This window comes from Castanea sativa, chromosome 1 (genome assembly GCF_040712315.1).
Source record: "Castanea sativa cultivar Marrone di Chiusa Pesio chromosome 1, ASM4071231v1".
NCBI classification, from domain to species: domain Eukaryota; kingdom Viridiplantae; phylum Streptophyta; class Magnoliopsida; order Fagales; family Fagaceae; genus Castanea; species Castanea sativa.
Window position 1 is genome coordinate 4,532,341 of NC_134013.1, and position 60,948 is coordinate 4,593,288.

General features: G+C 33.5%; 4 protein-coding genes and 1 pseudogene across 7 annotated transcripts; 3 read left to right on the forward strand and 2 right to left on the reverse strand.

Moving 5' to 3' along the window:
• Positions 1–6,139: 6,139 nt before the first annotated feature.
• On the forward strand, positions 6,140–10,958 carry LOC142631692 (triacylglycerol lipase OBL1-like). Its single transcript, XM_075805944.1, has 5 exons — positions 6,140–6,522; positions 6,920–7,113; positions 7,232–7,265; positions 9,659–10,272; positions 10,438–10,958. The coding sequence occupies exons 1-5, from the start codon at positions 6,219–6,221 to the stop codon at positions 10,699–10,701; spliced, it is 1,410 nt and encodes a 469-aa protein (XP_075662059.1). The 5' UTR covers positions 6,140–6,218; the 3' UTR covers positions 10,702–10,958.
• A 12,657-nt stretch (positions 10,959–23,615) lies between these two features.
• LOC142637693 (triacylglycerol lipase OBL1-like) lies at positions 23,616–28,163 on the forward strand (annotated as a pseudogene).
• A 4,887-nt stretch (positions 28,164–33,050) lies between these two features.
• LOC142618524 (triacylglycerol lipase OBL1-like) lies at positions 33,051–39,413 on the forward strand. The gene is made up of 6 exons (XM_075791477.1): positions 33,051–33,320; positions 33,671–34,074; positions 34,464–34,660; positions 34,769–34,802; positions 38,297–38,910; positions 39,024–39,413. The coding sequence occupies exons 2-6, from the start codon at positions 33,762–33,764 to the stop codon at positions 39,273–39,275; spliced, it is 1,410 nt and encodes a 469-aa protein (XP_075647592.1). The 5' UTR covers positions 33,051–33,320; positions 33,671–33,761; the 3' UTR covers positions 39,276–39,413.
• A 501-nt stretch (positions 39,414–39,914) lies between these two features.
• LOC142618506 (uncharacterized) lies at positions 39,915–45,252 on the reverse strand. Of its 3 annotated transcripts, none has more exons than XM_075791464.1 (8): positions 44,897–45,252; positions 44,675–44,795; positions 44,338–44,439; positions 43,507–44,247; positions 42,657–43,008; positions 41,903–41,984; positions 40,859–41,103; positions 39,915–40,353 (listed from the first exon to the last, which is right to left on the reverse strand). In XM_075791464.1, exons 1-7 carry the CDS (start codon positions 45,122–45,124, stop codon positions 40,897–40,899), a joined length of 1,833 nt encoding a protein of 610 aa, XP_075647579.1. In that variant the 5' UTR covers positions 45,125–45,252; the 3' UTR covers positions 39,915–40,353; positions 40,859–40,896. The 3 variants fall into 3 exon arrangements, with proteins under 3 accessions (XP_075647579.1, XP_075647569.1, XP_075647573.1); XM_075791454.1 differs by having other exon boundaries at positions 44,675–44,804; positions 44,897–45,248; XM_075791458.1 differs by having other exon boundaries at positions 40,024–40,346; positions 44,675–44,804; positions 44,897–45,248.
• Positions 45,253–51,190: 5,938 nt separating this feature from the next.
• On the reverse strand, positions 51,191–60,070 carry LOC142622422 (uncharacterized). Of its 2 annotated transcripts, XM_075795885.1 has the most exons (11): positions 59,937–60,070; positions 59,810–59,840; positions 59,644–59,701; positions 59,309–59,394; positions 57,489–58,588; positions 57,066–57,235; positions 55,777–56,008; positions 53,781–53,916; positions 52,614–52,708; positions 52,388–52,511; positions 51,191–51,529 (listed from the first exon to the last, which is right to left on the reverse strand). In XM_075795885.1, the coding sequence occupies exons 1-11, from the start codon at positions 60,005–60,007 to the stop codon at positions 51,446–51,448; spliced, it is 2,187 nt and encodes a 728-aa protein (XP_075652000.1). In that variant the 5' UTR covers positions 60,008–60,070; the 3' UTR covers positions 51,191–51,445. The 2 variants fall into 2 exon arrangements, 1 of the variants encoding a protein (XP_075652000.1); XR_012841908.1 differs by lacking the exons at positions 51,191–51,529; positions 52,388–52,511 and adding an exon at positions 54,004–54,053.
• Between the last annotated feature and the right edge of the window lie 878 nt (positions 60,071–60,948).

Below are 60,948 nucleotides of genomic sequence, written 5' to 3' on the forward strand. Positions count from 1 at the left end.
CACGATTTATATTTGTATGAACTCTTAATCCCGAGAGAATAATGGACTTAATCATGAGGTGTAGGTTGCTTTAATATATCAAGAGTGAGATCTAGAGTTACAGTCAAAATCTCAGTATGTTAGGCAACTACATTTAATGTTGATGGAACATATATTCTAAAGATGGAATTCATAGTTTCTTAACGGAGATACAAAATATTCCCTTGAGATAAGTTTAATGGGTTTCTTATTTAGAATGTTAGGCCTAACTACTTTAGTAAATAGTTACTAGAGTTGACAGAAAAGCCCAATGCCCATTGGAGCTAGGGTCTTATTGGTCCCTTTTGGTCCCACTCCAAGCCACACACTTAAGCCCAATTGAAAATGCCCAAAAGGCCAGCCCAATTATATAATCAGTTAAACACAAAGGGAGAAACATACAGAATTTTCTGTAGAGAACTTTGTAAGAACACGATTGTGAAGTGGTGCATGTTTGTGTTAGACACTTTGACATTCTCCCTTTGGAACTGTGAGAGACCACACATCTTGGGCGTTAGTGGAATTGGAGTGAAGATTGAAAGTATTCTCAAGTGCTTCTGATCTTTGGAAAGTTTTGAAATTCACCGCTCCAAGGTACGCTCTCTTATTCTCAAATTCTAAAACTTATATAATACATGTTAACTTAAATTAATGAAGTAAATCAGTTAATTTTCTGCTGCGCACATGCATATTTCTATCATGATGAATATCATTTTTTGCATCAAAAAGTTAATAATCAAACCAACAACCAGAGTCATTGACAAGAAGAAAAGTACATATTGCTGCTATTTCATTAGGAATTGTAGCAATTAATGACAGATACAATAATTTATTTATTTAGAATGTTTCTTGGAGATTCCAAGAATATAGGAATCCATAAGATAAATTTTTATATTAAAGAGTTGGAGATTTTACCTTTTTCAAGGTTTTATCTAAAATGGGACTATAATCAATTTAAATAATTATAAGTATGTCAAAGCTTTCAAGTTACATTTAACCCTCTTGTTCTTCTTATAATAAATGAGAAAATAGTAATTTGATTCCATACTCTTTCCAACAAAAAAAACTGGATACTATCACTGAATTATAATTTATAATAAGGCTCCTAACTAGTCAAATTAAAACTTGTGTTCAGACTGTTGAGTGCATTTGCATATTTTTCTGAAGAAAAATGCATAGAGCAATTTGCATTTTAAAAACAAGATAAATGTATCTTTCTCTACATACATAGCGTGCCCAATGCGCAACAACAACATTGAAAGAAAGCTACAGCCCAACATTGTCAAAGAAAAGATTTGACTGAGAAAAACTAAAAACACAAGCTAGGACCACCATGACTTTCAGTAAATTATTACCATGTCAAGGTTATCAAGCTAATGACCCTGTCAAGGAATAGATTTGACCAACAAAAACTACATGAAGACACAATCTGAGTTGGATTTTTTTTTTCTTTCTTTTTTTTTTTTGGTTAAGAATCTTATTGGATATTTAGTACAATGAATTAGTAAATAAAATATAGTAACGACATTTTAGGCAAAGCATGCTTATTGAGAAAGACGCTGCCCACAGGTACAGCTCAGAACTCAGCAGTCATGATGGTACTTCTTCTTTTTCTTTTTTCTTTTTTCTTTTTTCTTTTTTCTTTTTTTAAGGAATATAGTAAAATAGAAAAGGCTTTAGTCAACAATATTCATTTTGAGGACAACATCACCGGCGTTGATTAAGTGAAAATATAATAATCGTAGGCTGTTTTGCTTTACACAAAAAAGAAATTAATTTTGTCTTTTTTTTTTATAGAGTTTCAATTTATAGCGTCTACTTTGGATGATAATTCTTTATCATGAGACCAAGATACCAATCAGTTTTTGATGTAGGCGAAAATTAAACCCTAAATCTCTTATTCAACTATCAAATACTTTACCAGTTAAGTTAGCTAAAACTCACTTAATTTCATCTTAGTATAAAAATAAAGAGTATTAAATGACGCATCCTTTGGTGGTGGGGTGAGTAGTTCATATTTTCGAGGAAACTTACACTTGTTCACAAATTATAAGCATTTCTCGTGCTTTGAAACTCCTTAACTTTAGTTGAACAAAAATAATGTTAAATGTTGTGAACTTGTAGGGTTTGGCGAAAACCTTTAGCTTGGCCAAGAGAGATGCGTATTGATTTTGAGCACTTGTGTAAATTGTCATGCTAAATTGTCATCCTTTGGAATACTGTTATATAAATCGGTCGTGCTACAATCCAATTGAATAACCACCCAAAGAAAAAAAAAATTGATTTGATGGATGGTGAGTTAGTGACGGTGTTGTCACCCATCGAGCCGTCCATGATTAATTGATGATTCACCAAAGAGAAGGTGAAAATTGCAAATGTCATGTCACCACCAATCAAGAAGTGTCTTGGCCTGACTGACAAGGATGAATTAGAAGAAATTAAGAATGAGCATCATATCACATACCAAAAAAGATTATGGATGCCCATGATGATGCAGTGGAAGAAGAATTAATTAAGCACATGTTCATATACCAAAAATGTGGATTGCAAGGAAGTAGTGAAGGACGAATTTGAAGCAGAAAATCGTACAAGAAAGGTGAAAGGAGAGAGAGAGGTTGTATTGATATTATTCGATGCCGTTAATAAATGCACTTAAAATGTGTTTAAATACTGCTTATTTTGCTAAAAATTGAAAAATAAAAACATGTTAACAAAATAATTTTTAATTATATGAATAGTACCGTGGGGCCTATTTTTAATGAAAGTTTCGTTGAAAAAAAATGTTTGTGGGTCCCGTGAACAAGGCACGGGACCCACTGGAACTAAAAATAAAGCGTAAAATGGTGGACGTAGACGTGGACGCGGACGCAATATCCAAACGTAGCCTTAGGACAATCATTAATAAATTATTTTAAGAAAGTTTTAACATAATTTTCATGAAAAATATAAAAAATCATTTTTTTTTTATCACATAAAACTCTTTTTTTTTTTAATCTTAAATCAATACCCTTATAGTATTTGTTAATTTTTTTTCTTATTTTTTAATTAAGAAATTGACTATAATAAATCTGTTAACTGAACAAGATCACAGAGATTAGGGATAATATATGTCATAATAAAGCAAGGCTAATGACATCTTCCCCTAACGTGATATGTACGGTTAAGATTTAATATACTGAACACTTTTAAAATCCCTACTAATAGTTTTAATAAGCGTCAGTTGATTACGGCTAAGTTTCAGGATTGCTTCCTGGAAATTGTTGCTGCCTTAAAGTAACAACCAAGTGACCATCTTATAATCCGTTTGCCAGTTTGGTAAATGGAGAATTGGCTTCAGTTCAGATGCAAAGAGTTCTTTAATATTAAAAATAATTATTTAATGTTAACTAACTAGTTTTATATATATATATATATATATATATATATATATATATATATATATATATATATATATATGTATGTATGTATATAGGTAATGAGGGAACATTAATATATTATTAAGACAAAACCTAGAGGAGGAAGCATCACCATCTCCTTTAAAAAATTGCAAAAGAGACTATGAGATGGAGGTGATTAAGATTCTTCCCGCTCATTACATCAAATTATTCAAGGGATAAGCTATAGCGAGAGAAAGAGAAAGAGTTTGCCCATCTCAAAATATGAGCTGCACTCAACAAATAGCCCAACTAATAAGTAATAACTAGTTTATTCTGTTAAGAGTCTCCCAATTGTTGTCCATAATATATTGCCATGAGATTATTAGTTGTTACAACGAAATGAAAAAAAAAAAACTGTCTTCGAACTTTAGACGTCTTTATTGAAAATACCATAAAGTTTAGTTTAGCAATAAGACTCTTGGCACATTCATACCTCTTGAAATTAAATGTTACAAGAAAACTATGATAAGATTAAATATGGTGTTAGGTTCATGGTACAATTAGAGTGTGCAAAACTATGATATAAATAAGGACAATGTTAGGTCAATCCATAGTACAAATAGCAATGTACATAAATCAAGTTGGAGGGCTTTTTAACTTAATTGAACCAAAGAAAACAAAAAGTCTTTATCTTTTATTGCAAGAGAATCCTTAAGGAGAGTGCCACTTTTGGCAAAACCTCATACTCTCTCAAATGAGGCCTCTCCTTTTATATATATATATATATATATATATATATATATATATATATATATATATATATATATATATATGTAACGAGGGAACATTAATATATTATTAAGACAAAACCTAGAGGAGGAAGCATCACCATCTCCTTTAAAAAATTGCAAAAGATACTATGAGATGGAGGTGATTAAGATTCTTCCCACTCATTACATCAAATTATTCAAGGGTTAAGCTAGCGAGAGAAAGAGAAAGAGAAAGAACTTGCCCATCTCAAAATATGAGCTGCACTCAACAAATAGCCCAACTAATAAGTAATAACTAGTTTATTCTGTTAAGAGTCTCCCAATTGTTGTCCATAATATATTGCCATGAGATTATTAGTTGTTACAACGAAATGAAAAAAAAAAAAAAAAACTGTCTTCCAACTTTAGACGTCTTTATTGAAAATACCATAAAGTTTAGTTTAGGAATAAGACTCTTGGCACATTCATACCTCTTGAAATTAAATGTTATAAGCAAACTATGATAAGATTAAATACGGTGTTAGGTTCATGGTACAATTAGAGTGTGCAAAACTATGATAAAAATAAGGACAATGCTAGGTCGATCCATAGTACAAATAGCAGAGTACATAAATCAAGTTGGAGGGCTTTTTAACCTAATTTAATCTATAATGCTCAAATTTTATAACCATTTAATTAAGATATTCATAAGATCAATAATATATGTGTGTATTTTTATTTTATTTTTTGTAGAGAGTTTCAACTTATATGATAACTCTTTATTATTAAATCAAGACACCAATCAGTTTTTGGTGTAGGCGGGAATTAAATTCTAGACCTCTTATATAACCATCAAAAACTTTACCAATTGAACTAACTGGAACCCATATGTGTGTGTATCATTTAAATTCAAGTTTCTTTTTTCTTTTTTTTAAAAAAAGAACATTTTCCCCATTAATTCGAATCACATTTAGACTAAATTTATTTAGACAATTTTGATCTACAAATAACATCAAGGAATAAACAATTAAATACTGATAGGGGAGTCTGTGTACATAAAATAGTGAAATAAATTGAAGAAAATTAATCAAATTTAGGTGTATTTGATAACATGTTTTGACATTTAAGAATTTCTGTGGTGAGAAAATAATGATAGATGATGTTTCATTGAGCTATGATAATTAATCCTCTTGATCCATCAAGTAACAAATTGACCCATCTTTTGAAAAAGAAAACCTATTGGAGTGTTGAGCTCTAGGCCGTGTTGCTAATTAATTCTGATGTGTTAATTCCGTAGTGAGGATTATGGTCCCGAACATTAGCACTAGCAGTGTCAATATTGGCATTTGTGTACCGGTACCAGAGATAATTGAGTTGATGATGTAGGTACAGTAATCAAGACTAAAACACCAGATTGGCTTTGGGTTGGGACCAGCAGCTTATATGGCTACCGACAAACATTGGGTGGTTGTAGTAGCAGATATAGCCCGTGTTGTTTTAGCTATATTTTGTGTACTTATCACTAACTCTATTCTGGATGGAGGAGAAGAGGTAATTTATGGAGCGGTTGCGTAAAACAGAAAGACTTCATCTCCATTGAAAGAGATTCATTTTATTGGCCTTCTAACATAATTTTTGTTAAATTAGAGTACATGGTAATTTTTTTTGTTAAAAAAAAGATGTCAAGGAGACCCGCCTATGAATCCATTATAAGCTTATATCATCAAGAGCTAGCTTGAGTCAAATTTTCAATACCCGAATTGAAGTATACGACAATAAAGTGATTCGCTGGGCCTTAAAGGACAACAATTAGTATTGTTTGTACACGCCACCCGCCAATTGAATTCGTAATTAGCCATTATAAACGCCGACAAGATGGAATAATTGTTTAATAAATTACAAAGTCATAAGCATATATCTCTTACCTTATCTTTTTTCAAAAGTTTGGAATTGTTGTATACAGAATTACAGATATAAATACTGAGTCTCTGTTTGCTAAAATTTATGTTGTATTCCCAATTGAGACATTGACATAGCAACCCATCCTTCACCTTCTCCATATTGCTTCGAAGCCATGTCTAGTGAGAAACAATTCTGTGAAAATTATTTTGTGCTGAAGCCAGATAACGCTAGTTTCTATGATCTCGCTAGCTTTCTCTTCTCCTCTAAATCAGAAACTAGTAAATTCATCGAGTGCTCAGAAGAACTTAAGGGAGATTTTTGGATAAGATGGTACATCTTCAACTCCCTTTTTGTGCAAAAACTCCTCCTTAAGGTGGGAAAACCTCTGGTCCAAATAGGGAATGTGTTAGAGCTATGGCTGAATCTTCTTTCAAGCAACGGTGGATTACTCAGGCTCATCACCAATCTCTTAACAGGTTTGGTTTGTGTGATTGTGTCTATGTTTTGTTTCATATGTAGCATGATATATTGAGCATAATATAGGTTATAAAGTTCCATATATATATATATAGTCTGCATGCATGTATGGCAGTATATATGGGCAAAATTGCGTGCACGCAGTAATTATGCTATTATGTAATTGTTCTATCTTCTAACAGTTACTAATATCTAATTTATTAGGTACTAATAAGTAATATCTTAGATTTCCTAAGTAAATTGAAGTGTTATCATTCTATAAATTTATTTAATTTAATGCAGTCATGCCTTCAAATTTAGTTGGAGAATTTAATTATTACCCTCTAATTTATTATCTAAAAGGAGATATATTAATTCACATCTTCCAAAAATTGAATGAGTAGGTGGGTTTTGCAGGAAAATGGGTAAGGCCGAATAGGTCATCGGCAAAGTTTACATCTGTGTTGGTAAATCTTGATCAAAGAGTGGAATTAGACAAAAGTATTAGTTATGGTAGCAGAAAATACAACGCATCACTCTCAATTATGGCCTCCAAATTGTCATATGAAAGTGAAGCATTCGTTAAAACCATAATCAAGGATCATTGGAATGTAAGTATCACTAACATGGCAAAACAAATTTTTGCTTGATTTTGCCCTTGTTATATATGATGGGATGGCTATGATGATGATTAACGTTTCATTTTTTTTTTTTTTCATTTTTGCACAGATGGAATTCTTGGGCTTCAACAACTTTTGGAACGGTAAGCAACAGCCTATATTATACTCTTTAAAAAAAATTATGTAGTTATGACCTAGGCTATAGAAGAACACGAATGGAAATCTTCCATCTCACAATTTTATCCATATAAAAAATAAAAAATAAAAAAAGCTGACATAACTCATAAACAAATAAACTAATAAACAAGGGTCTAGGTAATCATCTATTTTAGGGAAATTGTCAAAAAAGTTAGTTATTTTTTCAATTTTTCTTAAATTTTTTTCTAAAATGGTTTTCTAATATTATGATATACATTAGTATAACACACAAACTAATATAAAAATAAATAAAAAGATAAATTATCTAAATGCGTACATTTCTAACTAATTGAGATAATAGTTTCTCAAAAAAAACTAATTGAAATAATTGATCGTTAATAACAGGCTGTGATTATAATTAGTTAAAAGGGCACTTTCCCTCCATCACTTTAAATCAAAGATCCCAAGAACTCAATAAATATAAAAAGATCCCATGAAAAGTATGGATCCAATTACTAATAAGAGGATGTCTTTAATACAAAATCATATGGATTATAGATCCCATATTTGGAAGTTGAAAAAAGGGCAAGGGTAGCAAGCCTGTTATGTTTGTGTTTTTTGCTAATACCTGTTATGTTTGTGTTATTTCGATATATGAATGTCAATGTCATATATAGGAGTACCAAATTACACTATATTCTTTCCATAAAAAAAATACACACTATATTCTTATCAGCGTTGGATTCTCGCCTTGAAAGTTTGAATATACTTTCCTAAGACGTACCTTAAATGCGAATCCCACAATAAAATATATGCTTGTCAATGTCATTAGCATTAATTGGAAGATGTCCAATATTGATTGGGAAGAGTCAAAAGTCAAAACATATTATTATTACCTAGTAATAACTGGTGGTCGTGATTAAATAACGTCAATTTGTAATCATTAATTTATGTGATTAAATTGATGCATATGGATCAGTATTATATTATATTACTATATTATAATTCTTACCTAACCCCAATTTGATAGAAACTATTTTACAAATATCCATATGTGCCTCCCTCTTATATGTGCTGAGGAATCTTTTCTTTTTCAAGAAGAGAAGATGGAGCTTGCTCGTATTAGTGGGTTTATTGTGCTTTTTAGCATAGGATAATAGGGCTTTAATCATTATAGGTTATTGGTCCATGCACTATTCTTGGCCTATGCTAAAGGGGTACTTTAGTTACAAAATTTATATCAAATTTTTGTGTTCATAGCATTACTTTTAATAAGTTATTATGCAGTTGGTTTTTTTTTTTTTTGATTAAGTAATGTAGTTTAATCTAGCCTATTTTCCTTATACAAAAGTTAATGTTTTAAAAAATTGTATCTACCACATATGCATATTCCTAGGCTTTAGGGCAATAAATGAATGTTGCACCAATCAAATGAAACATTGCCTTGCACCAATCTTTGTCGTGGTTGCCATGATTGTGCCAAACTCACATGTGCAATATTTCATGAGCATCAATGTCACAGTGATGGCCTTCTAGGTTTCTAACCTCAGCTCTTTTGCTCTTTGTTTTGTCACACAATCATTTGGGCTTGGATAATTTGTTATCCATCGGCCCATGTCATCTGCTTAATACCAATCTCTAGGGAGTAGGGGCAAAAGGCCTACACTATTTGTTAGTAACTCGGGCCATGGCCCAATATGGGCTACACATCAGCTAATTTTAATTTTTAAATAGTCGTACTTAAAAACTTGATACACTTCAATATTCTTTTGTTTGTTTATTTATTTATTTTTATATGTTAATTTTAAAATTGGTAATTTATAATTATTTTTTGTTTATTGTTAGGCCAATACTTTCTTAAAATCATAAGATTTGAAAAATCATAAGGTTCCTCACATTTCGGCTTTGATTTAACTAAACAACATAATGCCATTTGTCTCTAACTAAATAATCATGTGGGATAGATGTTATATATTTTCATCTTCATTGCTCAAATATAAATTCCTCATATTGGCAAAATCTCTTCTTAAAAAGTGTAAATTTTACTTGCACGTAGTTCAAAGGTTAACGCACATAGTTACAGTGCAATCATTTGGTACGATGATAGACTCTTTTAGAATAATTTATTTATGAAGGTCATTTAGTTTAGTCCTTATATTAGAATTAGGATTTGGATGCAGTCAAAATAGTTGTGAAAATAGCAACACTTTGTATTGTCCCCCCATGCTAACTATAGGACTAAAATTTGAAATTGAGTCTCAATTTTTACTTTTGTGACAATTTTATTTCCAAGTTTTGTAAAAGATTATTATGTTCTTTGCTTGCAATTTTAGTATTTTACCTTTTTCTTTTTTTGGCTAACTAGAAATCAAAAATGTTCTAATCCAATGTTTGGCAGATTACTTGGAGGACGCTACAACTCAAGCCATTATGTTCCAAGATACAAGGGTTGACCCTAACCTAATCGTTGTTGCATTTAGGGGCACCTATCCATTTGACCCAGAAGCATGGAGAACAGATGTGGATCTCTCATGGTATGAATTTCAAGGGGTGGGTAAGACTCATAGTGGCTTTATGAAAGCCCTTGGTCTTCAAAAGAACAAAGGATGGCCTAAAGAAATAGAACAAGGAATCAACCAAAAGAAATATGCTTATTATGAAATTAGAAAAAGGTTGAGAGAGTTATTGCAAAAAAATGAGAATGCAAAATTTATATTAACAGGACACAGCTTGGGTGGGGCATTGGCAATTTTGTTTCTAACTGTGCTAGCAAAACATGAAGAGGAATCGTTGATGCATAAGTTGGAAGGAGTGTACACATTTGGGCAACCAAGGGTTGGAGACTATCATTTGGGGGGTTATATGGAAAAGAAGTTGAAGCAATATGATGTGAGGTATTTAAGGTTTGTTTACTGCAATGACATAGTGCCTAGGGTCCCTTATGATGATAAAACTCTCTTTTTTACTCACTTTGGACCTTGCCTCTACTACAATAGCTTCTATAAAGGAAAGGTCAGTTCTCTCTCTCTCTCTCTCTCTCTCTCTCTCTCTCTCTCTCTCTCTCTCTCTCTCTCTCTCTCTCTCTCTCTCTCTCTCTCTCTCTCTCTCTCTCTCTCAGCATGTATATTTTTAGATTTGGTTCAATGAGGTTAAACTATGCATTTTGTTGGAGTGCAGATTCTGAAGGACGAGCCAAATAAGAACTACTTCTCAGCGACATGGGCCATTTTCAAATTCACGAATGCAATTTGGGAGCTAATCCGGAGTTTCATTATCCCATATATAAGGGGTCAAGAGTACAAAGAAAGTTGGTTAATGAAAATTATGAGGATTTTTGGATTGGTATTTCCAGGATTAGCAGAACATTTGCCTCCAGATTATGTTAATGTTACCCGATTGGGATCTTTACCTCTAGGCCTACAAGATTCTAAGGTTAACTAACCTACACAAATACAAAACCGAAACCGTAGGTTAACATTTCCTCTAGACTGTCAAGAGAATAGAGATTCAAAGAATTAAGTAGTGAAATAAATTTCAGTAAAAGTACTGCAATATATTGTTTGGTACTTTGGTGTGAATTTAAGCTTTGGTACTTGTAATCTTATAACCGGTAGGGATAACAACATTCTATTTCACTTCATCTAAATTTAGAAAGAATACGACATGCCTTCATCAAAGTAATGCCAGACCATTCAAAATTAAAGCAACTTCTTCGTATCAATTTTTAGATACCACATTAATTGCATGCTAATGCTTCAAAAACAATTGATTGCTATATTAAAATAGCACATCATGTCCAAAACCAAACTACTGCATCTTAGATAGAAGACAAAAAGATAACAAAGTATACTACAAGTTATACTGCCCACAATATTACCAATTGGAAGAATTTCAAAATTTTAAAAATCAATCATAATAATGCACAGAGTGCACATAACCTAGTCACTTTCAAGTTTTGATAAAAACTAGAGCTTAATTAGATGAGTGGTATTTCCACGACAAAATATCATGGGGAAAAAAACATTCCAAAAAAGACAGAAAAATCTAAAAATTGATTTACATACATACATGGCATTACTAACCATTGAATCCCCAAGATTGTGTTTACTGGGGTCTCACATCCTATTGGGAACCTTGATAGGGGAATTAGTGCTTCAGCCCACCACAAAAGCTGCATCGACGCCTAATTAGTGTCAAAATAATATTTTTCCTCTACTGTACACCATTCATTCATGTTCTTGCACTCCATTTTCCATTCTACTGTAACCTAGCCAGAATCAGAACAAAGCATGAGTAAATAAGGGAGCGTAAGACAATGAAAAAAAACAGCACTAGCACCATATAATGATATAAATAGTGCAACATATAATAGCAGCCTGAGTTTTTAATTTCTGCATGATCATTCTAAGAAGATACGACACAAGAAACATTTTGTTGAGTAGAGAATGAAGTCTCACGTTAAACAATAACCGCAAAAGTGAGTGGTTGATTTAACATAGTCGGGCTTAAGCTTATAGGGTCAAGATTTTGGGCAAACTGGTATCCCTGATTCCCTATATGTTATATTAACTACTCAATTAGAGTGTCTCCTATGTTTGGTGTCCCCAACACATTTCATGATGCTTAAATCATTTTTTTTCTCCTTTTGGAAATTAGACATGAATAAAATTTAATTACTTCATAACTTTCAGCACCATCAATTAGTATTGTAGCTATGTCTAAAAAGTATTCACTAGAAGAGACTCCAGTGGAAAGGACATGCATGTAAATGAGAAATATTTAAACAAATCAAATTCTGAAACAAGGAGTATTTTACAAAAAGAAGCTACCTGCTATTATGAGATCAAGTGCATATCACTCAATGAGGCATTAGAAAGCATGGCAGGTGAAACAACCACTCAAAGAGCCTATCTGACGGGTTCTACTGAATGATAGTGCCTTATGGGAAGCCCCGGTAACTTGATGGGCCTGATTGGCCAGCATTGAGCTCCTCATTTCTTGAGCTCTCATCTGAGCCGATCTAAGCTTGTTCATAATCTTGTCCATAGATGATCTCTTCTTTTTGAGCTTCATCTTAAATATATGTCAAGTAATTAAGGGCCGTAGTACCAAATGCTTATGCCTCCCTTTTTCAGAACATGAACACATAATGCATGTTTGACAAGGATGCCATAAACCATGAGAGAGAGAGAGAGAGAGAGAGAGAGAGAGAGAGAGAGAGAGAGAGATTCATGATCAAGCTGGCACAATCTGAGATGTGGAACTTTTCCATAGAGACTCCTTATTTCTTAATTGTGAATTTAGCAATCCCCAAAAACTAATTCTTCTTCTTTAAACCATTGGACCATTGCAAGAGACTAATTGTTTAATTAATTACTTAAAGCCATAAGCATATGTCTCTTACTTATCTCATCTTTTTTTTTTTTTTAAGTTAAGAATTGTTGTATACAGAATTACAAATATAAATATTGAGTTTCTTTGCTAAAATTTACCGTAGTTTTCCCAATTGAGACATTGACGTCTCTCTAAATTTTTATACTATTTATAAAGTGAACAATTACTTCTACTTTTTACCTATTTATTTTTTTAAAATACACTTTCCACCATACTTTCTATCATTTCCAACATTAGCAATAACATATACAAAAATTTTATTTATATATTTATTTAGAATGTTTCTTGGATATTCCAAGAAAATAGGAATCCATAACATAAATTTTTATGTAAGAGTTGGGGACTTTACTTTTTCAAAGGTTTATCTAAATGAGAGTATAATTAGTTCAAATAATTATAAATATGTCAAGGGTTTCAAGTTACATTTAACCCTTTTTTTTCTTATAGTAAATGCCAAAATAGTAATTTCATTCCAGACTCTTTCCAAGAAAAAACTGGATACTATCGCTGAATTATAATTTAAAATAAGGCTCCTAACTAGTGTGTGTATATATATATATATATATACTCTTTTCCTTTTTTTATAGTTTTTTTTTTCTCATCCTTTTTTAATTTTTCTTTTGCTTTTTCTCTCACTTTTCTGACAAAGCACTTGTCTCCCACTTGCTAGTGCTCCCATTATCTTTTCCAGATTGAGATTGCTCAAGCCAAATTGAGATCCCATGCAATACCTAAGGTATTACACAAGGTGCAAGAGTTGAATCCAGTCTTCCATTAAATCTAACAGCTCTAAAACAATTCCATGTCATCAATGGTGATTGTGCCAGCAGTGTAGTTTGGAGATGTTGGGCAGTGTACCAAAATGAACCAAAATGGACAGAATGGATCGAATAGGACCAAATTGGAGTGAAGAGAACCAAATAGATGGAATAGGATCGAAGTGAACTGAATAAGACCAAAGTGGACAAAATAGAAACAAATGGATCGAATACGACCAATGTGGAATGGATGGACCAAATAGGACTAAATAGAACCAAATAGGCCAAAAGTGGACAAAATGGAATGAAGTGGACCGAATAAGACTGAACAAGACCAAAATGGACCGAAGTGGTCTAAAGTGGACATAGTGGACCAGAGTGGACTGAATACTAAATTTCAATGAAACTATCTTATAAAAAAAATTCAAAGAAATTGATGACTAGGGTATTGACTAAGTCGATATTTAGATAAGTTCAAAGTATGACTCTGCGAGGCCTTCACCGAGTCCTTTTAGATGTTTGTATGAAAAAACCAATACACACACACACACACACACACACACACACACACATATATATATATATTTTTTTTTTTTTTTCAAAAAATTTTGTTTAAGATTCTGAAGAATGATGCTCATCCAAGATTTGGTCACAAAATTACTGCACGGTGTCTAATTGCTAAGCTCAATTCAAAAAAAGACATCCGAGCAAAAGGTATCTTTCACCTGTCAGAAATGCATTGGGTTACTAACCCAAATGGCACTCTCCATTTACACATGGATACCTATTGCGTATCTTGTCACCAGGCTCTTACAAAAGCAAAATCTCTTAATAAGGGAATCTTATCCGAAACAAGATCAAGCACCCCAAAAGATTTTAGACAACAGTGGCCACATGAAAACATTTGGCAATTACCCAACCCTTCTATTAGATATGATGACCCCTATTATGATAACCATGACCTAGATGTTAATGTTGACGTCGACGAAGAATGGTTCCAAGGAAGAGATGGATGGAACTAAACAACTCCAACACTTTTTTTTTAAAAAAATGTCCTAGAAACGTCCTAAGGCAGCTTAACCTTATCTGTGTTTGTTAGGAACACTTATTGCCCCTGCAGAACCAACTAGTCAAGCCCCTTACTACCATTAACACTTATCAATCACAAGTCAGGCCTCTACCATCTTGTGAAAAACATATTGTAAATTGTATTTGAATTTGGTTTGAGTTCCGTTGTCTATAAATAAGCTCTTTGTATCTTTGTAATGGCAAGAAATAGCCTCCCTTTGAACTCTTTATGACCTCTGTAAAGAGTCTGTTGAATCTAATAATATCAGTTAATTTGTTGTATCTAGTTCTCTGTTATATTCCATGCTTTCAAGTAATTTTCCATATATATATTTATTTATTTATTTATTTATTTATTAAGGACATGAAAAAATGTTACAATGTTAAATATTAAATTATGTTTTTTTAATAAGTGAATAGTGGAGAGGAGAATGTGTGGTTCAACATTTCACATGATCTCACCACTATAATTATTAATATTAATAAATAAGTAAAACAAAACATACTACCTCATCAAGTGTGAAACGGATGATGATTATCATTTTTTGCATCAAAAAGTTAATAATCAAACCAACAACCACAATCATTGACAAGTAGAAAAGTACATATTGCTGCTATTTCATTAGGAACTGTAGCAATGACAGATACAATAATTTATTTTATTTATTTAGAATGTTTCTTGGAGATTCCAAGAAAATAGGAATCCATGACATAAATTTTTATATTAAAGAGTTGGAGATTTTACCTTTTCCAAGGTTTTATCTAAAATGAGACTATAATTAATTTAAATAATTATAAATATGTCAAAGCTTTCAAGTTACATTTAACCCTTTTGTTTTTCTTATAATAAAAAGTAAATAGTAATTTGATTTCAGACTCTTCCAAAAAAAAAAACCGGATACTATCGCTGAATTATAATTTATAATAAGGCTCCTAACTAGTCAAATTTAACTTGTGTTCAAACTGTTCAGTGCATTTGCATATTTTTCTGAAGAAAAATGCATAGAGCAATTTGCATATTAAAAACAAGATAAATGAATCTTTCTCTACTTAGTACATACATAGCGTGCCCAATGCGCAACAACAACATTGAACGAAAGCTAGAGCCCACTGATAACGTTGTCAAAGAAGAGAATTTGACTGAGAAAAACTAAAAACACAAGCTAAGACCACCATGACTTTCAGTAATTATTAACACGTCAAGGTTATCAAGTTAATGACTCTGTCAAGGAAGAGATATAACCAACAAAAACTACACGAAGACACGATCTGAGTTGGATTTTTTCCCTTTTTTTTTGTTGAGAATCTAATTGGATATTTAGTACAATGAATTAGTAAATAAAATATAGCAACAACATGTGAAGTATCCAGGCAAAGCATGCTTATTGAGAAAGACACTACCCACAGGTACAGTTCAGAAGCCAGAACTCAGAAATCATGATGGTAGTCTTTTTTTTTTAATTTATTTTTTTATTAAGGAATATCGTAAAATAAAAATGGCTTTACTCAACATTCATTCTGGGGACAACATCACCGGTGTTGATTAAGTGAAATTATAATAATTGTAAGCTGTTTTGCTTTACACTAAAAACAAATTAATTTTATCTTAATCTAGTAATAAAGAATATTAAATGGACCATCCTTTGATGGTGTGGTGAGTAGTTCATATTTTCGGGGAAGCTTACACTTGTACACAAATTATGACCATTTCTCGTGCTTTGAAACTACTTAACTTCAGTTGAACAAAAAAAAATGTTAGATCTTGTGAATTTGTAGGGTTTGGCGAAAACCTTTAGCCTGGCCAAGAGAGATGCGTAGTGATTTAGCACTTGTGTAAATTGCCATACTAAGAGCAACCACACCAGACCAGCTAAAAATTTCATCTATTTTACACAAAAAACCTCCTTTTAAAATTTTACACATTCATTTTTACAAATCACCCACATCAGTTCATCTATCCTACTACCTCTATTAATTAAATAATAATTTTCTCACTTTTTTTAATTATATCTCTCAACTAACACGCGCGCGCCTACTGTTTATTTTTTTGGTAATCCTTCTCTTCATTTCTGATTCATCTCTGTCTCTCTCTCCTTCTCTTCATTTCTCTTTCTCTCTCTCTCTACCCATTTTCCAGCTCCGATCTCCGATCTCGCACCGCCGAGCCCAGCAGCGATCTCCGATCCACGCCGAGCCCAGCGCGATCTCCGATCCTCGCACCGCCGAGCCCAGCGGCGATCTCCGATCCACGCCGAGCCCAGCGCGATCTCCGATCCACGCCGAGCCCAGCGCGATCTCCGATCCACGCCGAGCCCAACGCGATCTCCGATCCACGCACCGCCGAGCCCAACGCGATCTCCGATCCACGCCGAGCCCAGCCGTGATCTCCGATCCACACACCACCGATCCCAGCTCCGATCTCCGATCCCCAGCACCACCAATCCCAGCTCCGATCCGTAGCTCCGCCGACCAAAGTTTGTGTATCTGTGTGTTTTTTTTTTTTTTGGAGCAAATGTATGTCTGAGTTTGTTACTGAGGATCTGTTCTGTGTTAATTTCTCTGTGTTGATATTGAGTTTGTTGAGTTCGTTGAGAACGGAGTAGAGAGAGGAAAAATGGAGCGAAAGAAAAGGATTAAAATAATTTATACACGAGCTACAGTACTCGTGTATATTTACACGGTACTGTAGCTCGTTTAAGGGTTTCCACGTTTTTGCACTTTTATACACCCACTGATGTGGGTGATTTTTTGCAAAAAATAGGTAAAAGTTGTACTTTTTTTCATTTTACAAAATTTTAGCTGAAGAGATGTGGATGCTCTAACAATTGATTGATTTGATTAACAACCTTAAGGAAAAAAAATGATTTGATGGAAGTTGAGTTGGTGAGGGCATTGATTTTGATGAACGAGAAGGTGAATTTGTAAATTTTATGTCACTATCACTGTTGATTAAGTGAAATACAATAGTTGTGGGATATTTCACTTACATACAAAAAATAAAATTTTGATATCTTAATCTGTTGATAAAAGGTATTAATTATGGAGTAGATATAATAAGTTTCAAATTTTATTGTATTTATAAAGTCAAAAAAAAATTATGATTGTAAGGACCAAAGATTCCTAAAACCAGCTTAAAAACGTTGCTGGTGCTTTATTCACTTAAAAGTCCTCATACAATACATTTGGTAGAGAGGGTTCAACAACCAAAAGCCCTTATCTATAATGCCCCGACCCTTATTTATACTATTTGCTCTTTTCATCGTGGCTCTACACCTCACAATCTACTATGTTTTCCCTTTGACACCTGTCCGTCGGTAATAGTACAGAGTTCTAGCTTTGCATTCGATACTGTTCAGGTCATATCCACATTAATGCAGCGGATTGATCTGATACCTTCCAATTAATGCGGCCAGAATGGTTGTTGCCGGGCATTTAATGCATCTCTCTAACTTAGCCTACCACCTTCGGATATTTGCCACCTTTATGTCAGCAATGCCCATGCCACATCATCTTCGGGCACTCCCAGGTAATTTTCTTTACTCCTTTGCTCCATCTTTCCTACTGTATGTCGGCCTTCCTCTCTTCGGGTCTTCGGGTTCCCGGGTCCTCGGAACCTCACAATGATGATACAAATTCATGAAATTGATATTAATCTAAGTATCTAACAAAGAAAGACAAGTACTAATTTGAAAGGGTCCAATTAGTCATCCATAATAGGAAACTTTTTATTAAAATTTTGAAAAAATTGTCAAATCGGTTAGTTATTTTAGCATTTTTTTTTCATAAAAAATTTTCTAAAATAATTTATTAATATATACCTTCAAGACATATGTTAATAAAACTCAATTTGGAATACACTTGTATAAATCGGTTGCACTAAAAATTCAATCTATTAACAACCCAAAAAAAAAATTGATTTGATGGATGGTGAGTTAGTGACGGTGTTGTCACCCATCGAGCCGTCCATGATTAATTGATGATTCACCAAAGAGTAGGTGAAAATAGCAAATGTCACGTCACCACCAATCCAGCAGTGTCTAGGACTAACTGACAAGGATGAATTAGAAGGAATTAAGAATGAGCATCATATCATATACCAAAAAACTGAAAAAGATTATAGATGCCGGTGATGATGCAGTTTTTTTTTTTTTTTTTTGAGAGCCGGTGATAATGCAGTTGAAGAAGAATTAATTAAGCACATGCTCATATGCCAAAAATGTGGATTGAAAGGAAGTAGAGAAGGAAGAATTTGAAGCCGTACAAGAAAGGTGAAAAGACAGAGAAGTTGTATTGATGTTATTTGACCCCTTAACAAGTGCACTTAAAGCAATTATTAATAAATTATATTAAGAAAATTTTAACACAATTTTTATGAGAAATATAAAAAGTAGTAAAAAAAAAATTCCCATAAAAATTTTGAAAAAATATTTCGTTAATTTTTTTTCTTGTTTTTTAATTAAGAAATTGACTATAATGAATCTGTTAATTGAACAAAAATCACAGAGATTAGGGATAATATATGTCATAATAAAGCAAGGCTAATGACATCATCCCCTAACGTAATATGTACTGTTAATATTTAATATACCGAACACTTTTAAATCCCTACTAATAGTTTTTATTTAAGTTTCAGTTGCTTACGTTTCAGGATTGCTCCCTGGAAATTGTTGCTGCCTTAAAGTAACAACCAAGTGACCATCCTAAATCTGTTTGCCAGTTTGGTAAATGGAGAATTGGCTTCAGTTCAGATGCAAAGAGTTCTTTAATATTAAAAATAATTATTTAATGTTAACTAACTAGTTTTATATATATATATATATATATATATATATATATATATGTAGGTAATGAGGGAACATTAATATATTATTAAGACAAAACCTAGAGGAGGAAGCATCACCATCTCCTTTAAAAAATTGCAAAAGAGACTATGAGATGGAGGTGATTAAGATTCTTCCCACTCATTACATCAAATTATTTAAGGGTGAAGCTAGCGAGAGAAAGAGAAAGAGAAAGAACTTGCCCATCTCAAAATATGAGCTGCACTCAACAAATAGCACAACTAATAAGTGATAACTAGTTTATTCTGTTAAGAGTCTTCCAATTGTTGTCCATAATATATTGCCATGAGATTATAGCCCTCTTCCCTAGCCGCTTATTAGTTGTTACAAAAAAAAAAAAATATTTATCTTTAAACTTTAGACATCTTTATTGAAAATACCATAAAGTTTAGTTTAGCAATAAGACTCTTGACACATTCATACCTCTTGAAATTAAATGTTACAAGCAAACTATGATAAGATTAAATACGGTGTTAGGTTCATGGTACAATTAGAGTGTGCAAAACTATGATAAAAATAAGGACAATGTTAGGTCGATCCATTGTACAAATAGCAGTGTACATAAATCAAGCTAGAGGGCTTTTTAACCTAATTTAATCTATAATGCTCAAATTTTATAACCATTTAAGATGAATATAAGATCAATAATATATATGTGAGTATCATTTTTTTTAGAAAGTTTCAACCTATGGCGTTCTCTTCAGATGATAAATCTTTATCATCAGACTAAGATATCAATCTGTTTTTGATGTAGGTGGAGATTAAACACCAGATATCTTATACAATCATTAGAGACTTTACCAGTTGAAATAACTGGAACCCACATGTGTGTGTGTATCATTTAAATTCAAGTTTCTCTTTTCTTTAAAAGAACATTTTCCCCATTAATTTGAATCATATTTAGGGTTTATTTAGGATCCGCTTATTTCGCTGAAACTGAAAATTTTTTGCTGAAAGTACTGTAGATAAAGGTAAAAATTAACTGAAATAATACAATAGAACCCATGAATAGTACCAAAAGTACAGCGAGACGACGAAGCTCATAAATAGTAGCAAAAATAAGCTGAATAGTAAAATAAGTTGGCTTTTTAATTTTTGCCAAACGTACACTTAGGGTCTGTTTGGAATCCACCTATTTTGCTGAAATTGAAAATTTTTTGCTAAAAGTACTGCAAATAACAGTAAAAGTTAGCTGAAATAGTACCATGAATAGTACTAAAAAGTGCAGTGGAACCCATGAATAGTAGCAAAAATAAGCTAAATAGTAAAATAAATTAGCAAAAATAATTTTTGCCAAACACATACTTAGACTAAATATATTTAAACAATTTTCATCTACAAATAACCTCAAGGCAAAACAATTAAATATTGATAGGGGAGTCAATGTACATAAAATAGTGAAATAAATTGAAGAAAATTAATCAAATTTAGGTGTATTTGATAACATACTTTGACATTTAAGAATTTCTGTGTTGAGAAAATAATGATAGATGATGTTTCAATGAGCTATGATAATTAATCATTTTGATCCATCAAGTAACAAATTGACCCATCTATTGAAAAATAAAACCTATTGGAGTGTTGACCTCTAGGCCATGTTGCTAAGTAATTCTGTTGTATTAATTCCGTAGTGAGGATTATGGTCCCAAACATTAGCACTAGCAGTGTCAATATCGGCATTAGTGTACCGGTACCAGATATAATTCAGTTGATGATGTAGGTATAGTAATCAAGACTAAAACACCAGATTGGCTTTGGGTTGGGACCAGCAGCTTAAATGGCTAGCGACAAACAATGGATGGTTGTTGATAGGCCCAACGAATACCCTTGCCCGGACGAACCTATCAAGCACTATCGTCCACTCCTCAACCTTGTGGAAGAGGGAAGGTAAGCCATAAAGAGGAGAATTCAATATCTCAGATAGTTACAAACTAGCTATCAGACCGTTGGAAGCTCATCAAAACTCACATAAATGAGCCCAAAGGCATTACAAAAGAAGTACTAAAATCACAATAAAAGCCACTATATATATATATACATACACACACACCTTTCAAAACTAAACAAGGTACATTCTGACGTACACACACGCTATAGCACTGATATTTCCAAGTTCTCATAATCTCTAAGCTTCCATTCGCTGACTTTACCATCAGAGACTCTGTGATCGGCACCACACCAGTGACTACCCAAAGAGGATTCCTTTCACGACTTTGTTGGTACAAACACGAAGTACATGCTGACCTATCTAGACGAACCTACTCGACTGACGATTACAGCATCATCAGTTGTGGTGGCCATACAGCATAGACAGGCAGCCGCCCATGTTTTTCTAGCTATATTTTGTGTACCTATCTCTAACTCTATTCTAGATGGAGAAGAAGATGTAATTTATGGAGCGGTTGAGTAAAACAGAAAAACTTCATCTCCATTGAAAGAGATTCATTTTATTGGCCTTGGGGGGGGGGAGGGGGGGTCAACATTTTGTATTTGTACAAATGTGCAAGCGTGACATTGGTGCTTGACAGTCCAGCCTGCTGATGCAATGCACTATATAGAACCTCATGTCTACCTGCCCGCAGCAAAAACTGTCGCATGACTTTTTACCTTTAAAGACTAAAGTGTCCACCTCTTCCTAACACCAATTGGTTTTAGTAGCAATGATTAACATAGCGGTCTTAACACATTTCATATTTGATATTCCAGATTTATTTTCTAAATCTAACAGTATGTAACGTATATGGGTGATATCGGATTCACAAGGGGCAGCCCAAACTTAACCGATATGATAAATGAGGGTATGCTGGATAAATATATTTTATATTTTCTAGTTTATGGTTTATGGGATAATAAAAACACTCAATAATTTGAATGATAGATAAGCTCACCACCAAAGTAAACCCAAAAAGATACAGATAACACCACCTAAAGATATTTAGCTAAGGATACAAATTTACACCATCCAAGACATACAGAAATCGAGACTCGCCACCCAAAGGAATCCACCCAAGGGATAAGAGTTGATTTAGAAGAAATCCATCTTCTGAAAAACACAAGGTTTTTAATTCTGAAAATACACTCTAAATTTTTTTTGATTAAGCCAAAAGACTTAAATAGAGCTTGGAATAGCACCCCAAGAATAGGAAAACAAAAATACTAACTAAAAAATTCACTTAACCTCACCAATGTCAAATATGACTCTTAGGAACTAGAAACATAATAAAATACTGATATGCCTAGGAGAAATAAAATATTAAGTCTGATTCATCCTAAGAGGAACTAAATAAAGACTATTTGACTTTATTAATAATAATAAAAAATTTCAAAATAATGGGTTGTTATTCTGATTTTTAAGGAAAGCTTCTAGGCCTGACTGACATCAGATTGAGCTTGTTGGATCTTAGAACACTCTGGTGTCAAATATCTTCTGAATTGTTGTGAAAGTAATGGCTTTATTTGTTGGGCTTAAAAATCAACTTGGTTAGGCTTAAGAAACTGCTTGAATTGAGTTGTAGGTTTATTTGGATACTCCTCTTGCCCAATGTTTTTAGTTGCCACTTTACTCCAGTGTCAAAGGGCCATAATTGTATGGAGTGGTATGAGAGAGTGAATTCATGAATTATCCTTCTAACATAATTTTTGTTAAATTAGAGTCCACGGTAATTTTTTTGTTAAAAAAGATGTCAAGGAGACCTGCCTATGAATCCACAATAAGCTTAGAGTATCAAGAGCTAGCTTGAATCAAATTTTCAATACCCGAATTGAAGTATATATACGACAATAAAGTGATTAGCTGGGCCTTAAGGACAACAATTATTCATTGTTTGTACACGCCACCCTCCAGTTGAATTAGTAATTAGCCATTATAAAACACCGACATGCGTCTGCGTTTCACGTTTGAGACTCTCTTCTTCTTTTTTATTTTCTTTTTTTCTGCGCATAGGTTTTAACAGAGACATAATGCATTGTTTATCACTGTGCGTAAATAGTAACTGCACAGTAATATACTGTTCACATACTTTTCAGTTTTTTTATTTTTTAATTAAAAATAAGACCCGCAGTACTATTTACATATTTAAAAATTATTTTGCTACAGTATTTTCAGTTTTCAGCTGTATCCAATTAGACATGTCTCTTACCTTATCTTTTTTCAAAAGTTAGGAATTTTTGTACACAGAAATACAGATATAAATACTGAGTCTCTGTTTGCTAAATTTACGTAGTATTCCCAATTGAGACATTGACACAGCAACCCATCCTTCACCTTCTCCATATTGCTTCTAACTTCTAAGCCATGTCTGGTGAGAAACAATTCTGTGATAATTATTTTGTGCTGAAGCCAGATAACGCTAGTTTCTATGATCTCGCTAGCTTTCTCTTCTCCTCTAAATCAGAAACTAGTAAATTCATCGAGAACTCAGAAGAACTTAAGGGAGAGTTTTGGATAAGATGGTACATCTTCAACTCCCTTTTTGTGCAGAAACTCCTCCTTAAGGTGGGAAAACCTATGGTCCAAATAGGGAATGTGTTAGAGCTATGGCTGAATCTTCTTTCAAGCAACGGTGGATTACTTAGGCTCATCACCAATTTCTTAACAGGTTTGGTTTGTGTGATTGTGTTTATGTTTTGTTTCATATGTAGCATGATATATTGAGCATTTAATAGGTTATAACGTTCCATACATATAATCCTCATGCATGTATGGCAGTATATGTGGGCATAATTGCGTGCATGCAATAATTATGCATTTATATATGTGTTCTAACTTCTAAATGTTACTAATATCTAATTTATTAAGTACTAAGAAGCACTAATATCTTAGATTTCTTAATTAAATTGAAAACCATGACTGTAATGCAGTGTTATATTTCTATAAATTAATTTAATTTAATGCAGTCATGTCTTGAAATTTAGTTGGAGAATCTATTACCCTCTAATTTATTATTTAAACCAAGATATATGTTAATTCACATCTTCCAAAAATTGAATGAGCAGGTGGGTTTTGCAGGATAAATGATAAGGCCGAATAGGTTATCAGCAAAGTTCACATCTGTGTCGTCAAATCTTGATCAAAGAGTGGAATTAGACAAAAGTATTAGTTATAGTAACAGAAAATACAACGCATCACTCTCAATTATGGCCTCCAAATTGTCATATGAAAATGAAGCATTCGTTAAAACCATAATCAAGGATCATTGGAATGTAAGTATCACTGACATGGCAAAAAAAAAATTTGCTTGATTTTGCCCTTGTTATATATAATGGGATGGCTATGATGATGATGATTAACGTTTCTTTTCTTTTTTTCATTTTTGCACTAATGAAATTCTTCGGCTTTAATAACTTTTGGAACGGTAAGCAACAACCTATATGATTTTTTTTTTTTTTAAATTATATAGTTATGACCTAAATTATAGAGTAGTCGTGATTAAATAATGTCAATTTGAAGTTAACTTGTGTGTTTGATTTGATGCATATGGATCTTACATTACTCTATTATAATTCTTACGTAGCCCTGATTTGATAGAAACTATTTTACAAATATCTATAACTAAACTTCCATCATTGCATACGGGCAAACCGCAGGCAATATTTAAAATATGATGTATTAATTTTTTATTTTTTTTTAAGAAACGATAATACTTTATTAGAATACACAAACATGAAAGTAATATATAGAGTTTTTTAAACAGACTTATAATACATTATATAATCGGAGTACCACTACGAAAAGCCTAATATTTGTAATAGGTATTAACTTTTTGATATGAATGCATATGATAGTACCATATTAATAGTCCGCTTAGATAAAAAATGTATTTAATTATTTGTCAAAGCCTTATATGAAAAAAAATATTTGTCAAAAGGTTAAACTAGCATGTTTTTAATTACGAAAATATGTATAAAAGCATTTAGTTACTAAGATTTTTTTTGTTTTGAGAGGATAATTCCTAAGAATTACGAAGGTCCCCTTTGGCTGTAAAAGCATGAAACAAATAATAGGGGAAAAAATCTCAAAACCCAACCTGGATAACCACTCAACTAGTTGAACAAAGGTCTCTTAGCTAGCTTAATAGATAGATTCTTCGACTTAAAAATGACAATATTTGATAATATCTGTAAACATAATATGGACATAACATGAGTTTATATAGATTAGTATTTATTACAAATTGATTCATGTCAAAGTGAATAGACCTATTGAAATTTTTAAAAAGTCTTTAAACACACATATTGTGCATGTAATGTGAGCACAAGGCAAATTGTCATTATCACCAATAGTACCACCTTTTTGTTCTTATGTGTTGAGCTGGGAAAAGATTAAGAGAAATTTAGGTTTAATTGGCGATTTGACCCTCCTGCCAGTTCTTGACACTAGGCAGATCAAAATTAGGTCTTCAGCCTAATGGCATGTTTTTCTTTCTTTTCTAAATCTTTGATTGTTTTTCATTTTGATTTTTCTGTAGAAGCAATAGTAGTGCCTCCCTCTTATATGTGTTGAGGAATCTTTTATTTTTAAAAAGAGAAGATGGAGCTTGCTTGTATTTACCAAAAAAAGAGCTTGCTTGTATTAGTGGGTTTATTGTTTTAGCATAGGATAATAGGACTTTAATCTTTATAGGTTATTTGTCCAATATTCTTGGTCTAAGCTAAATGGGGGACTTTAGGTACAAAATTATTATGAAATTGATGTGTTCATAGCATTACTTTTAATAAGTTATGAGGTAGTTGGGTTTTTTTTTTATAATTAAAGTAGTTTAATATAGCCTATTTTCCTTAAACAAAAGTTAATGTTTTAAAAAATTGTATCTAGCACATATGCATATTCCTAGGCTTTAGGGCATAAAATGAAACTTTGTCTTGCACCAATCTTTGTCGTGGTTCCCACGATTGTGCCAAACTCACATGTGCAACATTTCATGAGCATCAATATGACAATGATGGCCTTCTAGGTTTCTAACCTCAGCTCTTTTGCTCTTTGTTTTGTCACACAATCATTTGGGCTTGGATAATTTGTTATCCATCGGCCCATGTCATCTGTTTAATACCAATCTCTGAGGAATAGGGGCAAAAGGCCCACATTATTAGTTAGTGACTCGGGCCATGGCCCAATATGGGCTACATCAGCTAATTTTAATTTTTAAATAGTCGTACTCAAAACTTGATACACTTCAATATTCGTTTGTTTATTTATTTATTTTTATATTTTAATTTTAAAATTGGTAATTTATAATTATTTGTTGTTTATTGTTAGGTTAATACTTTCTTAAAATCATAAGATTTGAAAAATCAAAAGGTACCTCACGTTTGAGCTTTGATTTAACTAAACAACATAATGCCATTTGTCTCTAACTAAACAATCATGTGGGATAGATGTTATATATTTTTATCTTCATTGCTCAAATATAAATACCTTAAATTGGCTTAATCTCTTCTTAAAAAGTGTACATTTTACTTGCACATAGTTCATGGGTTAACGCACATAATTGCAGTGCAATCATTTGCTACAATGATAGACTCTTTAAGATAAATTTATTTAGAAGGGTCTTTTAATTTAGTCTTTATATTAATATTAGGATTTGGATGCAGTCAAAATAGTTATGAAAATAGCAACACTTTGTATTGTCCCCCATGCTAATTGCAGGACTCAAATTTGAAATTGAGTCTCAATTTTTATTTATGTGACAATTTTATTTCCAAGTTTTGTGAAAGATTATTATGTTCTTTGCCTGCAATTTAGAATTTTACCTTTTGCCTTTTTTGGCCAACTAGAAATCAAAAATGTTCTAATCCAATGTTTGGCAGATTACTTGGAGGACGCTGCAACTCAAGCCATTATGTTCCAAGATACAAGGGTTGACCCTAACCGAATTGTGGTTGCATTTAGGGGCACCAAGTTATTCAACCCGAAAGCATGGAGAACAGATGTGGATCTCTCATGGTATGAATTTAAAGGGGTGTGTAAGACTCATAGTGGCTTTATGAAAGCTCTTGGTCTTCAAAAGAACAAAGGATGGCCTAAAGAAATAAAACAAGGAATTAACGAAAAGAAATATGCTTATTATGAAATCAGACAAATGTTGAGAAAGTTATTGCAAAAAAATGAGAATGCAAATTTATATTAACAAGACAGAGCTTGGGTGGGGCATTGGCAATTTTGTTTCTAACTGTGCTAGCAAAACATGAAGAGGAATGGTTGATGCATAAGTTGGAGGGAGTGTACACATTTGGGCAACCAAGGGTTAGAGACTATCAGTTGGGGGGTTATATGGACAAGAAGTTGAAGCAATATGATGTGAGGTATTTAAGGTTTGTTTACTGCAATGACATAGTTCCTAGGGTCCCTTATGATGATAAAACTCTCTTTTTTACTCAATTCGGACCTTGCCTCTACTACAATAGCTTCTATAAAGGAAAGGTCAGTCCTCTCTCTCTCTCTCTCTCTCTCTCTCTCTCTCTCTCTCTCTCTCTCTCTCTCTCTCTCTCTCTCTCTCTCTCTCTCTCTCTCTCTCTCTCAGCATGTATATTTTTAGATTTGGTTCAATGGGGTTAAACTATGCATCTTGTTGGAGTGCAGATTCTAAAGGATGAGCCAAATAAGAACTACTTCTCAGCAACATGAGCCATTTTCAAATTCATGAATGCAGTTTGGGAGCTGGTCCGGAGTTTCATTATCCCATATACAAGGGGTCAAGAGTATAAAGAAATTTCGTTAATGAAAGTTATGAGTATATTTGGATTGGTATTTCCAGGATTAGCTGAATATTTGCCTCCAAATTATGTTAATGTTACCCGATTGGGGTCTTTACCTCTAGGCCTACAAGATTCAAAAGGTAACTGACCTACACTAATACGAAACTGAAACCATAGATTAACATTTCCTCTAGACTGTCAAAAGAATATAGATTCAAATAATTGAGTAGTGAAATAAATTTCAATAAAAGTACTGAAATATATTGTTTGGTACTTTGGTGTGCATTTAAGTTTTTAGAATTTTGTTCCAAGTTCCAACAAAACACTTGTAATCTTATAACCGGTAAGGATAACAACATTCTATTTCACTTCATCTAAGTTTAAAAAGTGTACGTTTTTAGACCCCTTAAAACACAAGTTGTTTAACCTAGTTATTTAGCGAAGTGATTACTTAGGTAAATTATTCAAAACTAAGTTAACACAAGAAAACAATGTGGAAAATAAAGAACACAACAATATGATAACCCAAGAAAACCAAACCGGTAAAAAACTTGAGGAAGATTTAATTTAGCTCCTTAAGGTAAAACAAGATCCACTATGAAAGAATTGAAGTTTTAAAATAGCAACTTAGACCACTAACATTCTATTACTACCTCAAGTAGAAAACTTACTACTACGACCACGTGACAGTTTCGAGTTTATGGACTACTTCTTTCTCAAATCCACAGCATCCATAAGTACACTTACTTGTGTTTTTCTTTAAGCTCTTGAAACAGCAACCGAAAAGATCACCAAGTTCTTAACATCAATCTTAATCTTGATAACCCTAAGTATATATGAAGGTAAACACCTTTAGATCTCAAAAGAGATTCACACATACAGCATATCAACAACCACTAAAACGTGGTTATGGTTTTTCTATTTATATGAGACATAAACATAAAACCCTACACATCAAACAGGCTTGGGCTAAGTTGGAAAATTCTGCAGAAAAAAAATCTACACGAGTTTTGATCGATCGAGTCTAATTTTCAATCGATCGCGCCTTACAAATTTAGTCAAATAAATCCTGCAGTACACTCGATTCTAACTTTACAATAAACACACTTTGAGCAGCTTAAAACTAGACTCTAAGTTTTGATCATGGTTTGCCAACATTACACATTGAAGTTCTAATACATTTAGATCCTAAATTCTTAGAGCCTAACAGAAAGAATAAGATATCTCTTCATCAAAGTAATACCAGACCATTCAAAATTAAAGCAGCTTCTTCATATCAATTTTTAGATGCCACATTAATTGCAGGAAAGTCAAGTCTCATTTCTCTAATGGCATGCTCATACTTCAAAAACTAATTGATTCCTATATTAAATAGCACATCATGTCCGAAACCAAACTACTGCATCTTAGATAGAAGACAAAAACATAACAAAGTACACAACAAGTTATATTGCCCACAAACACAATATTACCAATTGGAAGAATTTCAAAATTTAACAAATCAATCATAATAATGCACAGTGTGCACATAACCTAGTCACTTTCAAGTTTTTGATAAAAACTAGAGCTTAGTTAGATGAGTGGTATCTCCACGTGTACGACAAAATGTCATGGTGAAAAAAAAATCCCAAAAAGAAAAAGAAAAATGTAAAGATTGATTTACATACATATGTGCATTATTAACCATTGAATCCCCAAGATTGTGTTTACTGGGGTCTCACATCCTATTAGGAACCTTGATAGGGGAACCAGTGCTTCAGACCACCACAAAAACTGCATCGACACCGAATTAGTGTCAAAATAATATTTTTCCTCTGATGTACACCATTCATTCATATTCTTGCACTCCATTTTCAATTCTACTATAACCTAGCCAGAATCAGAACAAAGCATGAGTAAATATGGGAGCGTAGGACAATGAAAAGAAACAGTATTAGCACCATATAAATAGTGCAACATATAATAGCAATCTGAGTTTTTAATTTCTGCATGATCATTCTAAGAAGATACGACACAAGGAACATTTTGTTGAGTAAAAATGTGTGAATGAAGTCTCACATTAAATAATAACCGCAATAATGAGCGGTTGATTTAACATAGTTGGGCTTAAGCTTCTAGGGTCAAGCTTTTGGGTTAACTGGCATTCCAATATGTTATATTAACTACTCAATTAGAGTGTCCCCTATGTTTTGCCTCCCCCAACACATTTCATGATGCTTAAATTTTTTTTTTTTCTCCTTTTGGAAATTAGACATGAAGAAAATTTAATTAACTTTATAAGTTTCATCTCTAGGGCCGCCACACCCGCACCGGACTTGTTACGATGCTCCTCCAACACGCTAATTCGGCCTTTTTTTTTTATACGGGCCGATTCCCACGGATTCGAGCTGATTCGAGCTGAAATTGGCCGAAATCATGGCTGAAATACATGTTAAAAAAATAATAAAAATAAACTTGTGGGTTGTATTCAAATTTATGAATATCATGTTTTAGTTATTATCTACTATTATTCTTAAATTGATATATATTTACAATTATATGAAAAAGAATGCTTAGTAATATATAGAAAATATAAATAAATTTCTTTTAATAATATTTTAATCGCCATACCCCGCTACACTCGCACCCTACTTTTTCAAAAAATTTCGAGTCCCACACCCGTATCCGCACCCACATTTGAATCCAAATACACACCCGTGCTTCATAGCTGGAAAGGACATGCATGTAAATGAGAAATATTTAAACAGATCAAATGCTGAAACAGGGAGTATTTTACAAAAAGAAGCTACCTACTATTATGGGATCGAGTGCATATCACTCAATGAGGCATTAGAAAGCATGGCAGGTGAAACAACCACTCAAAGAGCCCATCTGACTGGTTCTGCTGAATGATAGCGCCTTATGGGAAGCCCCGGTAACTTGATGGGCTTGATTGGCCAGCATTGATCTCCTCATTTCTTGAGCTCTCGTCTGAGCTGATCTAAGCTTGTTCATAATCTTGTCCATAGATGATGATCTCTTCTTTTCGAGCTTCATCTTAAATATATGTCAAGTAATTAAGGGCCATAGTACCAAATGCTTATGCCTCCCTTTTTCAGAACATGAACACATAATGCATGTTTGACAAGGATGCCATAAACCATAAGAGAGAGAGAGAGACAGAGAGAGAAATTTATGATCAAGCTGGCACAATATAAGATTTGGAACTTTTTCCATAGAGACTTCTTATTTCTTAATTGTGAATTTAGCAATCCCGAAAAACTAATTCTTCTTCTTTAAACCATTGGACCATTGCAGGAGACTAATTATTTAATTAATTACTTAAAGCCATAAGCATAATTAATTACTTAAAGCCATAAGCGTGTCTCTTACCTTACATTTTTCAGAAGTTAGGAATACTTAAAGCCATAAGCATATGTCTCTTACCTTGTCTCTTACCATAAGCTTATGTCTCTTACCTTATTTTTTATTTTTTTAAGTTAAGAATTGTTGTATACAGAATTACAGATATAAATATTGAGTTTCTTTGCTAATATTTACCGTAGTTTTCCCAATTGAGACATTGATGTCTCTCTAATTTTTGTACTCTTTGTATAATGAACAGTTACTTTTACTTATTTATTTTTTTAAATAGACTTTCCAACATATTTTCTATCATTTCTCTATATCATTTAAATATTATTTCTTCTATCATTTTTTATTATTTTTTTAATCAATTTTTATTCATTCCCAATTCCCAAGTCTCAACAACTATATTTTCTAAATTCATAATAGCTACATTTTTAAATCTCCCAACAGTATAATTTTAAAAATATATCAATAATCCATTTTGTTAATGGTCTAATTTTAATTCTCACGCTTTCATTATTTATCTGTCTGTGATAATCAAATCTACCTTAGTATTATGCAAGTCCTTTGAAAATTCCATGTAATTTAAAATTTATCAAATCTAAGTATATTTAGAATGAGTTTATTCATTAAGAAATGTTATCTCCACAACATTTTTATAACAAATTATAAGTAGCAGGTTGTTACAAGTTATTATTGGTGAGCAAAAAAGTAATTCTAATAGTAGGTTTAAATTTGAACTAATAACATTATAAAATTATTGTAGAGATAGCACTTCTCTTAATTTTTTATAAAAGACAGACTACTAATTTAAAGCCCACACCTATTTGAGTGTTTCACTTAAACAAAACAATAGATGGCACCATTCATAGATCTCCATTTTATTTGTTCTCATCTCAGAGACAGAGAGATCATTGTTGTGCTCCATTGAGGGAGAGATCATCATCTTCCTACTCTACCTTCACCACCAACGGCATGCGGCCCAAATGGGTTAGATCGGCATTTTTTTATGCTTTTATTGTTCTAATTTCTTTAGCTTTATGAGGAAGGATTGTGTTTTGTGATTTAATTAACTTTATAACTTTCAGCACCATCAATTAGTATTATAGATACGTCAGGAAAGTATTCACTAGAACAGACTCCAATGGAAAGGACATGCATGTAAATGAGAAATATTTAAGCAGATCAAATGCTAAAACGGAGTGTATTTTACAAACAGAAGCTACCTACTATTATGGGTCGAGTGCATATCATGGTTTTCAAACTCGGACCGTTTATTAAACCGTGAAAGAGAGAAGTTTAAGATTTTTAAGTTCAAACCAAAGCTGAACTGTGATGACGTAATAATTATTTTAATAATTAATAATATAAAAATAAATAAATAAAATATAAAAAATCTAGAAATATTGATTAAAATAATATAATATTTAAAAAGATTTAATATATGTCTTGATTAAATAATAAAAAGTAAAGACTAAATAGAATTTCTCTTATTAATTTTTAACAAATTTGTACAAGATAATATCAAAAGGTTTAATAAACTAATTTATTTAAAAATCATTCAAGATAAATAGTAAAGAACCCTCCAGTATTCCATATGGTTCTTTCCTTTTTGCTGACTAGTCAACATTGCTTTTTAAGTTTTAGAATAAAATAACCCCACTTGTACGCTTTGCCTCTCTTCCCCAATAAAGAACCCCACTTTACCTGTATCTCTCACTGACCCTCTCTCTCTCTCTCTCTCAGTTCTCACATCTCAATCATCTCTCTCTTTCTACCTCCGCCTCACTTCACGATCAGAAGATTCAGAACCCAGGCCAGCTTCAATCTCTCTTACTTCACTTATTCACCCTCCAAACAAGCAGATCTGGAAAAGCCTCTAATCTATGTCAAGCCATCTCGTCAGTCTCTAGGAGAGACTCTCTCTCCCCAAACAAACAGATCTGGCAAAAAAGAGGTAACTTCGGCTTTTGAGTCTTCACAACCATTGCATTTTTAGAAGTAAAAAAAAAAAATTTAGGGAAAGAGACCGGCAAACCCGTGCACGGTTCCAACAACCGGACGGTTTGACCGCAGTTGGAACGGTTTCCTGTAAAAATAAAATTTCCGGTTTTGTGGGTTTAAAAAACCGGACTAGTGACCGGTCCGGTACGGATTTTAAAACTGTGGTGCATATCACTCGATGAGGCATTAGAAACCATGGCATGTGTCTCTTACCTTATCTTTTTCAAAAGTTAGGAATGCTTTACCTTGTCTCTTAATTACCGTAAGCATATGTCTCTAACCTTATCTTTTTTCGAAAGTTAGGAATTGTTGTATACAGAATTGCAGATACAAATGTTGAGACACTGACATAGCAACCCATCCTGCTGCACCGTCTCCATATTACTTCAAAGACATGCCTTGTGATGAGAAAAATTTCTGTGATCATTATTTTGTGCTGATTCCAGATAACGCTAGTTTCTATGATCTCGGTTGCTTTCTCTTTTCCTCTGAATCAAAAGATTGTGAATTCATCGAGTGCTCATCATTAGAAGACCTTAAGGGAGGTTTTTGGAGAAGATGGTACATCTTCAGCTCCCTTTTTGCGCAGAAAGTCCTCCTTAAGGTGGAAAACCCTATGAAAAAATTAGGGGAAGTGTTAGAGCAATGGCTGAATCTTCTTTCAAGCAACGGTGGATTACTCAGGCTCTTCACCAATTTCTTAACAGGTTTGGTTTGTGTTTTATGTAGCATGGTATATTGAGCATTTAATAGGTTACAAAGTTCCATATATATAATCTGCATGCACGTACGGCAGTATATAACTATATATGGCCAAAATTGCGTGCATGCATTAATTATTATGCTGTTATGTATGTGTTCTAACTTACTATATATCTGTTTCTCAAAAAAAAAAAAATTACTATATATCTAATTTTTTAAGGCAAATATCTAGGAACTAATATCTTAGATTTCGTAAATAATTTGAAAACCATGACTGTAATGCAGTGTTATCTTTCTATAAAAAAAATCTAATTTAATGCAATCATTTGTTTAAATTTAGTTGGAGAATTTATTATTTTCTTCCAAAAATTGATGGAGTAAGTGGGTTTTGTAGGAAAAAGGGAAAGAGTGCCGAATAGGTTATCGGCAAAGTTCACATCAGTGGTGGGAAATCTTGATCCAAGAGTAGAATTAGACAAAAGCATTAGATATGGTAACACAAAATACAACGCTTTTCTCTCAATTATGGCCTCCAAATTGTCATACGAAAATGAAGAATTTGTTAAAACCATAATCAATGATCATTGGAATGTAAGTATCATTAACATGGCAAAACTTTTTTTTTTTTTTTTGATTCTGCCCTCGTGATATATAATGGCAATGATGAAGATTAACGTTTCATTTTTCATTTTTGCACAGATGAAATTCGTGAACTTCGACAACTATTGGAATGGTAAGCAGCAACCTATATTATATTCCGATCCTTAAAAAAATTATGTAGTTATAGCCTAGGTTATAGAAATCATCTGTCTCACTCTTATTAATTAGTTAAGTATAAAGTGGGACATGTTATTCGTATTAAGAAGAGTCGCAAATTAAATAATATGCCATCGAAGTTGACTTCTCTTAAAATTAGCTTTTATTCACAAGCATATTTGTCATTTGGTAAAAATTATAAAAACAAATTTATCTATTAAAAAAAAATGTTATGTCTACAAAAATTTTACAATAAATCATAAGTAGCTAATTGTTACATGTTATTACTGGTGGGGAAAAAAAATAATAGTAATTTCAGTGGTAAGGTTAAATTAGAGCCAAATATTGTAGCCATAGCACTTTTCTAAAAAAAAAGTGATTTTAAAAAGCAAGCATAACTTATAAACAAATAAGCTAATAAACTAATATAAGAAAAGATAAATTATCCAAATACATACTACTAACTAATGGAGGTAATAGTTTCTCAAAAAAAAAAAACTAATTGAGATAATTTGTCAATTAATAATGGACTAAGATTATAATTAGTTAAAAGTGCACTTTCCTTTTATCTCTTTATATCAAAGATCCCAGGAAAAGTATAGATCCAATAACTAATAAGAGAATGCCTTTGATACAAAATCATATGGATCATGGATCCCATATTTGCTTTTATTTGCCCCATGTGAAACCACATGGAAGTTGAAAAATGGGCTAGGGTTGCAAACCTGTACCAAATTATATATTATGTTCTTTCCGTAACAAAATAAAGGAAAAAGTTAATGGCTATTCTAAGGGTCTGTTTGGTTAGAAGAGTGAAAAAGTGAAAGGATGAAAAATTAGTGGGAGAATAGAAAAGATTTGGTTTTCCCTCATGTGTGTTTGGTTGGAGGGGTGGAAAAATTGGAGGGTGGAAAACTTTTTTGTTTAGTTTGAGAGAAAAAGAAGAGGATGGAAAATATAGTTTATATAAATTGACTATTATGTTTTTGTTATATAATATATATAAGAAATAGATATTTGTTAGAAAGTGAGAGGGGTAAATGAGTGCAACAGAGTGAGGGTATTTGTATAAAGTATATCATTCAGCATCTTTTCCTCCTCATTTTCTTCCCAAATTGGGAGGATAAAAAAAGTGGGCCTTGAGGGATTATTTTCCTCCCTATTTTCTGTCTCTCTTGTTTTCTCTCCTGAACCAAATGGTGAAAAATGTCATTTTTCATCCTATTTTCCTCTCCTTATTTTTCATCCTCCTTGTTTTCACCCCAACCAAACATAACCTAAGGACATTAGTTTATAAATTATTTTTAAAAGCTTTTATACAAAAACAAAAATAATAATAATTAATTTTATTTACTATTTATTATATTTCCCATAAAATTAGTTCAAAACATTTTTTAAATAATTTATTAGCAATTATTCTTTTTTGCTAAACTAGTAACAATTGCTTTAAGATCTCTAATTAATAAAGTTTTGACATCACTTTTATGAGAAATATAAATAGTTGTCAACAATATGTGTTATTTTATCATTCTCCTAATAAAATGTTTCTAAGGGCATTGGATAACATTTTCCTAAAATACCATATAAACTTTCTTCTGTCATTGCATACGGGCAAACCATTGGCAATATTTTGCTAAACTAAATGTTAGTTATTGAGATTAAAATATGAAGTATTAATTTATATGGTAGTACTATTTTATTAGTCCACTTAGATAAACAAGGTGCTTAATTATTTGTCAAAAGGTTAAACTAACTCATCTTTAATTCCCCCTCAAAAAAAAACTCGTCTTTAATTATTTCAATAAAAAAAAACTCGTTTTTAATTATGAAAATAAAGTATAAAATCATATAATTACTAAGAATTACAAAGGTCTCCCTTTGGCTGTAAAAGAGTGAAACAAATAACCGGGGAAAAAAAACTCAAAACTCGGCTGTTTAACTTCTCAACTATTTGGACAAAGGTCTCTTAGCTTAATCGAGTCTTCGACTTAAGAATGACAATATTTTATACTATCTGTTAACATAATATGGGCATGACACGAGTTTAAGCAGATTAGTATTTATTTAACTATTTATTACAATTTGTTTTATGTCTTGACCCGAACTAATCAACATTAAGTCTTCCCCCTAATGGCATGCTTTTCTTAATTTCTTTCTTTAATCTTTGATTGTTGGTCATGTCATATTTCTGTAGAAGCAATCAAGCAATAGTAGTGCCTCCCTCTAATTTCTAATATGTGTTGAGGAATCTTTTCTCTTTAAAAAGAGAAGAGGGAGCTTGCTTGCTTGTATCATTGGGTTTATGGTGCTTTCTAGTTTTTAGTTTTTAGCATAGGATTGTAGGGGTTCAATATTTTTTTTGGCTACCCAACCATGGTGTATGGGGTTTGGCCCATTAACCCATAGGCCTAGGGTCTTCAACTAGAGTCAAAAGCTCCACCTTAACAAACTCAACATAGATCCAACCACTTTTATTGTCTCACTTAGTAACAAGCCTACATTACTAAGCTTGACAGGACTTTAATCTTTAATCGGCTACTTAATGGGGACTTTAGTTACAAAATTATTATGAAATTGTTGTGTTCATGGCCATGATTGTGCCAAACTCACATGTGCAATGTTTCACGAGCATCAATATGACAGTGAGTGATGGCTGCCGAGTTTTGCACAAAAATTAGTATGTAGGCCTTCTAGGTTTCTCCGTTTCTAACCTCTGCTCTTTTGCTCTTTATTTTGTCACACTATCATTTGGGCTTGGATAATTTGTTATCCATTGGCCCATGTCATCCATTTAATACTAATCTCTGAGGATTAGGGCAAAAGGCCCACGATATGCGTTTGTGAGTCGGGCCATGGCTCAATATGGGCTTCATCTAAAATAAATGTCAGCTAATTTTAAACTGTTGTACTCAAAAGTCAAACCTGATACGCTTCAGGGGACCAAAATTATTTTGTTTATTGTCATATATATTTAAAAATTAGTAATTTTATATTATTTGTGGTTTATTGTTATACCAAAACTTTCTTCAAATCTTAAGATTGGAAAAAGTTCCTCACAGTAGGAAGCCCTTTGCCTCCGGAGATTGATGTTATATATCTTGACTATTTTCTTCTTCATTGCTCAAATATAAATTCATCGGGCTGATTGGCTAAATCTCTTTTTAAAAGCCGGCCTAGTTTGTGGGGTTGACGCACATAGTTGCAGTGCAATCATTTGGAAAGATGATAGATTCTTTAGTCCTTATTATTAGTATTAGGAAATAATAATAAAAATAACCATATTTTGTATTGTTCCTCATGCTAACTGTAGGACTCAAATTTGAAATTGTGTCTCAATTTTTACTTTTTGTGATAATTTTATTCTCCGTGTTTAGTGAAAGATTAGTATGTGCTTTGCCAGCAAATTGCAATTTTACCTTTTTCTTTTTTGGCCAACTAGAAAACAAACGGTTCTAATCCAATGTTTGACAGATTACCTGAAGAACTATACAACTCAAGCCATTATGTTCCAAGATAAAAGGGTTGACCCTAACCTGATCGTGGTTGCATTTAGGGGCACCCACCCATTCGACCCAAAAGCTTGGAGAGTAGATGTGGATCTCTCATGGTTTGAAATTGAAGGGGTGGGTAAGACTCATAGTGGCTTTATGAAAGCTCTTGGTCTTCAAAAGAACAAAGGATGGCCTAAAGAAATAGAACAAGGAATCAACCAAAAGAAATATGCTTATTATGAAATCAGACAAAGGTTGAGAAAGTTATTGCAAAAAAATGAGAATGCAAAATTTATATTGACAGGACACAGTTTGGGTGGGGCATTGGCGATTTTGTTTCTAACTGTGCTAGCAGTACATGAAGAGAAATGGTTGATGGATAAGTTGGAGGGAGTGTACACATTTGGGCAACCAAGGGTTGGAGACAATCAGTTGAAGGAATATATGGAGAAGAAGTTGGAGCAATATGATGTGAGGTATTTTAGGTTTGTTTACAGCAATGACATTGTGCCTAGGGTCCCTTATGATGATGATAATGTCTTTTTTACTCACTTCGGAACTTGCTACTACTACAATAGCTCCTATGAAGGAAAGGTCAGTCCTCTCTCTCTCTCTACTATGTCTCTATCCCTCTCTGTCTTTTCAAGCATGTAGATTTTTAGATTTGGTTCAATGAGCTTAAACTATGCATCCTGGTTGGAGTGCAGGTTGTTAAAGAGGAGCCGAATAAGAACTACTTCTCAGTGCCTTGGACCATTGTCAAATTCAGGCTTAACGCAGTTTGGGAGCTGATCCGAGGTTTCATTTTCCCATATACGAGGGGTCCACAGTACAAAGAAAGTTGGTTAATGAAAACGATGAGGATTTTTGGATTGGTAATTCCCGGATTAGTAGAACATATGCCCCAAGATTATGTTAATGCTACCCGATTGGATCAACTAGATTCTAAGGTTAACTGACCTATACAAATACAAAACCGAAACTGTACATATTATTCACTTTTATCACATTAACATTTCCTCTAGATTGTCAAGAGATCAAGTACCGAAATAAATTTCATGAACAAAAAAAAAAAAAATTTGCTTTTTCATACCTTATTCAAGTTGTTAAAGCTACAAATTGAAATCCAAAGTTCCAAACCCCTCTCTTCAAATACTTCAATCCAAATAAACAACCAATGTTTTTAATGGTCGCAGCTGCGAATATAATCTCAAAAGGAATAAGGTATGCCTTCATCAAAGGCAATTTACTGAAGTATGAAACCACTGCCTGCTTTCTAAAAGCAGTAAATGGCTCTTAGACTGTTAAATCAAGTACAATTGGATATGCCCAATATCGGTAAGAAAATCTACCAGGCTGCAATTGTGGAAACGATTTTAGAGATCTCAACATCACTGTATCTGAAACTAAGAAACCAGACCATTCAAAATTAAAGCAGTTTATTCATATCAATTTTCAGATACCACATTAATTGCAGGAAAGTAATGTCTCATTTCTCTAATGGCATGCTAATACTTCAAAAACAATTGATTCCTATATTAAAATAACACATCATGTCCGAAACCAAACTACTGCATCTTAGATAGAAGACAGAAAGGTAACAAAGTACACTACAAGTTATATTGCCCACAATATTACCAATTGGAAGAATTTCAAAATTTAACAAATCAATCATAATAATGCACAGAGTGCACATAACCTAGTCACTTTCAAGCTTTGATAAAAACTAGAGCTTAACTAGATGAGTGGTATCTCCACGTGTACAACAAAATGTCATGGTGAAAAAAAAACATTCCCAAAAAGAAAAAGAAAAATCTAAAGATTGATTTACATACATACATGCATTATTAACCATTGAATCCCCAAGATTGTGTTTACTGGGGTCTCACATCCTATTGGGAACCTTGATAGGGGAACCAGTGCTTCAGACCACCACAAAAACTGCATCGACACCGAATTAGTGTCAAAATAATATTTTTCCTCTGCTGTACACCATTCATTCATGCCCTTGCACTCCATTTTCCATTCTACTGTAACCTAGACAGAATCAGAACAAAGCATGAGTAAATAAGGGAGCGTACAGTGTTAGGATCATATAAGTAGTGCAACATATAATAGCAGTTGATTTTTTAATTTCTGCAAGATCATTCTAAGAAGATACAACACAGGGAACATTTTGTTGGGTATACACATGTGAGTGAAGTCTCACATTGAATAATAACCACAATAATGAGGGAACATTTTGTTGGGTATACACATGTGAGTGAAGTCTCACATTGAATAATAACCACAATAATGAGTGGTTGATATAACATAGTTGGGCTCAAACTTATAGACTCAAGCTTTTGGATTAATTGATATCCTTAAATACTCAATCAAAGAGTCCCCTAGGTTTTGTCTCCCCAGCACCATCAATTGGTATCGTAGATATGTCTGGAAAGTATTCACTAGAAGAGACTCCAATTGAAAGGACATGCATGTAAATGAGAAAATTTTAAGCAGATCAAATGCTGAAACAGAGTATTTTACAAAAAGAAGCTACCTGCTATTATGGGCGAGTGCATATTACTCAATGAGGCATTAGAAAGCATGGCAGGTGAAACAACCACTCAAAGAGCCCATCTGACGGGTTCTGCGGAATGATATCGCCTTACGGGAACCCCCAGTAACTTGATGGGCCTGATTGGCCAGCATTGAACTCCTCATTTCTTGAGCTCTCTTCTGAGCCGATCTGAGCTTGTTCATAATCTTGTCCATAGATGATGATCTTTTCTTTTCGAGCTTCATCTGAAATAAATGTCAAGTAAGGGCCATAGTACCAAATGCTTATGCCTCCCTTTTTCAGAATATGAACACATAATGCATGTTTGACAAGGTTGCCATAAACCATGAGAGAGAGACAGAAAGAGAGAAATCCATGATCAAGCTAACACAATCTGAGATGTGGAACTTTTTCTATAGAGACTTCTTATTTCTTAATTGTGAATTTAACAATCCCAAAACTAATTCTTCTTCTTTATATACTATTTGCAACTCACACACACACAAGAGAGAGAGAGAGTGAGAGAGAGAGAAGTTTCTTAGCTACTTTTATCATTTCTTTTTTTGGCCTGCACATCCACCAGAGATGAAGTCTTAATATGAATAGATAACTAACTGGTTTTAGTGAAAATTCTTCTATAATCCTATTTCCTGCGAATTTCAGTTCAAAGGTTGGGCTGAATGGTCTTCCCATAACCCCCCAATGTCCTGCTATTAAGTAAACGGAAAAACATTCTTGCAAAATTTCACATTTCAACTGACTTATTCAAGAAAAGTCACTTTGTAGCATGTTCAGGAGTGAGGTGTGTCATGTTCCCATCAGTAAACCTAAACTAAAGACAATTTGATTAACCCAGAATTCATATTTGGTGATATATTGACTAGAAATAAAATCATGCTAGACTAGACCAAAGTGATACATTGAAAAGATATATTCGAATGACATTCGGGGAAATAAGAAAAAGAAAGTACCAAGGACTGATCATTGGTAAATGTTTCAACTGATATAAAATGATACATGATGAAATACTTTATTAAAAATGACCTCTAGTTTGCGTATTGCTGCCTCAGCTTTTGCCTTCTGCAGGTTCTCCCATGCATTGATTTTGGCTTCCTCTCTTTTCAACCTGGAAAAATCGGCCATTGACACATTAAGATAGAATAGATAAATATCTGCATAAGTTTCATGACAGTAGCTACTAGCACAGGGTGAGTCTTATCCTCTGATATGATACTGTGGCCAAACTTCTTTTCAATAATTAAGGCTTACAAGTAATAAAATCGGTGGCCTGAAATATCTTTACTAAACTAACCAATCAATTGCTATCATCTGGAAGGCTTGGAGCTGAATTACATTGGGAAAATTTGTTCGAGTTCAAGGTAACAGCTCAACTCCTGAGAGAATTAAATTGCTAATATCATAGGTCCGTGCTCCACTCAACTTAAGAACCTAGCCATCTTCTTAGGATGATTTAAACAATCATTTTCTTTCCAACTGTTTCATGAAAAGATATATCCTAAAGTTTATAATGCCAGTGTTACAAAATCAAACACCCTTTCTTCTATTTGACCCCATGTTGATGACCTATGGAACAATATTAAAAAGAAGGTAAATTCAAAGATTTCCTGTTAGGGGACCTCAAGATTTTTGGAAGAGAGAACTTTGCATCTTTGACATTTTTCTTTGCAAACCTTCAATGAACCTATTTGCTTCTAAGGTCTCCTTCGTATCATATTTTCATTCAATGATCCCACTAAATAAAGATAATGTACGTAATAAAGTTGTCAAATATTCATACTTGGAAATTGTCTTTATATCCCAATCTGATGATTGAGCATCCAAATCTTTCTTTTTCCAGTTATCAACATTGTCTGAACCCTTCCCAGGAAATCGGGCTTTATGTTTCTTGGACCACCTAGTCATGGTGACACGTTCATCTACCTGCACATCCCTAACTTCCAATTTAGAGGACGGGACACTCTGCAACTCCTCTATAGTCAGGGCACAGGGATTGGAGGCAGAGAATGAAAGCCTCCTTTCGGGAGATGATTGAGAGCTACCCTCCGGGCTCATCTGGGTTGCCATGTCCCTTCTCGACACACCGCGAGATATATCAGTGCCGGCATCCTTGACCCCATCATTTTTTTCATCTGTGTTGGATCCAAGGTCAAAAACCCAATATCAGATATGTAAAAATACAACAGGTTTAACAATCTCATTAAAGATCCCCATCTTCAAAGACAAAGATAGACTTAAACTCAACATAGTCCAAATCCAGCACCTCACCCACATCAAAATGTTCCTACTATTATCTGTTATAAGAATCCTAACCAACTTTTCTTCAACTAATAAAACCCCAAGGGATAGCACAATCTGCTCAAGACCACACCTATTAATTGGGGTCAACAACTCACTTTATCAAACAAAACAAAAAATAACCAAAAACCCATTGAAGAAACTGACATCCAGTTATTAACTCAGCCAGCTTTTTTCTTTTCTTTTCTTTTTTTTTTTTTTGGAAAAGTCAATTTCATGTTTTAGATTAACATTACAAATCTAAACCACAAATTAAATGAAATCTGAATAACATGCAAGTTCTAATTCAAGAAACAGAGGCTTAAACAAAGCTAAAGTGTTTAAACTAGTACCTCTTGACCCAGGCAATGAAGAAGACTGGTTCAGCATCTCAGAGTACCCATGCACACTAACCGACCGAGCCATGCAAGGCTCGTTCCTCCCAATAAACCCTCCACCATTGCCACCACCACCACCACCATGCATTGCCAATCCATCGGCCGCCATGACTCCGGCCGAGAACGGAGACCCCGCCACCACAAAATTCCTTACGTTCCCTCCTTCAAACATCGGCGAATACAGCGAGTAATACGCAACCCCAGGCGGCCCGAGCGGTCCGCTCTTCGACTTAGGCCGCCTTTGCTGCTGCAACGGCTGCTGAGGCTGAACCGAGTTCCTCGAACTACTGTTATCTCCCGATACCGGACTGAAAATCCACCTCTCTGCATCTTCCCATTTCGAAGGCAAAGTCCTTCCATTGTTGAAAGGTAATAACGAAGTACTTGTAGCTAGTTGTCTACGGTTACCACCGCCACCGCCACCACCATTCGAGTGCGATGGTACTCGCTCTGAGCTCCAACCTTTCTGCATTCCTACACTCGCGTGCCGATAATTCGGCGTACCGGGACTCGGAAAAGTACCGCCGGATTTCCGAGACGAACTCGCCGTCGCCGAGGCCTTTTTCATCGATGCCAATCGCGGCGATGACGCGGCGGCGGCGGCGGTTGTAGCATTGTTTAGATCCAACGAAGCTGGTCTTCTTCTATCTAGCTTCTTCGATAGCGCTTCAGATCTGGATCTCCGATCCTGGCACTCTATGCAGAACAAAAAGAAACAAACAATTAAGTACAGTTGAACAAGTTTAATGCCATTTTCGTGAAAGTGAGAGCTCAGTGAAAGTGTACCTTTGAGAGCAAGAGTGAACGAGCTTCTCGCAGAATCTAGCGGAGGAGATTCGTCTTCAAAATCTCCATCATTATTATTATTATTATTGTCTTCTTTTTGCGCTGCGTATTACAGAAGGTAACAAACAGTGAGTGAGTGAGTGAGTGAGTGTGTGAGAGAGAGAGAGAGAGAGAGAGAGAAAGAGAAAAAGAGAAAGAGACATTGAATGAGGATTTTGAAATTTCCTTTTGGAAAAAGCGTCGTCGTTTGTACTTTTTGTTTTGGTCTGTTTAAAAATTTTCAAAGAGCCAAAATCTACGAAAAAAAACACAGTGAGTTTGACTTTAAGCACTGTACCTTTAGCCTTTTCTCCTCTTCTAGAGAAAAAACGACTGTGCTGTTTGTTGTTTGGATCTGGATTCGGATCTGGACCACTCAAACTCTCGTGATGATGATGATGATGATTATCTGTCAAATGCTGCACCGACTAGTTTTTTTTATTAGCTGCCTCAATTCAATTCAATGCGAAATCAAAATAGAAAAAAAAACAAACAAACATAACATGCAAAAGAATATTACTAGAGAGATTTCGGAGGCGAAAGAGTCGTGATCGTGAGCGTCGGAGGCGAAAGAGCAGCGATCGACGCTAGCAGAAGCCGAAGAAAACAAGCTGAAGTTGGATTCGAGAGTGAAGATCACAGAATCAGGACTAGCATCGCGATGATGAGCTCTCAATAATCCTGATGATCTCGACGAGACTACTTGCTGCTGCTGCTGCTGCTGCTCTTGAAACCCTATCTCCGGCATATTGTGTATATATTGTAAGTTTTTAAGTGTCAAGCTGCTTTCAATTCCTATTCTCTCACATTGCGTTCACACTAAAAATTGTGAATGATAGAGACTCTCTCTCTCTCTCTCTGACTCTGAGTGTGTGTGTGAATGGCGGGTACGAATATATAACAAGGAAGCGCTGATTATGCATCGCGAGCGTGCTTAGCGTTTGTGTTTATGACTTACTGTTTTGTTTTTGAATTATTTAAGCGTGAATGGACTCGAGAGAAAAGACAACGGTTTTGGCTTTTTTTTATCTAAATTCTTTAGGTGGAAAGTAAGTGGGGTTTGCTTCTTTTGATGTTTTGTGGGGGTCTTTCATGGGCTTTTGACTGACTGTAAATTTGACTGTAGTGGAATGACAGTAGGGCCCTTGGATCTTGTCTTGGATTTGAATGTGTGGGGTTAATGATATTGCCATATTGGGCACATTTAGGGGGTATTAATGACTTTTTGGTTTCTTACTTTTTACCAAGGTAATTATTGCTATTTCGAAAGGGCAATTTTCTTTTTTTGAAAGGGGAATGTAATAAGTCTCGCAATCGAAGGACAAAGTCATGTGTGGACATCATTATGACGTATGTCTTGGCAGTAAATTTTAACGATAAAGGTAAAAAGGAGGTTAAAAAAAATTGCAGATAAAAAAGTGGCAATTTTGTTTGATTCCAAAATCTTATCAATTATCGTGTATCTTTATTGGGTTATAAAATCAATCAATCACTGAAAACAACCTTTCATTAAAGTAAACAAAACGTTGTGATCTCACCTTTAGCTTTTAGATTAGTAATATATTTAAATAACACTTCCACGAATCTTCCATAAAGAAAAAGAGTTAATCAATAATCTTACCGGTATTAGGGTTGGTGTGGCATAGAGAGTAGGTACGGCTATTTAAATTTTTTTTGAAGGGAATTTTACAAATATATTTACTTAAATTAAGTTAGAATAAAATTTTATTTTATATAAAAATAAATAAAAATAAAAAATGTAATGACCATCTTTTGCTAAAAAATATGACATTGTGATACTGTTAAACTTGTGAGTAGTTGGTAAAATGTTTTTATCAATCATAAAATGTTTTGGTTTCAAATTTTTTTGGTTTGTAGTGTAATGGATTTGATTACGACTAATAAAGAAAGGAAAATCATAAAAGAAAATTTTCTAACAAAAGTTTTTTTATTTTTTTGGCTGAATAGTTATATATTGACAAACTATTGAATTGCACATCTCAATCAAACTGTTAAAACAGCGACAATATGTTTATTCTCTAAAGCACTAAATTATTCTGTTAAATTACACCAAACTGTTGAAGTGCACATCGCAATCAACTGTTAAAACAGCACCAACAAAAAAATTTATATTTCTTATTCTTTTGACACAATGACCTTTGGCTTGTTTTGTTTGTGCTTTTGGAACAGACTCACTAAGATTTCGCCGGCAAGATTCTTAAACCAGCGCCATTTATGCCATAAACTACTTTCATTACGTTACCTATTTTCACTGCTTTCACATTATAGACCAAATATATTTCCACAATAAAATTTATACTCTGAAAATTTCACCCTTGAATTATATGTACCATGTGTTAGTTTGGATTACGTTGAAAACGTTTTTCAGTGTGTTTACGTTTTAAACAATGGGTCTCGTGTATAGTTCACAAGACCTACAAGTACAGAATTTAACAAAATTTTTATTAAAACTGGGTTACACGGTAATATTCACACATTTAAAAATTATTTTGCTATAGTGTTTTCAATTTTCAATATTCAGTAATAAGCGGTATCTAAACAGACTTTATATGTTCTTAACATTCATGTCAATTGGATGTTATTTACTATTTGATTTATAAACTCATATTTTATACATTATTTTAAACTAGAAAAATTTGAATTTAAACAATTAATTAATAATATGACTATGAATCTTTGATTATCTTGAAATTTTGCAAGCATAAAAAATATGCAAAAATAACAGTAATTTTGTCAAAATTCGTATCCAATTAAAAAATATTGAGTAATCATCAAAGCAATGGATTCCAATTAGTCTAGTGATAAAAGAGTAATCATCAAGAGGACGCTATAAATTGAAACCCTCTGCAAAGGATTTAAAACAAAATATACAATTTTACCGAACAAAATTCAAAATTTTTTTAAATAATAGTGCCACAGTCAGTCATTCATATATTCATAGAGGACGTTTGGATAGCACATCCGCGTCCACGTTTAGCCCCGTTTTTTTTTTTTTTTCCAAGCGCATCTGTCACTGTTCATTGGCCATGAACAGTGATTTTAGGCCAATGAACAGTACTTTTTACACATTAAAAAATTATTTTGGTACAGTGTTTTTAGTTTTCAATTTTCAATTTTTAGCAATAAGTTCTATCCAAACAGACCCATAGATTACCCTATGTATCGTTTCTGTCCCCTGTAGGAACAGAGGAAATGTGACCATATCTTTCTGTCCCCATAACCGATGCCGCTGGACCAGGTCATCCTTTTAGTTAATTGACTCTCTTTGTCACGTCTATGCATTGTTTTTTTAGATATATAAACTTAATATAAAGTTTCGAAAATGTATGTTAAAGGGCAAAAATTAAGTTTGGTATCTAATAATCAAATTTGGTCTTGTAGTTAAATATATAATGTCCAAAGATAATACTCCTTGTGATTTATTGAATAATGAAAGACAATCACAATAAAACAAAAAATGAATAATGCTACTACAAAACAAAAACAATACCCACCACTCAAATGATGTTGTAATCGATTCAGTACTATCATCTTGAATGATTCTTCCATTCCATAACAAAAAATCACTGGTGCCCAAATCTACCAAGTTAGGTAATATTAAAGGAATCCCATAAAAGCATTCTATCAACCGCATTTCATCCTTGTTCATGAGAATTCTCTTCTTGGAATTGAACTATTTCCTCACAGAAAACATCCAATACGTTCAATCAAGGATCACATATATCGGTGATTGAGATTGAGTCATCACAGGGGAAAAAAATGTAAAGAAAAGTAATAAACAAGTCCTCGAGGAAGGAGCTCTCTGGCTTTTTTGTCAACAACATATTCAATCGGTGGCAGATAACAGATGGTGAACCTGGGCTCAAGCCGGTCAAACCGGGTTTTGCAGCAAACGAAAAATAAAATAAAATAAAATAAAAAGATTCTTTAATTATATAGAAATCTCAAACTAGATGGAAATTGGATAGTTCTAAATCTACATAGCATGAATTTAGAAACTTGAAGATGACACGTGAAGAAAGTGATAAAACACTGGTAAGAACAAGCAAAGCTGGCCTGACTCATTTGGTAATATATACATGAGATGAGAGCATTAACTATCCCAAATAGAGTCTGTCTTTTACCTCACTCAGTCGCTCGTGACCTAACACTGTGCAACCCCACAAGGCTTACCAAGTTGCGATAAGAGTTAAGAGCTTTGTGTTTGGTTGAGCTTAGGCAATGCCCCATTCCTCGAATGGTCACTTTCCTTTGATCATCAACTCACATCAAGGTCTACTTAAAAATTAATGACAAAACAAAATTAAGGTCAAGTTGGGATGCAATGGGAGGTTCAACTGTCAATTCAATTATTCAATTCTCTTCCTAAATCCATTTGATAGAATAATAACAAAACCAAGTTCATTCAAGGTGGGATGCAAATCAATAATCATGCAATGGGATGTCCAAATGTCAATTCAATTATACACATTTGATAGTGTCAAGTCGGGATGCAAGTCATGCAATGGGATGTTCAAATGTCAATTCACTTATATGCTTTTCATAGTGTCCATTTCAAAACCATATAATTTCAATAATTTTTTTTAGAAATAATTCCAACCGTTCATTTTTTATAATTACTCTTTTTTATCAAATTAAAACACTAATTGATTTTTTGGCATAGGCCGAGCTTGAACCCCATAACTCTTATCAAAAGATAGTATTTATCAAAATTTATATTTTTTGTGGTTTTTATGTTAAACGTGTAACAAAAAAGACTAAAAACTAGCAAAAAAACTAGTTAAATTATATAAATAAATAAATTAACTGATAAAAACTAAAAATTAACAAACACTTCGTAAATTTAATTTTTCATTAAGAGCTTTCGGTGCATATGTTAATTAGAAAATTACGTGATTTGCACTTTCAAGTTTCAACTATAAAATAAAATACGTTTTTTAAACCCAAAATTAAATTAAATTAAATAGAAGCAACAAAGTTACAAAGGATGTATTATGCTAAATCCGGTACAAGGAAAAAGCAGCACCGTTAATGGAAAGCTTTCATGATTTAGAAACATGACACTCCGACATACATTAAAAAAAAAAATTTATAATAAAGCTTTCAGGTGCAGGTTGTTTTGTAGTTATGGCATTCAAATCAGTACAATTTTTGTTCTGACAAGGATATTTATGTGCTGGTCCACCAAAAAGGCGCTTTCCTTCTCAATATTCATGGAAGTTCTATGCAAGTTGGTACGTTGCAATCTCACAACCAAATTCACGGAGCCTTCTTTCTTTTCGATCTTTTTTGCATTCAATGCTCAACCTATAACCCTTAAATACAAACTCGTATATTCCTTTGCCAACTGGTAAGCATTCATGTCCACCTTAAGATATTTTAAGAAATCTAGGAAAGTCTGTTGTATAGGGATAGTTAGAACATGGGTTAATAGACCATTTTAAAAAAAAATTAATACAATTTTTATAGAAAATATAAACTTAGTAAAAAATAGTTGATTACTTTTATCTATACTATTAGTTAAGAGATTTTTCTTTTTGAATTTCTCATTTTTTTTAGTTAAAAAATACCTCTATGTTTAAGTAAAGATAAAACTACAGGATAATTTAGTAACTCCCACTAAAATATTACCTAAAAAATAAATCAACTTTTCTGTAAATTTTCAAATTACTTTATCCACTTATAAATTAAATTTGTAAAATAAAAATTATATATATAAAATAAGATAAAATAAAACACAATTTTTTTTCTACAAAATAAGACCACTAAAATAAAACTTCACCCCTGTTAATTTTCAAATTACTTTATCTATTAAATTGCACGTCCGTGTGATTATATGAAAAGTTTCTAAGATACATTACATAAAGTTAAGTTGTTTTGAATATACACAACTGTCAGTTTCTTTAAGACATTCTCCCCTCTCTTCTTATTTGTTAAAAATACTCAATGTTTCAAAAAATAAAAGTCATAAACCAATGCCAATAGGGGATCTGTTAAATAGTTAGCAGGAGAGTGCAGGACCACATGACCATTCTTAATCTCTAGTCGTATACTATAATAAACCATTGGGCCATTGCCTTGAGCTAATTAGTTCAAATATCAACATCTTTAAACTCTTAAATATTAATGACTCATCTTGAGCTCTCTTCTACCAAGATATCAATAAATCCATTGGCATAAGTGGAAAGAATAATGAAAACATTTATGAAGCCAACATTCTTAACTCATAACAAAACAAGACCTTACATCCACAAGCACACGTGTTGAGGGAGCCAGAGAGAAGTATACAATTTGATAGTTCTTCATAAACAACTACAATAATCCAACAACCTTCATTATTATATGGCTATAGGGAGCAACAACTCTAGAACCAATGGATTCAATTCTTTGAACCCTTTAATAGTCAATATTTCATTTGATTAGTTAAACTACCAAAGAAAAAAAAAAAAAAAAAGCCCACCCTCCTACTTCAACGGGTGGCCGTGTTACCAAACTCAACTACATGTTTCAATGACGCATTTACTAATTTGAAAGGAAAATATATCAAAGAAAAACCTCCTCTTTAGTTGCTGAACTAACCATTGATTCCTATGATCCACAATCTACCCAATAAGGACACTACAGGGTCAGTTTGGATGAAGGGGAAGAGAAGAGGAGTAAAGTCCTTTTCTGTACAACCTCTTACCATAATCTACAGGGTATCGTAGAAGACTCACCTTATTGACTTGGAATTTTATTCTGTTGGTGACCACATTTTGTTACAACCTAATGTTAGTTTATAGGAAAAATAACATTTCTTTAATTTATATGCAACTTATATGGAAAATATCTTCCCAACACTGGCTAATATTGCACTACATAATCTATCAAATGTCCAAACAAAGTCAGTCCGTAGAATAATTTACAAAATTGCACATACACCGTAGAATAACTTACAAAATTGTACATACGCCGTGGCTACAACTAGATAGCCACTGTAACAGGTGCTCCATGTCCATATAATATGGAGTTCAGCTACCATCTGATCTCACCACCAGTACATCAGTGATCAGGCTGAATTATTGTCAACTGCTGAGGTATTGAAGTAAGCAGTTATTGCCTTCAACTTGCCATTTAAATAGTTCTTTTCAACCTGGGACCATGGACCTCGGCCATTAGTGATGAAAATATAAAAAGTAACAAGGGAAAAAAAATTGCACAATGAGCTTGTCCTGAAAATATCAACAAACCAAACAACAAACATTGAAAGTCCATATTAAATTGTATTCCAGGCTATCAGTGGGAATGGGGCAAGACTGTAAAATGATGCCAGTAAGTTCTCTTACTAATTCTACGGCAATATTACTAGACACAATTTAGTCCCAATTTTTTATTTTACCATCAGCTTTACAGCACAATGTAACATATAATAATTCTTTCTGGATAACTAACAGATATAAATATTAGGAACAGGACACTTTTTGGACACGAGTCATTCATAATGGAAACTATAGGTCCAAAGCCAATTTCTAGAAGAAAGACAGAAAGTTGATCCATCGCCGTTCATTAATAAAGACTCTAAAGAATGAAAATTTCCATCTTAAAGGTGCTAGCTACCCCAGCTAGAACTGTTTCTCAGTGGGTACCAAAGACTACTGCTCAAAGCCTGCCTTCACTGAGGACAGATGTTAAAGGGATAGGAGAGCACTAACACCACTACATATTCAAGAGGCCTAAGTGGCATCCAATGGACCAAAATAATGCCATTTCATAAAATCTTAGAATTGATCTTAGCATTTTTAGTTATTACTAAAGGATGAAATATAACCCTAATAGCTACATGAAGCCTGAAATGCAATTAAGAAATTCTGCAATCACAAACATCCAATTGAAACCTTGGGCCAATGATCATATCTTAAATTGACTTTTACACTTGGAGGAAAGAGTGAAGCATCTACCAAATATTAAACTTAGAGAAAGCTCACCAAATAAACAAAATTAAGAGATGTACCTCTAGTGCCCATGGAGGATGAGCAGATAAACACAACTCTGCCAATTGATTGAGATCAACATTTCTTGGGAGAAACATGACTAGTCTGGAAGCAATTTCCTTTGCAGTATTAAAGAGAGAATATCTGCACAGGTACATATCAGAGCAGCATGATGTTAACACCAGCCTTCAGAAGGGAAAAAAGAAAATTTTGATATAATGCCCAACTTAGAAAGGAAATCCTCACCCATCACGTGGCTTTAGCATTGTCTTGATGTCATATGTCTTCACTTGGGTATAATCAGGTCCCCCCCAAGGTGGTGATAGAAAAACTGTGTCTGCCTGCAGCACCAAAGCATACTTGGTGAATATAATCAGAATATCAAAAGAAAATAATTACAACATCAACAAAGCAGTAGTCCCAAATTTTTGGAGTCAGCTATGGCTTCTCAACAAATTAGTCAAGGTCAGCCATGTGTATTCTTTTCCTCCATTCTATTCTATACGTAGTCATACTCACATGTATAAATAAATACATCTTAAATTTGCGCATCATACAGAATAGTAAATGTTTACCATTTCATTGTAAAGTTTAAACATTGTAACAGAATAATATCTGGAATAGCTACCCAACTCAAGAAGTTTTCAATTGCCACAATTTGAGGTCTGCTACTAATACAGGGAAGACAACATTATTTTGAAAAAAAAAAACAAAATAAATGTAAAGTTTTTCACAGCTTATAAGGTTGAATGTTACTTAAGATAATTTTTTGCACCACTTACTGTTCCAGCCAGATCTGGTTGACTATAAGCCCACCAGGCAAGTAACAGACTAAAATCAGAATATTTTGGATTGAAGGACCCTTGAACGTGAAAGATATTAGAATTAATCAGTATGAGGGATTCTGATTGAAGGACACCTTTAAAAACAAACATTTAAACAAGTCCATGCCAATACCAATTGGTTGTAGAAAAGTTCCAATTGTACAAAACAGCAGAATTGCTTGAAACTTCTCAACATCACATCTTAAAGGCTGATCCTCAACACATACAAATGTTAATGCTCTTAACTTAAGGCACCAATACTTTACTTTCACTAAACGGTCCATTTATATGCTAATGTAATACTTTTGGGGTACTTAATGTTCTTCATAACAACAAAGCCTTCAACAACTTTAATGATAACCTAACATCACAACTGCTCCTCCCTAACAATAAATAACTATCATAGAACTATGGAATAAAAAAAAATTTAAGAAAAAAAAAAATGTACTCTAGATTATATCTTGTTTTACCCACTTATTATTGAGAGGAAATAGAAAATGTACCAACTCAAAGCATCATGCAATTTCCACCACTCTGCAGGACATCAAACACGCTCACATGTAATTATGTTAAGAAACCAATTTAATACCTTCAGTTTGGGTGCCAGACTGAAAAAGTCTCCATTTATGAAATCAATGCGGTCATCAACTCCATAGATAGCAGCATTATGATGTGCACAATCAATCTTATTTTCATCAATATCAATTGCAATCACATGTTTGCTCCTGAGAATTGACAAATACAAGGGCAAGCATAAATAATCAAATATATAATGCAAGAACATATTGGGAAAAAGAGCCATGAAGTTCCACCTGATCCCTGCACATGTATCATGAATAAAAACGAATAGGGTAGATGAAACCTGAATTTAAAGAGGTACTTACAATTAGTTAACATGGGTAAAAACACAAAACACCAATAGCTTCACAATATTCAAAGAGGAACACTTAGGGTAACAAAAATAAGAAGTAGAAAAGGCACCACCAAACCAGAATAATTCAAAAAAATAGAGTAAACAAGGGGGCAAAATCAAGTTTACACGTGTAATAAAGACATCCACTGTTTTTATAAGTAAAAAGTTTAATTAAGAAATGAAACAAAAATAAAGACGTCCACTTTTATCCACTTAAAAAAAATACACTTCAACTATATTAAATGTCTTACTTAAGGGTAAAAGCATGAGGTCTGTGGTCTGAAACTGGCCCTGTTGGCTTCTGTTTATCATATATGGCAGCAGAGGAATGCCGAGATTCATTGTGAGAGGATTAAAACAGAGTAAAGGATTCTGCAGATCAGATGGGACGTTACGAACAGGGTGGGAGCAAGAGGAGGCTTTTGCACCCTATTTTTAATAGGGCCCTTTATCGTACCTGGGATATTTCAGTGTGTTAAAGCATTCAGTAATTTTATCTTGTGTTAAGGTTTGATGGGATGCTACAGCTCTCAGCGGCTCAGCTACAGTTATCAAAGCTAACTTCATTTTTTCATTCAGGAAAAGGTCCAATCAAGCTTCAGCATGATGCATACACAGGAACTGCAATGGAAGTCAATGCAGATCTCAATTCAATCCTAAAATTCAATAAATTACCTTTTCATCCGTACTATTTAGGATTGTTAGTTGACAACCCTTACCTCACTTGCAGTCTTGGAAGCTTAAATTCAATTCTGAAGGTCAAAGACTAATCAAGTTTCAGTAGAAAGCTTCAATCAAATGTTTACTTGGTGACTGTAACGGACAAGTTTCCCCTTTTTTGGATAACGTAGGGAACCTTTTCTAAAGAAAAGCCCTTCGGACTCACATTTAGCCAGACCTACAGGCAGTTGACCCTACTTGCCAAGAGGACGACTTTCATTTATTATTGACAGGCAATCGAAACGTCAAAAGGAAATCAAGATAGCATGATGACAACATGAAAGCATCAAACAGAAGGTGACTCATATCTTATATTTGACTGTGACCCCTTTGATAACGTGAAGCATCTGGAGAAATCAAATCATCAAATAGAGATTTTCAACTCTCAGACAGTTACTAATCAGCAATAGCATAGTTTATTAAATTTCATCCCAGGTTTTTTTTTCTTTTTATCATTTTGATTGGTAGTTTACACACATACACAGAGGGTCTTGAGCTCATTACCTCACCATCCTCTCGATTTTACAGGGGGAAGAGGCGCTATTTGAGCTAGTGCTCATTAGAAAATTTCATCACAAAGTTGAATGGCAAGTTTAACAAATTGGAATATCTACAAAGAAGAAAACTAATGTAGAAGACAAAAGTATACATTCCGAGATGCACGCCTTAATCTCCCCACAACCATAACAATCATTTAATAGAGAAAAGAAAGGAAAAAATCACACCCAACACAGCGAGACATCACAGCTAAAAAATCATGTATAAGATGAACTTACAAAACACTAATTAATAATAGCTTTCAGCTTAAGGATCTTCAAGAACAAACACACTACTTGAAATGCAAGACTTACAAGTGAAACTTGGTAGAGAATTATAAAAACCCTCAAGTTTACTCAATACAATGGAGTCACAACAAAATAAAATCACAAAAATGGAGTCACATCAAACTCACCTTTGAGCAAATTGGATGGCATTCCCACCAACTCCAGTAAAACAGTCAATTATGATGCCACTGCCACAACGAGATGCATGATGCCTAGCTATAGACTCTGGAGTGACAGAAAACCATCCTTCTTCATCCATTTTTATACCATTATCAAATCTGGAAAAAAGTCGGTACCGCTGGCACCAGTACTTGGCAATATCAGCAGAAAATTGTCCAAGAAATCCTTGAAATTGAAGCTCTGCATTATGCAATTGGTTCATCACAATTTAACCAAATGTTGATGATATTTCGAAGTACCAGAAACTATTATCAACAATAACAGCACAAAGCAGTTAACTATCTTGGCAAAAAGAACAAGCATACTGAACACATACAAAGTGGAAGTATACCATATTCTCCTTCACCAATATCACAGGTATGAGCACCAACCATATGAGCAACAGTCCTATGTTTGGGAGATCATTATGGAAGGACAGTAGGGAATGAAGAGGCATATTCTTTTAAGACTTGCTTGGTAGTAGGACAGAAAGCAAAAGAATGGAAAGCATTTAATTTGATGTTACTGATATGTCCTTTTCATAATCTCTCATTATCATTCTCTATACATCCATGCAGAATGAAATCTGTTTATTTTTACAAAAAAAAATGCATGATCAAATTACACAAAATCATGATTACAGGTTACATTTTTTTCCTTTCTTGCTTCATACCTTAAATGACAGTAGAACGATAAAGATCATTAGCATCTATGCACTTCATTCTTTGAAGACGTACGAGTTGTTCATGTGATTGAGATATCAACTATTAGGTCTAGAAGTAACACAGGGATCATTAGTTGAGGGAAACACAGACTCATGCTAACATAAGGGTGAATTTGGGAGGTGAGAAGAACAGAACAATGCGATAAAAGGATTCCACCTATACAATTTTCGGCACAATCAGCACAGCTGCAGAAGTCTATCATGCCACCTTGATCCAATTAGTCAATCTATCATGACACCTTCAGCCAAAAATTTACCAGGGATGGTATGAATCACAAAATAATCACCACATAGATCAAGGGGCAAAAGGTCTAATTAAAAATTGAATATGCATACACTTATAGTTATAGGGACCAGAAGGTAAAAACTAGCTAGTTGAAGCCTCATGTCCTCTTATCAAAGATGGAGGAGAAAAAACATCTTCACCAAAATATTGTGTTTAACCGATGGGAGGCTGCTGCCTCCCCTTGTGTAACCCCAAACCCATTACCTCAAATGATTCAAACACATACACAGGAAAATTAATTCACAAACCTTCATCATCATTGGAAAGATTTCTTTGTCTTCGTGTTCTTCTCACTTTCTTTTTTTGCTTTGTCATGACAAGGGCATCATGGGTATCTATCTCATCTGCTACATTGTACAAATTTCCCAAAGGCATATAGCCAGACTCAGAAACTACTTCAGTAATTGTATTGTTCAAACTGCAAAACAAGATTAGATGTTAGAAGTGCAAGCAGGCAAAGTATTTTATATAAAAGCTCAAACAGACACAACCATGACCAAGCTTTTATATTCTACCTGCTAATATCAAAAACTTGAAACGCTTCATCATCTTCATGATTTACATCACAAGAGATAATTTTATTACATTTATCAGGGAGATTAACACAAGTATATATACAGAATTTAATGAACATATATAGAAAAACACACACACTAATGGGAAAAAAATACCTGTCAATATGCTCCAGGGCATTTGGTAACAAACACAATGTATTTACATCAATGCTACTTCTATTAATCTCATAAAGCTCATCTGTATGCTCAAGACTTCTACTCATAGTAGTTACATCCACACAAGACATAGAGTTGTCTGCACCATGTCCAATCCCCACCGAGAGTTCATCGGGTGGCTGACCCCCTAATTTACCATTACTTATGGATTCCTCAAATAAGTCAATTTTAGTTTGCAGAGGACACAAATCAGTTATCTCTGCAACAGGGCGAACATCCATTTCAGTTGCTTCAGTAGACTCTTCGTTCGACTTGTAATTAATGTCACCACATGCTAGATGTTCCATGCCTGGGGGTGGGTACCATGTTGAAGAATATGTTTTGATATTATAAAAATAGTTTCTCTTATAAAAGGAGTCCCAATACACCATCCAGTCCCCAAGATCGTCATTGCATTCAAAGTTATCGGTTCTATCATGGTCAAGCATTTTTGACAAAGGGGTATAGACAACTGAATCATGGACAAATGACTGCTCGGTGCCATTATCATTTGAATTTTTCTCATGTTCTATATCATGGTTAGCAGCTGAAAAACATTCATACTCCAGTAATCTTCCATCATAGTGTTTCTTATCATGGTCAAAACTAGCATCTGGCAAAGGGTTTACAGCAGGAGGTACAGTATCCAAGTCAGTCGAATTAGCTGAATTTTCCACGTCGTCCTTGAACACAGTAGAACCGTGTACAGAGTCACAATCCCTGCAATCATTAGACACAATGTTGGATCTTCCAAAAAAAACTTGTTCCTTGTCAGCTTCACAAGTGATCCCAGTTGAACTTGCTAAATTATCTCCTCCACCAGAGGAGCATTGGGATATTTTGGCATCCACTGCAACATCATAATTAGATGATTCACTTTGGCCCAGCATTGACATAGAACATAAAGAACTGCTTGTATTATCATGAAATATAGTAGGAGATACAATCTCCCCCTCACTCACTTTGGATAATTCAAGTGCTTCATCCTCAATATCTTGATGGCTTTTAGAATGCTTCATGCGTGTACCCTTTCTTTTGCCTATACCCATTCCATTCCATTTCTGCCAAAAAAAGTTCCATCATCACAAATAGACCAAAACCTTGGTAATATAAGTATATAACTAACCAGTAACAAAAAAAAAAAAGTGACCCATACAATAAGAGTGATGAGGCAGCCTCTAACAATTCCTTGACCAAGTGCAAATAAGTTTCCTTATTTCATTTCATACTCAAATGGTTAGATGACATCAGGAAATATGATTAAGAAATCTAAAAGCATAACAGGTTATACTTTGTAATCATTGGATAGTTTCAATTTCCATATTGTAATAATTTCTTGAATGATTTATGACTTCCACAGATAGAACATAAGCTCCCTCTTAAAGATAGGACCACTTTTCTGACTGTATTTCTAGTTGCTCTCTTCGTATGAAAGACAAGGGTCTTTCCCCCACCATTAACCAATTCTTCATCACCTCTTAGAGGAAAAAGAGTCTCAATAAGTTAAAGGACACAAAAAATTTCACAGTAATTGTTGTAAGTGGTGTCAGTAGTACGCTCACGTGAAAGAAATGTTGCTCCAATCACAACTTGCCACATTAGCAAGTTGTGAAAAAGGTTGTGTCCCTAGCATTGCTCAAAGAATTTTAAGGTATGTTTGGACCCCAGATTGTGTGGACCAAACAGATTAGCCGCACTCGAATGCATCAAATGAAATGTAACAGACACAAACGAAACAAGACATTAACCATAACACAATAGACGCCGTGTTATAAACCGACCTCCTTGTTTGTGTGGAACGAAAGAGGCAGCCCCAATGCGTTCATCTGTTCACTCAGCTCCGTTTCTTCCGGCAAAATGCCACAATCTGACACAACCCCAAAAACAAAAACAAATAACACTTGTTAGAATTACGGCTAAATCATTAAATTCAACGTTTCCTAATTGCTTAAGCTTTTGCGAGAATCAGTAATCCATCCACATTGAAACTTTAAATTCCATTCTTAAAACATAACATGAACATAATTATAGTCATAGTAAAACGTGATACACACATATGTATTTAGCAGAATAAGTCAGTAACACATGAAATAATTCAAGAATTATAAGAACTTGCCAGTAGCTGTGGAAAGAATATATGACTCGTTGTTGTAATCATCATCTTCAGTTGATTTCTGATATTTCAACGAAGAATCAAATAATTTTCAAATAATAATAAATAAACAAATAATAAATCAAGAAATAAATTATTTAAAAGACGCATCAGTAATTTATGTACTTACAGTTACAAAGCGTCTAGTATAACCATCGTCCCTGCAAAAACAAATTGAAAAAGTGTTATTCCACATTGCTCAAACCCCTAATTTGTGTGTGTGTGTGTGTGTGTGTGAGAGAGAGAGAGAGAGAGACCATAGAAAGACTTGGGTGAGCTTGAAGAGAGAACCGAGGGCTTTGATAGCGAGGCCTTCGGATTCGTCCATTTTTGAAGAAGAAAGGAAAATATTTGGACTGGATTTGACGACTCAAATTTGTTTTTCAAGTTTCTGCTTTATAGCAACGCAGCCGCTATGGCTAAAACGGCACGGTTTGTAAACTTACTACTGTTACGCGCCCTCGTAAAATATAAATTAAAAAAATCCCAAAAAGGCAAAAACAGAATTTTTCTTTTTTTATGCGTAAGAAAAATCTCTTTGGATACCGTTATTTTGCCGAATTTAAAAACTTATTACTGTAAGAAAAAAGTAAAAGTTAGTTGAAATAGTACAGTAGAACTCATGAATAGTACCAAAAAATGCAGTAAGATCCATAAATAATATCAAAAATAAGCTGGATAGTAAAATAATTTTACTTTTTCATTCTTATCCAAACACATGCATAGACACTTACATTTTCAACTTATAGTGTATGTGTAACAAATTAAATTAAACAAACCAAAAATCTTATTGCACACTTCATTTTGAAATTGGTTTTATAAAAACAAGATTTAATCTATGTGACAATGTTTATAGGATGAGCATGTAATAAAAAATATATTAGCCAATAACCCCGTTAGTCTTGGCACTTCTTAAAGCGCTTAGTACTTAGGGTTTGGATGGGACGGGAGAGGAGGGGTTCAAGTAGTAGAGTAGAGATTTATAACCATTAAAAAAAACATATTGTAACGAATTGGTCATGGTCAAAGAGATTTAAGGTTTTTAAGGTATCATTATAAGTTTATCAACAATAAGTGTGTAGCCTAATGGTTATCTAGACATGTAGCTCAAGCTCAACATTTTTTTTCCAAATTATAGAAGTGGGCCAAGTTGAGTTCAAGCTTAATTTATTTGCTAAGCTCATGTTAATAGTCAAATAGTATTACATGTTCAAGTTTTGTTTATTTTATTGTCAACTAAGCTTAAGCTTATTCACAAACTACATAATT

Coding starts and splice junctions, on each gene's coding strand:
- LOC142618524 (XM_075791477.1), top strand. CDS start 33,762: ATGCCTTGTGATGAGAAAAATTTCTGTGATCATTATTTTGTGCTGATT. Junction 34,661..34,768: donor TAATCAATGATCATTGGAAT/GTAAGTATCATT, acceptor ATTTTTGCACAG/ATGAAATTCGTGAACTTCGA. Junction 34,803..38,296: donor CTTCGACAACTATTGGAATG/GTAAGCAGCAAC, acceptor AATGTTTGACAG/ATTACCTGAAGAACTATACA.
- LOC142631692 (XM_075805944.1), top strand. CDS start 6,219: ATGTCTAGTGAGAAACAATTCTGTGAAAATTATTTTGTGCTGAAGCCA. Junction 7,266..9,658: donor CTTCAACAACTTTTGGAACG/GTAAGCAACAGC, acceptor AATGTTTGGCAG/ATTACTTGGAGGACGCTACA. Junction 10,273..10,437: donor ATAGCTTCTATAAAGGAAAG/GTCAGTTCTCTC, acceptor GTTGGAGTGCAG/ATTCTGAAGGACGAGCCAAA.
- LOC142622422 (XM_075795885.1), bottom strand. CDS start 60,007: ATGGACGAATCCGAAGGCCTCGCTATCAAAGCCCTCGGTTCTCTCTTC. Junction 57,236..57,488: donor GCCCTGGAGCATATTGACAG/GTATTTTTTTCC, acceptor CTTGTTTTGCAG/TTTGAACAATACAATTACTG. Junction 56,009..57,065: donor TCTTTCCAATGATGATGAAG/GTTTGTGAATTA, acceptor TGCATAATGCAG/AGCTTCAATTTCAAGGATTT.
- LOC142618506 (XM_075791454.1), bottom strand. CDS start 45,124: ATGCCGGAGATAGGGTTTCAAGAGCAGCAGCAGCAGCAGCAGCAAGTA. Junction 44,248..44,337: donor GTTCACTCTTGCTCTCAAAG/GTACACTTTCAC, acceptor TGTTCTGCATAG/AGTGCCAGGATCGGAGATCC. Junction 41,104..41,902: donor CAGCAATACGCAAACTAGAG/GTCATTTTTAAT, acceptor CATTTATTTCAG/ATGAAGCTCGAAAAGAAAAG.